General features: G+C 41.3%; 3 protein-coding genes and 1 non-coding gene across 4 annotated transcripts in view; 3 read left to right on the forward strand and 1 right to left on the reverse strand.

The window, feature by feature from the left end:
• The first annotated feature begins 7,057 nt into the window (after positions 1–7,057).
• Positions 7,058–7,450, forward strand: LOC121480978 (40S ribosomal protein S24-like). Its single transcript, XM_041737943.1, has one exon. The coding sequence runs from the start codon at positions 7,058–7,060 to the stop codon at positions 7,448–7,450; it is 393 nt and encodes a 130-aa protein (XP_041593877.1).
• A 9,561-nt stretch (positions 7,451–17,011) lies between these two features.
• On the reverse strand, positions 17,012–17,083 carry TRNAD-GUC. The gene has a single exon. It is a non-coding gene; the product is annotated as a tRNA-Asp (tRNA).
• A 410-nt stretch (positions 17,084–17,493) lies between these two features.
• On the forward strand, positions 17,494–53,488 carry LTA4H (leukotriene A4 hydrolase). Its single transcript, XM_041738906.1, has 19 exons — positions 17,494–17,767; positions 23,835–23,965; positions 25,384–25,504; positions 27,853–27,921; positions 29,710–29,814; positions 30,831–30,883; positions 33,713–33,785; positions 34,261–34,401; positions 35,214–35,237; positions 35,719–35,789; positions 36,274–36,385; positions 37,154–37,298; positions 38,750–38,853; positions 39,295–39,365; positions 41,863–41,917; positions 48,940–49,035; positions 51,029–51,111; positions 51,775–51,879; positions 53,131–53,488. Exons 1-19 carry the CDS (start codon positions 17,609–17,611, stop codon positions 53,246–53,248), a joined length of 1,836 nt encoding a protein of 611 aa, XP_041594840.1. The 5' UTR covers positions 17,494–17,608; the 3' UTR covers positions 53,249–53,488.
• A 4,499-nt stretch (positions 53,489–57,987) lies between these two features.
• The window catches only part of HAL (histidine ammonia-lyase), a 24,134-nt gene continuing 10,656 nt past the window's right edge, over positions 57,988–71,465 (forward strand). The window contains exons 1-14 of the mRNA XM_041738949.1: positions 57,988–58,589; positions 59,234–59,294; positions 59,402–59,429; positions 59,726–59,800; positions 59,892–59,964; positions 60,063–60,129; positions 60,443–60,480; positions 61,096–61,221; positions 64,133–64,272; positions 65,962–66,009; positions 66,845–66,992; positions 67,730–67,825; positions 67,920–67,978; positions 68,942–69,022. Coding sequence (XP_041594883.1) covers positions 58,232–58,589; positions 59,234–59,294; positions 59,402–59,429; positions 59,726–59,800; positions 59,892–59,964; positions 60,063–60,129; positions 60,443–60,480; positions 61,096–61,221; positions 64,133–64,272; positions 65,962–66,009; positions 66,845–66,992; positions 67,730–67,825; positions 67,920–67,978; positions 68,942–69,022 — 1,398 coding nt within the window. The 5' untranslated portion in view covers positions 57,988–58,231. The remainder of the gene's footprint in view (positions 58,590–59,233; positions 59,295–59,401; positions 59,430–59,725; positions 59,801–59,891; positions 59,965–60,062; positions 60,130–60,442; positions 60,481–61,095; positions 61,222–64,132; positions 64,273–65,961; positions 66,010–66,844; positions 66,993–67,729; positions 67,826–67,919; positions 67,979–68,941; positions 69,023–71,465) is intronic.

Here is a 71,465-nt window from a genome sequence, read left to right on the forward strand (position 1 = left end):
AAAAAGCACCACAAAGTGGGCGGCTTTAAAAAATGTACTCTGGAAATTAGAAGTCCAAAATGACTTCACCTTGGCTAAAGCCAAGGTGTCAGCTAGGCTTCATTCTCCTGGAGGCTCTTGAGGAGAATTTTCCAGCTTCTAGATGGAGCCACATTCCTTGGTTCCTAGCCCCTTCCTCACTCTTCAAAGCCAGCAGTGTAGCATCTTCAAATCTCTCTTCCTTTGACCTCTGCTTCTGTCACCATCTTGGCTTCTCTGACTCTCTCTCCTGACTCCCTCTTTCCCATATAAGGTCCCCTAAGTGTAGCTTGGAGACCAAAGCTTGGGTACCCAAATAATCCAGGATAATCTCTCCATCTCAAGGTCCTTCTTTTATGGAATCCCTTTGTCATGCAATGTACTCACAGATCCAGGGATGGGGACATGGACTTGGGTGTCATTGAAAGCGTTTAGAAGACATGTCTGTCTACCACGTCTTCCTTCAGAAAGGCAAAGGATTCTTCTGTTTCCTTTCCAAACATGCTGCTCTCCCCACACTCTGTTTTACCCACCTCCTTCATAGCATTCCATCGAATTTCATCTGCCCCATTTCCCACTCTATCTCAACCCTGACAGGTCGGACAGGATGAGGAATTAACTAGCACCAAGACTTCCGTGGTGATGATGGATTTTTGTGTCGCTCCTCTCACATTGTGTTTACATTTTAACCAGATCTCTACTCCCTCAAAGAAAGGAATGATCATGGGGTTTCCAGTTATTCAGTGAAAAGATTAGACAATTGGTATTTCAGAGCTCATTTGACTGTCCTTCAAAGCTCAATACAAGGGGTGGTCTTGCCTGGAGATTATGAATTTTGGGAGGAACAAGGTCTTATTATACAGTTAGTAGCTAAGTTTGGGTGCTGGCTTGTTATTGCACAGTCAGCTTGGGCTCTGGATTCAAATCCTACCAGAGTTAAAATCCACTTGCTGTCACTTATTACCATTGTGATTTTGCACACATTACTTAACCTCTCCATACTAGTTAGAGAACAGGCTAAGGTGCTGTAACAAAGACACTCCAAAATATGGTGATTTCAACAAGACAGAGGTTGATTTCGTATTCACATAATAATCTAAAGATATATTTAGGGCAGGCACGTACATTGCTTTGTCCCATAAGCACATCCAGGGACCGGGTTCCCTCTATGTTGCTCGGCTCGTCCTCATCCTGTGATCCTTGCTTTCATGGTCAAAGCCAGCTCACTACAGCCCCATCCTTGGAGCAAGGAAAAGAGGACATAGAGAGCAAGCAGTGTCCTTTGAAGGATGGGACACTAAAGTTGCAGATCCCATTTCTCCTCACATACAACTGAGTCATGTGGCTGCACTGAACTACAAGGGAGCCTGAGAAACACAGCCATTCTTGGACATCCCCAGGTCCATCCAAAATTCATTAGCTTCAATTACTTAAAGATAAAAAGAGAAGATAGAAATTAGGGAACAATTAGGAGGCTCTGCTACATTGTCTGCAGCTTAGTTTTGTCATCTACAAAATGAGAGCAGAGTTTTGATGATTAAGTGTAATACACAGAGAGGGATCTGAATTGTGTGCAGCACACAGTAAGTGCTCAATAAATGCTAGTGTATGTCACAGTACCATACGCCTCCCCCTCCCCTGCCATGTTTGGGTCCTAATGTCTGCTCCAAGGTAAAGACAGACCATGAACAATCTTAGAATGTTGGAGGCTCATTCCTCCGAGTGTTGTGGTGCTGGGTGTGGATGGATGGGCTGAAGGTGCACCATCTGGCATCCACACGGAGCCTGGCCCTGAGGTACTGAACAATGTGAGCTGTGATGAATGAATCTCTTTATGAACAAGAAGCAGGCTCAGCCTGGAGAGTAGAGTAAGGAAAGAGAGGAGCCAAAGGAAAAATGAGGAGAAGGACAGGAATACAATGGAGGGAAAGCAGGGGCGCCAGCACTTTTGTGTGAATTTGAAAAAAAGATTCCCCTTCTTCAAGACATGTTACTGCCGTCTGCCTCAACGTCATCGTAATATACAAATCTACCCTATGATATGAATTGACAGTCCCTAGAGTTGTTCAGCCATAACCTAGAAAAGCCATATAAAGGCCGAGGGATGGGAGGATAATAGGAAATAAGAAAGAAGTGTGAGAACGGAGATTAGAAATAAAAGTGGTATTATGAACTGAATTGTATTTTCCCCAAATTCATAGGTTGAAGTCCTAATACCCAATGTGACTGCATTTTTGAGAAAAGGCCTGTAAAGGAAATAATTAAGGGTAAATGAAATCAAAAGGGTAGGGCTCTAGTCTAATATGACACGTGACCATATAAGAAGAGAAAGAAACAGCAAAGCTCTTTCTCTGCGTGTGCATAGAAAACCATGTGAGGATACAGCAAGAAGGTAACCATCGACAAGCCAAGAGATGGGCCTCACCAGAAACAAACCCTGCAGATACACCTTGATCTTGAACATCTAGCCTCCAACCCTGTAAGAAAATGTCTATTGTTTAAGTCACCTCGTCTTTTGTAGGATAGCCCTAGCCGACTAATGCAGTGAGGAAGAGAGGAAAGGTTCATCACGAGAGAGGGCAGAGATTAGGGGAGAGGAGGAGCAGGAGAGAGAAGGGGTTCGGTTCTTTAGCAGGAAGTTGCACTGACCCTGATGGAATCTGGTGGCTTGATTAGTGAGGCACTGCTGCCACCTGGTGGCAATGTGCTCAATCCGGTTATTCATTCAACAAACCTCTCTTGAGCACCTGCTCTGGGCAAGGAAGGGTGCTAAGCAGAGGGAATAATATTAGTAAGCGTTGATTAACACCTACTATGTGTTGAGCTCTGTCCTACGTGCTTTACATAGGATGAAATCATTTTAAAAATGATTAAAGCTTCACCACAACCTGCCCCAATCATATAGCAATATGATTATTCTATTTTACAGAGGGGGAAACTGAGGATACTGAGAAATTCAGTAAGTTGACCAAGAACCTACAGCTCATACGTGAGAAAGTGAGAGCTTGAACCAGGAATTCTGGCTCCAGAACCCTTTACAGACATGTTTCCCGCCCTTACAGTTTCTTCCTAATAAGAGGTAAATAACCAGTTTAGGGGAATTGTGTAAAATACTAATAATTTGAAATGACAGCATACTGCTTTATTTATTTATTTTTTTATGGATTCTGTTTTGGAATTACAATCAAGAATACTCCACTTTAGCTAAAAGAGACCACACTCAACTGACTCATAGTTAGGGCATGGGTTAGTCACAGGCCCAGACCGGAAGGGTTTTAAAAAATAGAAAGCCCACATTCCACAGGAGCTATTTCAGCAAGAGAGAGAGGGATGGATGGAGAAATAAGTGGAAGAGGCGAAGCAGGAGAGAGGAGGGAGAAAGAAACTATAGCGCTGTGCTATCCAGTACAGTGGCCACTAGTTCTTGTTTAAATTTTCATTTTAACTAATTAAAGGACATTAAATTAAGAATTCAATTCCTTGGGGTGCTTAGGTGGTTCAGCCGGTTGGGCATCCGACTCTTGATTTTTGACTCACATCATAATAGGGTCCTAGGATCGAGCCCCGTGTCAGACTCCACACTCAGCAGGGAGTCTGCTTGAGATTCTCTCCCTCTTCCTCTGCCCCGCCCCACTCAGGTACATAAATAAATCTTTAAAAATTGAATTCCTCAATTGCACTAGCCATCAGTTCATCCCAAGTGCTCAGCAGCCACTGCGGCTAGCACTACCACAGTGGACTACTTACAGAACATCCTCATCATGACAGAGCAATCCATCTGTCCTGCTGCAGATCCTTTATTCTAGAGAATGGGGTCTTCTCTGTGGCTGATTCGGGCATAGGTCACCCAGAATCCACCTTGCAGCTGGCAGTCTGCAGGTCAGTGACAAAGCAGAAGAGCAAACATACAGTAATTCCACAGCAAAGCAGATGGTGCCCCTCTTTCCCTCTGATCTGTCCTGGGGCAGGCTGAGAGGGAAGATGTTGAACCTAAGTGGGAGTTGGCTCTTTTTTTAGGTGAGGTGATGGGAAGCAAAGAGGGGTCTTCTTCCTCTCTTCCGCTGGGTCCTGGAGTGGGTCGTAGGGTGCCGTTGCACATACATAACTTCCCACCATCTCCTACTGGGGTGTCCTCTTGGCTGGTGGTTAGATAACCAAGGAAAACTTCACCTCCCAGTTTCCATTTTACTCGGGGGCTTTGCCTTTAGCCTATGCTCCATTCCATTGTCCAGGAGCTGCCTGTCACCACATACTGAGTCGTCTGAGCCTCTGCACTCCTGGTCCTGTCCCTAGGATCTAGGAAGATCCAAATGTGTTGTTTAATAAAAGCTCTTGTTCTGTGTGACGATAATGCTTACTGGCTTTACGTAAGCCTCTGATTATCTAACATTAACCTTTCAGCTGTGATAAACTGGCAGCAGTGGGGGATTTAGACAGGCAATAGCCACCTAGGAATATTAAATTAATCTAGTTGGCTGCTAAGAAGTTAACTAAAACATACAGACCCAGAAACACAGACTGGGGTAGCACTCAAGCTTTAATGTGACTACTGCTCCACCCCACTCTGTACCATTGCGGAATTCATTTGGTCTCGTGTCTGTCCCATTCCTTCAGTCTCACTCTTCAACCCAAGTCCCTTGATTACATCTCGTACCAGCTAAGTCATTGGCCTCCATAAAGATGTCCCTGCTCTAGGCACAGGTCCTCCAAAACACTCTTCAGCTCTTCAACAAATATTTATTGAGCATCTGCTGCTTCCCAAAGGATTGTGGTCTAGTCCACACTGGTATTGTGAAATAGCTGTAGGTACAAAGTAGAACATAGCTACTGGTTCATATTCCTATGGATGCCAATGATAGGAAACTCCCACTGGCATAAGCCAACAAAGGGCATTCATTAGCCAATCAAGTCCAAAAGTATGGTGCAGTGTGACCCAAAGGCTCAAACAATGTTACCAGCCAACTCTCACCCTCATTCCTTTCTCCAGATCCTCAGTTTGGCTCTCTCCTCAGGGACACGGTGACAACAGAAGGCTTCCAGCAGCTCCAGACTTACAAGGGAATCATGTGTGTCTCTCCATGAGCTCCCATCATGTCCCAGGATTCACTCTCATTAGCCAAACCTGGCTCGCCTGGTCACCTCTGAACTGTGGCCTGAAGGAAGGCTCTGATCTGGCTGGTCTCAGGTTACTTGGAGCACCTCTGACATCGGGGAGGGGGAGCCACAGAACTGGTGACAGAGAATGAATGTAGACAAGAAGCTGGGGAGATTTAAAAGCAGCAGATATCTCAGACTGAATAAAACATAGTAAGAATGGGAAGAAACAGGTGTGTGCCCACGTCTGCAGGAAGGGTTCACAGCAGAGAGTAAACCTGAGCGGACTCTTAGAAAGAAAGGGACAGGAATTTGCTGGTCAGGCAGGAGAAGGCGTGAGAATGGGAGGGAGGGGATCCCAGTGGTAAGAATGGCCTGTGTGATCACAAAAGAGAATGACCTATGTGCCCATCTTTTTGTACCCAGCAAAGAGTCTGATTCAAGGCCAGGCTCTGCAGCTCTAGGGCCTGGTCTGAACCCCAATTCTGAAACTTACTAGCTGATAATCTTGGCTAGTTACTTAGTCTCAGGTTGCTTTATAACTTAGGCAACCTGGAATTTAACCAGGACAAGACTTGTGCCTCAGTTTCCCCAACTGCAAAATGGGAAAAGTAATAGTACCTACCTTACAGGGTTGCTGTCAGGATTAATAGAAATGTGTAAAATAATAAAAGTCAGCTATGACAAGCCCACAGCTAACATAATACTCAATGATGAAATGCCAAAAACTTTTCCTTTAAGATCAGGAACAAGATTGCCCACTCTCACTACTTTGATTCAACATGGTATCAGAATTCATATTGTTAAAATCTCCATACTATCCAAGGCAAGCTACAGATTCAATGCAATCCCCACCAAAATTCCAATGGTATTTTTCACAGATATAGAACAAACTATTCTAAAATTTATATGGAGTCACAGAAGAACCCAAATAGCCAAAACAATCTTTAGAAAGAGAAACAAAGCTGGAAGCAACATGTTCCCTATTGCAAACCATATTACGAGGCTATAGCAATCAAAGTAGTATGGCTCTGGCATGAAAACAGACACACAGATCAATGGAACAGAATAAAGACCCCCAAAATAAAACCAAGTATATATGGTCAATTAATTTAGGTCAAAGGGGCCTAGAATATACAATAGGGGAAAGGACAGTCTCTTCAATAAATAGTATTGGGAAAACTGAACAGCCACCTGCAAAAGAATGAAACTAGATCACCATCTCATACCATATATTATACCAAAAATTAACTCAAAATGAATTAAATACTTGAATGTAAGATCTGAAACCATAAACTCCTAGAAGAAAATATAGGCAGGAAGCTCCTTGACATCAGCCTTGGTGATTATTTTCTTTTAATATGACACCAAAGACAAAGGCAACAAAAGCAAATAAATAAATGAGACTACATCAAACTATAAAGTTTCTGCACAGCAAAGGAAACCATCACCAAAATGAAACGGCACTCTACCAGATAGGAGAAAATATTTTCAAATCACATATTTAATAAGAGGTTAATATCTAAAATATATAAAAAATGCATATGGCACAACAGCAAAAAAAAAAAAAAACTCATTAAAAAATGGGCAAAGAATCCGAATACACATTTTTCCAAAGAGGTCATACAGATGGCAACAAACACATGAAAAGATGCTCAACATCACTCATCATCAGAGAAATGCAAAACAAAAGCAAATTCAAATGCACACCAAAATCACAAGGAGCTATCACCTCACAACTATCAGAATGGCTAGCATCAAAAAGACAAGAAAGAACAAGTGCTGGTGAGGATGTAGAGAAAAAGAAACCCTTGAGCACCGTTGGTGGGGGTGCAAGTATGATGCAACCACTATAGAACACTGCATGGAAGTTCCTCAAAAAAACTAGAACTACCATATAGTCATTCTCTTTTCTTCCTTGGCTGCTTGAAGCTTGGCCACCATCATGACTGACACAGTAACTATCCGTACCCAGCAGCTCATGGCCAACCGACAACTTCAGAGGGAACAAATATTCATTGACGTTCTTCACCCCAGAAAGCCAACAGTACCTGAGACAGATATTCGGGAAAAACTAGCCAAAATGGACAAGACCACAACAGACGTCATCTTTGTGTTAGGATTCAGAACCTATCTGGGCGGTGGCAAGACAACTAGCTTTGGCATGATTTATGATTCATTGGCTTATGCAAAGAAAAATGAACTCAAACATAGACTTTCGAGACATGGCCTGTGTGAGCAGAAAAAGACCTCAAGAACACAGGAAAAGGAATGCAGGAACAGAATGAAGAAGGCCAGGGGGACTGCAAAAGCCAGTGTTGGTGCTGGCAACAAATGAGCTGGAGATTGGACAACAGAAGGAGTAAGGATTCTGCAGTGACTTTACCTGTGGTGATTGTGCAGATTTTTCCTGAGAGGATTAATAAAATAAGAACTTAAAGAGAGAAAGAGAGAGAGAGAGAACCATCATATGATTCAGCAATTCCACTTCTGGGTATTTATCCAAGGAAAATGAAAACACCAACTCAAAAAGATATAGGCACCCCCGTGTGCATTAAAGCATTATTTTCAACAGCCTGGATATGGAAACCACTGAACTGTCCATCAGTGGAAGGATGGATAAAGAAAATGTAGGGGGTGTGTGTGTGTGTGTGCGCGTGTGTATAATTCAGTCATAAAAAAAGTAAAATCTTGCCATTTGCAACAACAGAGATGGACCTTGAAGATAAGTGCAATAAGTCAAGCAGAGAAAGATAATTGCATATCATATGACCACACTTATATATGGAATAAAAAAAAAAAACCCAAGCTTATAGTTACAGGGAACAGATTAGTGGCTGCCAGAGGTGGGGGTAGGGGGTGGGGCGGGGAACAAAATACATGAAGAGGGTCAAAAGGTACAAACGCCTAGTTATAAAATAAATAAGTTATGGGAATATAATACACAGCATGGTGACTATAGTTAATAATACTGTATTGCATATTTTAAATTTGCTAAAAGAGTACATCTTAAAAGTTCTCATCACAAGAAAAACATCTGTTAACTATGTGGGGTGACAGATGTTAACTAGACTAATTGTGGTGATCATTTCACAATATACACAAATATCAAGTCTTTATGTTGTGCACCTGAAATGCATTAAATGTTATTTGTTGATCATACCTCAAACTTTAAAAAAAAGTTTTAAAATGCGTTACTATGTCTAAAGCACCTAGAATAGGGCCTGTCACATAAAAAATGCTAAAATGAATTATTAAAGACAACAAAACTGTGCTATCCCTAGTTTAAAATAATGACCTACAATTTAGTGTAACTACAGATTTGGTTAATGAAAAAAATGACAACAAAAGAACAACAAAACTTTACCTTGCTCATGATCATTTATACAGATAACATTATATATCATGTAGAGTCCTGTTCCTACTCATTCATAAGTCACCCTCTATCCAGTCATGCTGTTTGCAAGATGTTATCCCACAGTTCACAGTTTATAGGAAAAGTAGTTTCTCTTTCTGGCTTTTGTTTCCTAAGGTCTAATATTGCAAACTTATTTTAGCATAATGTTGCTCAGTTTAGCCCACCCAAGCCTCATGACAACCTGACCCAAACAACCAGGAAGAGAGAAACTGAACAGGATGTACACACAACCCACTCTACGTTGAGATCATTTTGTAAATGTTAGGCTCTGAAATTGGGTCAATGGTCTGGTTATTCCTAGTCTCCATGTGACATTTTCTTAATTAATTAATTAACATGTGCATGTGAGGGACTTTGGCCAGATAGGCTCATTGTATTTCATTCCTTGGAAACCCTCCAACCTCCACCCGTAAGAAACAATGACTTTTGAAGTGGTCTAAGCAAAAGGAAATATATCTTATTTGCAACATTTCATGCAGTGGGGTAAAGAAAGGAAGTTAGAAAAAGGGATGTGGTAAGATCAGGGTACAAGGCTATGCTCAAAAAGGATGTGCTCTGGGGTCACCCTCCCCAGGTTTAAACCCCAGCTCTGCTAGTTCCAAGCTAGTGACTTGAGCAAATTTCTGATAAGAAGCTTGGTTTCTTCCTTTGCAAAATGGGGGTGATAACAATGCCAACCTCATGATAGTAGCCAACCCCCAACAAGGCTTCCAATGTCCTCTACCTCCTGGGACTCATGTCTTTGTGTTTCCCTCCTGTGGTATCAGGATTGGTCTGTGTGACTGATCAATTATGGCAGAAGTGATGGGATGTTCACCTTCAAAGCTCAATGAAAGCTGGAAAGATAACTTTCCAGGGGCTGCTATTTCTTCCACTTCTAGGGACAGAAAACCTTAATAAATCCTTGTCCTGATTACTAGGCCAGGAAGGAATGGACAACCCTAGTGCCCAGAGGCATCTCAGATAAAATGTGATGGATTCAGTCTTTGGAAATACATTTGGGTGTTCATGAAGTGTCAGGGTTTTTTTGTGTGGTTTTTTTTTTTTTTTTTTCTGAATTTGCCTTTGGTATCTGACTATGCTCTTAGCCATCAATGTCTTTGAAATTACTATCCCTTTCAATTATCCATCCAAACTTCCCAAGTGGGAAAGACACATGCATACAGCAATCATTTGGTACAGGCAGAAAATATTAACTCTCTAATTTTATTGATGTAAGTGGCCTGCTTCACAGATACAGCTTGTGAGATGTAACCATAGGTGACTATAATTTGTTCTTCTACTGTCCCTTTAACTTTTCTCAGTGGACTGGCATTTCCTTCACCCCAGATCAAAGCTCTCTGCAGGCTCATGATTTTTTCTGGGCACTCAGGTAATTTTCAAAGTTTGATGGTCATGTTTCATAAATTGCAGCCTCAATGCATAACTTATGTAAATGTAAGCGCAAGTGAGCAAAGAAAAATAGCAGAACTAATGCTTCTCTTCCAAGACAAGGTGTCCACATTGATCCAACAAACAGAATGAAACAGTAATGATCAAATCAAATCTGACAGGAAGGTATCCCCCTGCCATGAAAAGCAAAATTATTAAGATGGTTATTTAAAATTAAGGATTTGGGATCCCTGGGTGGCGCAGCGGTTTGGCGCCTGCCTTTGGCCCAGGGCGCGATCCTGGAGACCCAGGATCGAATCCCACATCGGGCTCCCGGTGCATGGAGCCTGCTTCTCCCTCTGCCTATGTCTCTGCATCTCTCTCTCTCTCTGTGACTATCATAAATTTAAAAATAAAATAAAATTAAATAAATAAAAAATAAAATTAAGGATTTATACTATCATTGACAATGACCCTTCCTCTCAATGTAGTTTGCACCATGCAATATTCATTAATTATATTACTACACAGTACAGAATTCACAAACAAGTAAAAAAAAAACACCCACATTTATTGAGGGTATACCCTCAATTTTTATTGGTATCGGTTAGCAATAAAAAAAAAAGAGACCCCTGCTTTATGCTTCCATGCAAGCCTTGCTGCTTCCAGAAAGATGCCCACAGACCTCTGCATTGAACTCCAACAGCATCTGTGGATGGGTCCACATCAATCCCCTTTAATTATTCAGTTTCCCAGTCGGATCTCTAATGGTTTCATTTTATGGCTTCACTTGCCCTATAAGGTTATGAACTTTTCAAGGACAAGCCAACATCCATGCTGCTTGCCACCTGTGAAAGGGGTCTGATAATACCACAGAAGTGTATCTATGCCAGCCAGGAATACTATTTCCTTTTGGCCTAGGATTGGGGATTTATAGAGTTATCCTAGCCCAAGGAAGACAGAGAGTGGGTGGAGGGAGGAGAAAGAAAGCATTTTTTTAAAACTCAGAAGTATCTGGAAGATTAGCTCTGTTTGATTCCTTAAAGAGCAGAAAGAAAAGCCAAAGCTATCACAAAATATCACTTAATTTCTCATTTCTTATTGTTCTAGTTCAATGATTCCTCTTGGAAATAAAGAGGAAGTATTTGAGTAGTGAGAATTGCAAAATTCTGGGAATCCAAGCTCTCTTCAATAAAGCAATACCTAGTCCACCCCACTCCTGCCCCCACCCCCACCCCAGGGCATCTTTCTTCTCCATAATCCCTCCCTCCTTTGTTCATCCTCCCTCCCCTTCCTTCTTTGATTCCCCTTCCCACCTACTGAGGCCCCACAATACATTTGTCCTATAAGAAAGTTAAAGAACAGTAAGGTAGGCCCAGGAAAAGCTTGCCATTTCAACTCCTTTGGGAACAGAGAGGTTGAAAGAAACAGATGCAAACCAACTGGAAGGGCAAGGTGTACACATGGTTAATTCTCCTTATTTATTTATTTTTTTTTTAAATTTTTTTTTTTTTTAATTCTCCTTATTTATAGCAATTACTCTATAAATTCGCTGTGAGCACTGAATTAGTTAGTGAGTCCTGAACCACTGCTCCCAGGGGAAACACAGTAGGGTTCTGAGAATTTTGGTTGTATTTTCCAGTCAATACGTCTCTTTTTTTTGGTTTTTTTTTTAATATTTTATTTATTTATTCATGAGAGATACTGAGAGAGAGGCAGAGACACAGGCAGAGAGAGAAGCAGGCTCCTTGTGGGGAGCCGGATGTAGGATTTGATCCTAGGACCCAAGATCACGACCTGAGTTGAAGGCAGACGCTCTATCACTGAGCCACCTGGGTGCCCCAATACGTGATCTTATTTTATGTGTGTGTCTGTCCAAGGATACCTTACTTAATATACAGTTGATTCACGATCGTCACACTCATGCCCACAGCATGAGGAGTCACGCCTGAACGAAACGTATCTAACACAGGTGCGTTCTTTCTCCATGGGGCACATCACAGCCTTCCTGTGCTTAGGAACATGAAACAGCATCTGAGCGTTGCTTGGAGGACATTTTAAAAGCAAAATAAATGACCAACAGAAAGCACAAAAATGTGAAAAACAGGACACTAAATAGATCCCAAAAAGGACATTTTTTTCCAGTCTAAGACTCAGATACAAGAAGGCTCAGCTTTGTGTTGTTCAACCCCAGCTGAGAAGGGGAGCCTCAGGCAACTCAAATTCTCCATTGCTCTGTGTGTGTCCACATGTGACCACAAAAGGGCCACAAGGATTGATCTGGGGGTAACATATAATTCTAGAGAATGGACAAAGTCACAAATATGAAACCTGCAAATAATAAGCATTGACTCTGTGTGTGCAGGCGTGCTTGTGCATGTGTGTGTATGTGTGTGTGTGTGTGTAAAGTTCCTGCTCAGAAAAATTAAGGACAAACAGGGGAAGGGGAATGCACTGGGAAAATATTTCTAGAGAAGGAGGACAATGAATAGGGGTGAGGGGAGTGAGCTGGGAGCACCGAAGTGTTTGCCATTAGCAGGAGCATGGTAAGGGTGTTTCCTGTTACAAGCAAGCATGTTGCCTGGTGACATCATAGGGCAGGGAAGAGTTCACAAGGCAGCTTTCTCTTTGCCTCAAAGTCAACAAAGAGTAAAGCACTGAATAAAAGGAACCCCCGGAGCCTCATACGAAATCTCCTTTATTCATTTATACATTTGTTTATCCATCCAACACACATGCTCGAAGAGGGAAAATACGCCATCTGGAAATTCGGGACACTCCACCTACTCCTGGAGAAGGACAAATAAACCGACACTTGTGTGGTATGGTAGGTGCTGTGTTGGGGTTGACAGAGCATTACAAGAGTACTGATTTGAGGATTGGGGCCAGGACTCCAAGAGGAGGCATCCTGATGTGCTTGATAAACTCTGGAACCGAATTTCCTCTGATCCCAAAAGTATCCTTTGAACCTCTAAGGCGGTGGTATTTAATTTAATACGCATATCAATCCCTGGGAGTATGTTATTAAGATACAGATTCTTTTTAAAAAAATCTTATTTATTTATTTCAGAGAGAGAGAGAGAGAGAGCATTAAGGAGAGGTGTAAGTGGAAGGAGATGGAAAACCAGGATCCCTGAAGAACAGAGAGCCCAATGTGGGGCTCGATCCCAGGACCCTGGGATCATGACCTGAGCCAAAGGCAGATGCTTAACCTACTGAGCCACCCAGGCGCCCTAAGATGTGGATTCTGATCCAGCAGGCCAGGGACAGAGCCGGAGATCTGCATTTCTGGTGAGGCTTTTAGGAGACACTAATGCTGCTGGTCCTGGAACCACACTTGGTGTGCGACAGAGGGACAGTCATGTGACCAGAAGTCCCACCTAGCATGGCCTGATAGTCCTTCCTGTTCAGGCCAGTCCCTTCTGTGGGCACAAGCAGATAAACAGCACATCTGTGTGGCAGGTTCTCAGTTGGGCGAAGGGTTTGGGGAGAAGGTGGGGAGGGGCAGAGAAGGAGCTCAGGCAGGAGAGGAGGGTCGTTCACACTATTTTCCTAAATTGGAAGAACTTGGTCTTGTGTTCCTCTCTTTCATCCCTGGCCTCCCCGGCTGCCCAAACCTTTTCATGGCATGAATAGACTAGAAATGTGCATATTAAGAATAAAATTCTTGCACAAATAAGAACTGATTTACAGAAAAATGGAGAAACAGGTCAGGGTTGCCTCGACCATTTTGTGAGCTAAACATGAAGAAAAAAAAGGGAGCCAAAATAGATTCTTCCACTTTCTCATCCATTGGAAGAAGAACATGAAGGGCATCACATACACCTCTGTTAGGGCAGGAGGTTATTTTGGGGCAGGAGGTTCTACTAGAGCCCCGCCCAGACTGGAGGGTGGGGAGGCAGAGTCCTAGGAAGGGAAAGGAGAACTCTCTTCAGGAAAGATGGGGGCTGGGTGGGGGTTTAGGCTTAAGGAATCACAGGAGAGAGCTAAGATCTTGCGCAAGCTGCTTTCAGGGGCATGATTTCACATTGGAGTGTGAAGGTGACCCTGCAGAGATGGAAACAGGGTCCTGTGGTAATGCACCTACGGCAATTTCCTGAATTTCCTAAATACAAATACATCTCAAAAACAGGTGACCATTATTAATATTGCAAACTCTCTTTAGAGGTCAATTTTGCCACGATCTGCTCATTTCCCACGTCTTGGTTGCTTCTCATTTCCCAGATCTTCCTAAAAACTCTCACTTACAAAACAAGGAAAAATACATATTAAAATGATCAAAACAGGTACGCCTGGGTGGCTCCGTGGTTGAGCATCTGACTTTGGCTCAGGGTATGATCCTGGGACCCTGGGATCCAGTCCTGCATCGGGCTCCCCACAGGGCACCTGCTTCTCCCTTTGCCTGTGTCTCTGCCTCTCTCTCTGTCTCTCATGAATAAATAAATAAAATCTTTAAAAAAAATCAAAATAGACAAAATAAAAACCAGTAGAAATAATACTGGCAAATGCATAACAGATGATCGCTATGCTAAGCACTTCACAGACATTACCTCATCTCGAATTCTTTCAACAACCCCATGAGGCACAGGTATCTCAATCCAGCCCCCCAACCAAAAGGATTGAGGCTTGGGGGGGCAGGTACTTAGTAACTTTGCCAGGTGAGCAGTAGAGCTGGAATACCTCCTGTTCAAATGGCTCTGTAAACACATGTGCTATTTCTTTTATAAAACTTTATATAAGTCTTCTTTTCATCCTCAATAAAGTCTCCTTTTTGTATATAAGCTCTGATACTATGCTTATTTTATAGAAGCAATGGAAAGCTTCATTTTTTAGACTTTCCCAATCTACCACTGGATATCAAGAACACTTCTGCCATTTGCAAATTGCTAATTTGGTAAACTCCATATTTGGGTGTCAGTGGGATCTTAGAAAAATAATTGCTACTGTATATCTGTCTTTTGATTATCCTATTAACCAGTCTGAGGCATTCATTTGTAGTTGTCTGTGACTATCTCCTTGAACACATTGGCAGAAACTCTCTGGGCTCCTAGTAACCGATCATGGAAGATGATGATATTGACAATGTTTTATTAAGATAAACAAATTATCCTCATTTCTCCATAAGGAGCTTCATTCGATTGTGCATTCTAGGACTAAATCAATTCTATTGCATCATGTTTGTCACCCTAGATTTGGTAACACCTAGAATATTTTTAAGCCTTAAAAAATGTATGCAAATGTCAACCATGTCATGGATTCTTAGGCACCATGAAATTCAGACTTTGGCATGTAGAAGATATTGGATTACATGGTTTCACATGTTTTCATTTTATTTTGTTTTCCTTTGGCTTCCTAGGGCCATACCAGGACACGCCCATATATAGCATTGTTTTCTATTACTGGAGCCAAATTTAATTGTTAGATCATTTTGATACAGAACGGAGCTATGCAGCACTGGTCTATACTCAAGTCATCAGCTACCTCCCCACACTTCTTAAATCTTCAGTTTTCTCTTCTCTAAAAGCCCTTTCACCTCTATATCTAAACATGATAAAGGTTCCCCTTCCCTAAAAAAAAATAAAGAAGACTTTCTCAATGCCATATGTCTCTCTATTCCTCTTTTGTCTTCCTTTTTCCAATTGGCCAAATATCTTGACAGAGCAGCCTATGTTCTATTTCCCTCTTCTCTTTTATTGCTCAACCTACTGTTCTCTGGCGTCCACCTTCCACTAAACTGCAAAACTCAAGGAAACCACCATCCTCCCTACATCCATGCCATTGCTGAATCCAAAGGAGGCTTTCACTCCTTTTTTTAATGGTCCTCTAGGCTGCATTTGACTTTTCTGCCTGGCTTTTCCTAGTTGATTTCATGAGTTCTTCTTACCCTACTCCCCCCTATTTAAAAATTTCAGCTTTATTGAGTTACAGTTGACAAAATTATAAGATCTTTAAAGTGTGCATTGTGGTGATTTGATACATGCCTATGTTGTGAAAAGACTGTCTCCATCCTTTAGACTTTTTTTGTTAAAACCTCGTGTTCTCCCAGCTTTCAACCTGCTCTCATTGCTCTTCTCTCTACACACTCTACTTGGGCAGAGCTTTTTCACTGTTATACATTACTTGACCTTCTCATATCTACCATAAACTTCCCCAGAGACATGGACTTACACATCCAACTGATTCACAGATATCTCCACTTTGAATCCCATAAGCTCTCAAACTACCAATGTTCAAAATTAAACTTAGATCATCCTCGCCTAAATCTGTCCTCTTCATATGTGTCTATCTCTGGTTAATTGCTCACACACCAAAGCCAAAAATCTGAGAATCACCTTAGGCCTCTTTTGAATCTGTGAATCCATTTCCTTCCATTCCTTCCTTTCTCTCTATCTTTACTTACTCCTTATGTTAGGTCCCCACATCTTCTTCCTGGACTATTGTTAAGAGTGTCCTAACTTACCTGCCTCTGGTTGTGATAGCTCATATCCATTCTCTGAATAACTACCAGTGTTCTCTCCATGACCTGAATCTGACCATGTCCCTCACGTTTAAAATTCTTCAATGGGTCCCTCATTTACGAATTCAAGATTAAAGACCCAGTTGTAAAAAAAATAAAAATAAAAATAAAAAAATAAAGACCCAGTTGTTTAAGGTCCTCTGAGACCTGTCCTCTTCTAACTTCTCTAGTTTTAACACTGAGATCCCAGCCCAAAAGAAACCATCTTTCAACCCTTCCTCACCCTCTGGAAGGGTTCCAAAGCTGAACTCGATGTCCCAGCTCTGCATTCCAATCTTGCAGCCAACACATACTCAAACCACAGAATTCAGCACGGTATATTGAAATGACCTCCCAAGTTTCTAAAATGAGAGTATTGGCTTATTCTGTCTTTGCTCTCCAGGGCCTGGAAATGTACATAATAAACGGTAAAGAAAAAACTTGTTGAATTGGCACAATTTAGGTCATGTGTGCTGGACACAACTCTAAAAATGTAGAGCTTACAGTTAATTTGACATTATTTCTTTCGTATTCACTTTTGAAATGTTTGGAGGAACATTTTCACCGTAGTAGTCGTATTCTGACAAGAAAAAGAAAATAAGTTATTCTCGTGCCTCCCCGTCGGGGAATCGAACCCCGGTCTCCCGCGTGACAGGCGGGGATACTCACCACTATACTAACGAGGAACCGCACACAAGCGGCTCTTCTGACAAGCCTCTTATTGCTTTGCCGTCTTCGCGGCCTTCGGCCTTCGCTACCACCTCCCACTAGTAGAGTCTGATATTCTGCTGTTGCCACTGCAACGTCCATCGAAGTTGAACAAAACGAAAATAGGAGCGTTCAAATGATCTCCGCGTTGCTCCGCTGACCATTTCCGTCTGTCCACCCCTCCTTCGGCTGCCCCCGCTCCCCTCTCTTCCTCCTCCTCCCCTCTCAGGAACGCTACCAGTCCTCGCAGCACCCCTCCGCACACACACTCCCAGGGAGCAAAGCGCACGCCTTGTCGCGCTGCACCACGGGACTTGTAGTTCCAGACACGCTACACCCCACTCTTCCCTCACCTTAAGAAACTTCCCTTCCCGGCGGGCGCCACGAGTCCCGCTTGCTCTTTATTGCCTCCCTCTCTTTCCTCTGCCTCTAGCTCTCAGTGGAGTGGGCTGGCAGCCGGCTCTTGGGGTGCCGATCGGCGTGCGGAGGGACTCCCGAGAGCCATGCCTGAGGTAGTGGATTCGTGCTCTTTGGCCTCTCCGGCTTCGGTCTGCCGGACCAAGCACCTGCACCTGCGCTGCAGCGTCGACTTTCCCCGCCGGGTGCTGACGGGCACCGCCGCGCTCACGGTGCAGTCTCAGGAGGACAATCTGCGCAGCCTGGTACGGTGGGACGCGCGCCCAGTGCCCGCCTCGCCCCGGCCGCCCGCTTCTTGCCCCTCATCCCGCCGCCGCCCCTTCCCAGGCCCACGCTCGGGTCTGCCCCGCGCCTCCCTCGGCGCTCCTGCGCAGCCCACAACTCCTGTTCCGCACCTCCCTTCAGCTCTCGCTTCTCAGCCGCCCCTTCCTCGCCCGCACTCAGCCTATAGCGCCCCTCCGCATCGCGCTTGTGTCCGCATCCCTCGGTCGCCCGCTACCTGTGCCTCAGTGGCTCCGCCTGCACCCCTCTCCCCGACACCCCTCCCCAGGCCTTCGGCACATCCTAGCGCCGCATCCACGTCCTGCTCGCACCCAGAGCGCGGGCTTCATTGTAGCACCAATCCTCCCTCCCCCGCTATCCGAGTTCCCAGCGAGCGCGAAGCCCCCCGTGGCCTCCCCATTTCCTCGGCCTGCAGCCCAGAACTCCCTCCTCGGGCTCCGAATTTATTCCCCCAGTCCCCGCGCACCTTCCCAGGCCACAGTCTCCTCTGAGTCTCGGACCCTGTGCCCTGCCGATGCTCACCGGACCCTTTCCTCCACCTGCACTTCTGCAGGATAGGGGACCCATCGACCCGTCGTGGTAGGCTTCCCCCAGCCTCCCTACCGCCATTCTCGAACCCCTTAGAATTTACGGCTCCAGACCCCCCACCTCCACCCCGATTTGATACTTCCAGGCTCTGCTAGCAACATGCAGCTCTTCTCCAGGGTCCTAGTCCTGCTACCTTTGGTTCTTACCACCCGTCTCTTCAAATAATTTAATGATGGATGGGCCATTCACGCTTTCTGAGCGTATCTCAATACTATTGAGATTACAATATTGAATTCAATATTGATTGAATATTGAATATTGAGATTACTATTGAATACAATACAATACTATTGTATTACAGTTGGTTCCAAGGAGGGAGTAATTATTGCGCTTCTTAGGAAGTAATATACCTCTACCACATTGCTAGCCACTTCAGTGATGAAAAACTTGTTTAGATTTGTGGAATGTTATTAAATTATTTTATCTATACAACATAACCTGTTTTCAGTGTTCTTACTCAGAGTGATAGTATTTGGATTGTATCTTTCCCCTGAAGAATTTCATAGGTGAGCATTTTAGAAATAAGAGGGACAGGGAAAGACCAGCCACGGTGTATTTTGCAGAGTGTTGTGGTATCTGCTTCAGCACGACATTAAGGAACTTGATCACTGAATGCTGTAGGCTTGATGGTGGGAAATCAGTGGGGTCAGTTAATTGTACATAATAAGAAGTTTAGATAAGAATTGGTGGTTCTCATGACTCTTTTCCTACTTGTGTCATAGGCCTGTATTTTGAGTTCATTAATATGAACTAATATAGCAGGTAACCTACCCTTTGTCCTTTAACATCTCTGATTCTGATTTGAAAAGTAGGTGGACTCCCCTATGTATTGATATTCAGGCACCAAAAGTACTACAAGAAGAAAATAAGGTATTACAAGCAAGAAGGTTAACTATTTCCCTGTAGATTGTACTTTGGTCTGCTTCAAGTACTGTGCTATCTTATTGCAGGCAGCTTTGCCTGCACAGGATTGGCTGAAGTCCTGTCTCAATGCAATCTCCCTTTTTATTAAAAGAAAGTAGATTTTGATAGTTTATCACTACTTAGTATGACCTTGCACCCTCACTTGTTTTGTAAAAATAAAGGTTGAACTCTGATCGTTGAAGAAGCAAGAGACAGGATGCTTAAATTCTGAAAAGCCTGTACCTTCAGTGTCCCAGTCTCAAAACTTGCACATTGTTTTTGCATCCCCCAAATCTTGAGAGAAGATTTTTAAATCCTGATGTCTGGTTAGCATGTCTGCTTAGCAAATTTAGGCCTAAACTGATAATAATGTTAGATTTTATACAAGGAAGGCTAGTTGTGGTACAGTGACATCTGTGTATAATTGTTTGCTTATTCATGATGACAACTTGAGGCCAAGAGTTTGGCTTTATTTCTTCAAACTCAACTTCTTTCCTCCACCAGATTACAGTCTCTTGAAGGTAGGGCTATGTTCCATGGCTCTTTGTATCAGGCTTCTAGTATAGCACCTGCCACGCAGAGGACCCTCAAAAGTTTGATGAACTAGTGGATGAATTCAATTAGAGTGCAGTGGCTGAGCCTTACCCGGGCTGTGCTAATAATAGTGCCAACTGTATCTTGAGGGTGAGTGGACATCCTACCTCCCCACCACCAATAGAGAGGACCCCAAGCCCATGCTGGTGAGGACACTGAGTGTCCTTGCTCGCTCTATTCCTGGAGTCCTTGGTGCTGGGGAATGTTAAAATAGCTGTACCAGTAGGTTTTACTAGGAGTAAAGCCCAGCTTTTCTAAAAATCTTTTTGAAGTTTTGGGTTATTTGGCCTCAAGCTTGGCATTCATTTGTGACAGTGTCCAAGCATTTGTTCCTTTTGTTGAAATTTTCAACCTTTTTTAGGTGTTCTATCAGCTGGTGGCTCAAAGAGGTTCTAATGTCTTGGCCAAGATCATATACTAGTGAGTGGCAGAGCCAGGGAGTGAACACAGATCTTTCTGACTGCCACACTCTCCAGTCTTCACTAAGTAAATGGCTGAGCCAGGAATCCAATCAAGGTGTTTTGGTTTGGGTTTTAACAATAACCCAATTTTTTTTTTCATTGCAGCACCCTGCAAGTAACAGGTAGAAAATGCAGATAGAGATATAATACTGAGGCAGAAAGCTTTTTAATTTAAGCTATTACTTTGTCACAGAAAGAATTTGAGTCTGCTTAAAACAACATATGCTGTATAGGAAGATTAAAAATAATTTAAGAATTTGGAGGAAGAGGGAAGGAGGATAGTGAAAACCAAACCCATGACATCAGGCCCTAGGAAGGAAGAAGTGGGTTGTGAGGTTTACATCGAGCTTGCCACCAGCCTGTGCAAAAAGGGAATTAGTTATATATCCCATGGCAATCAGCCAGGTGCTTCGAAGTAGAACTGCTTTTGGGGGTGTTATTCAAAGAGGATACCACAAGATATAGTAAATTATATCCCTAAGAACTTCATACTATTTGTAGGTCTGTTTGCTACAACTATGTATGGTATCTTGGCCTTATGCATAGTTGGTGTTCCACAATATTTGGTTGAAAAGTACTAGTTCCAACTTTTCAATGATGCAGTTTCCTTTTTTCCATTACTATTTTTGATCAATTGTTTAATAACATTTATTAGTGAAATTTGAAGGGGAATTTCTTATGCAACTTGAGAATGATAGCTGACGTTAAGACTTGGAGTATACAACTTAACCACTGCATTTTCTCCTTTCTCTTGGTTCAGGACTCGCTTCATGCATTAAGTGATACCTACAATTTTTTTAGGCACTGTGCTAAAACTCTGGGAATGCAAGCCTAAGTAACATTCTCTGTCTTCTTAAGAACCCTCAATCTAGTAGAGAACACTTATCATTCTAATGTGGTACAGTAAATGGCTATAGGAGAGATCTGGACTGACTACTGTAATAAGTACAGAGGATATGAAAAAGATTTCAAAAAATAGTCACAACAATAATCTGGCTCTTCTGATTCTGAATAGGTTTGAAAAGTTGAGGCAATTAGATAATAGGATGTGCTTCTCTGGGAAATGAGCCAGTTGATTCATTCTTATGGCTATAAAAGTAGTATAAATATGAGTAGTTACATACATGGATATTCAAATTAAGTTTTTAAAATAAGTCAGAGAGCCATAAATAGGAATATGAAGGAACAAAGGAGTAACGCTATTATTTGTAGTAAGATATAAGCCTAATAAAGCCACATAATCTGAATATGCAAGTGCAAGAAGATAAGTCAGTTCTACTAATTTAGAGTGACAATGGTTGAGGTACACTGGAAAGAAAGTGACCCAAAAGGAATAATTACCTATTTGGAGGGAAACAGGCGGCACCCCTAACAAATTCACCTGCTTTAAAACACACACACACACACATACACACACACACACACACACACACACACACACACACCAGAATGGAAATTTCTTTCCAACCAAATATTGTTTACTCTAGAGAAGTAGGAATCAACGTAATGATTACAGTTATGACGGCCTTCTAACTCTCCCATGCTATGGCCGGCCAGATTTCAATAGAAAGATGCCAGAGGTTGGGAGATCAGATTGTAGGCAGTACTGAGGCAGGGTCTGACCTAGAGTGGTGGTAAAAGAAAAGAAAGTATGAAGACAGTGTGAAAGAAAAATGTGTTAACTGGCTATGGGGGCTTGGCAAGTGGGATCAATTGCAGATATTTCTTTTTAAAACGATTTTATTTATTCACTCATTCATGAAAGACACAGAGGCAGAGACATAGACAGAGGGAGAAGCAGGTTCCCTGCAGGGAGCCCAATGCGGGACTTGATCTCAGGACTCTGGGATCACACCCTGAGCCAAAGGCAGATGCTCATGTGCTGAGCCACCCACACGTCCCAGTTGCAGGTTATTTGAATGTTTCAAACTTTAGGTACCTCGAGGATTCTGTTAACAGAAGAGAGAAATCAAGGGAGAGAACTGATTTGGAGACATAGGGTGGCTTCATTTTTAGAATTTTTAGAAGCCCACTGAATATGAAGCAATATTTCCCATGGAAATATCAAGCAGGCAACTTAGATCTCTCTAAGTGGCAGTCCTGGGGAAAGGATGAAGAATTGGTTGATGAGGTGGGATAAATGAGAACTAGGAAGTGTTCAATATGGTAAGAAAATCAAGGGATCGAGGGCACCTGGGGGGCTAAGTCAGTTAAGCAGCTCAGGTTGTGATCCCAGGGTCCTCTCCACCTCATGCTCTCTCCCAGGCTCTCTAAAATAAATAAATAAATAAATAAATAAATAGATAAATAAATAAATAAATAAATTTTAAAAAATCAAGGGATTGAGGCTAGAACATTGGGACATATCCATTTTTAGGAGCTAGAAAGTAGGGGGAGGAAATGGCATTAGATAAAACCATTTATGTGTAAAGTCAAAGAAGCCAAGGAAAGGACTTCAAACAAATCATATGGCCCATAAGGGCTATGAGTGGACAGAGGTCCAGAGTACTGAGCAGAAAAGACCTCTTGAGCAGGAGGCATGCCCTGCCCTTTCAGTAGCAGAAGAGCTAGAAGCCAGACTGAAGAGAAGGAAGGAGGAAAGATTGACAAAGAAGTAGAAATAGCAGCCATATGTTGCCCATGGAGTTTAAGAAAGACAGGAGACAAATGAATAGTTATCAGGGCAGAAGGATCAAGAGAAGTTTTAAACATAACATGGGAGGCTAGTTTACATTGTTTGGAAATGGTTTTGTGGCATAGGAAGGTTGAAGATTCTAGAACAAAAGATTAGTTAAGAGTGAAAGGTATCGTCTCTGGGGCTCCGAGGATTAGGGGGATGGAAAACACTGAGATGCTTGTTGCCACTCCCTGCCCAGAGCGGTTGTCTTCAATGGGTAGATACACTCTCAGTCCTCTATGGGTCATTTGGTTGGAGTTGCCACACCAGGTTGGGCCTTCTCAATATACGTAATGGCAATGTATAACCCACTTATTTGCCTAATGAGTGCCATGGTCAGTTTTAATTTTTGGATGTGTGAAAGTACCTAGGAGTTGGAGCATATGAATTCCAGGAATAAATATGTGGTAAGATATATCAAGGAGTTGTGATGAAAAAAACTTCCGTCCTAGATGAATTTTTTTTCATAGCAGAGAAGTTAAGTTTTAGGAGACAGGATCAAAGACATTTTAACCTAGATTTGACTTACACTTGAGACCCTAAGTTTGTGTGACTATCCCAGAATTACCTGGCAGTAGATATGCCAACTTTATAACCAAAAATCTTTCAGTAAAATTAGAGTCCCAAGAGACAGGACCTACACTGACTTTTGACTCCTTTAATTCTTCTAATTTCACTCCATTTTACTCTCTATCAGCAACTAGTTCTATTTTGTAATCATTATAGTTGACCTATATCTAATATTAGTTTTCTCTGGTGTATATTGAACAATTTTCTTACCATTTAAAAATACTAACTTAATTCTAGACTTTGGATACGAAGGACCTCACAATAGAAAAAGTGGTCACCAATGGACAAGAAGTCAAATACACTCTTGGAGAAAGACAAAGTTACAAAGGATCACCAATGGAAATCTCTCTTCCTATTGCTCTGAGCAAGTATGAGTGTTACCCTTCTCTTTTATATTACAAAATAATGGAGAAAAAGATTTTTAATTTAAACAATCTTCCTTTCTAATTTCTAGTTTGTGTGTATGTAGTAATTGGCGCTCTTACTGATCTGCTGTTCAAATTAAAGCTTACAGTGAAAATTGTATCTTAAGATTCTAAAGAAATTCATTGTATGAAATACTCAAGAAGAGGACTTTTGATAAGTGCTATTTCTTTACTGATCATGGGAGTGATCTAGAGTGATGACAGAAGCATGCCATCTTAAGGAAGCATTTTGTGATCACCTGGGAAGCTTTTATAAGATGCACATTTTTCACCTTTTCCCCAGAAGCCGGCTACTTTTATTAATGGAATAATGGCAATGACAAATATAGAACAGTTTCTATGTACCAGTCTTGAGATAATGCCTTAAATACATTCCTTTATCTAATCCTTATGGTAACCCTTTGTGGTATGATTTCCATTTTACAGATGAGGAACGGGAGCTTCAGAGAAATAAAGTAACTTATTCAAGAACGAGGCAGCCACAACTGTCATATTGAGAGCATATCCCACTCCTTGATAAATTGGGAAGGGGAAAAAGGATGGAAAACCATTGGGCTAAAACAAGGGTGATCTACCCCACCTTTCAGTGGCCAATGTTCTCATGCCTTCTTTTCCCGTAGGGAAAAGAAGGGAAACACCCACATAAAACTTGTGAGGGAGATCTCATTGACCTCACTGTACAGATCAAGAACCATAGTGTAGGTGGTAGAGTCAGGATTCAAACATAGGCACTCTGTTGGTCTCCAAAGTTCTGCTATTACCTCATTACCAGTGCTGCTCAAACTATCTGGGACGAAGGACCAGTTTTTGTTATTTCCAATTTGTCACATACTGATTCTTTTATAAAAAGTGAGTTACTAGGAAGAGACCAAAAGCGAGCACACGTTTTTGAGTCAACAGCCACTAGAGTCACTCTAAAAGTTTCTAAATGTGTATTATCAATTTCTTGACTTGTCCCATAAGTCAAGCACTGCTCTGTGTCATGCTCTGGCACCCACCGCTGTGTGGTAGTCCACCTACCGCTGTGTGGTAGTCAAAGTTCCAAAATTATTTCTTCCACTTTCCCACTATGATAAAAGATTGCATGATATGACAGGTGTAAAGTGTCAGACATGCAGTGGTGTATTCAACGAATATTAGTTCTATGACGTCTTCAGAAGCACTTAGTGTGGTAGAGTGGAAAGGATCCAGAGGCAGGCAATCAGGTAAGAAACTTAGGATGCAGCATTCCTAGAGCTCACTCTCAATCAGTAACAAGACCTAATAAAATAAAATTTTTATTATTTAGTCTGTGTATTATGAATTCAAACTTTAGTTAGGTTGAATTATACTCTGCTAATATATTTGTTTGTTGCATACAGAAATCAAGAAGTTGTTATAGAAATTTCTTTTGAGACCTCTCCAAAATCTTCGGCTCTTCAGTGGCTCACTCCTGAACAAACTTCTGGGAAAGAACACCCATATCTCTTTAGTCAGTGCCAGGTAAAAAGAAAGATCCAGAATGATTAATTATACAAAAAATTCCCTGCACGTTTTGTTTACTGAAGCCAAGTGCACAGTGGTCTTTTGGATACTCAGGTCTTACCTAAGATAGTATTTTAATTTGTCATAAAAAAATGACACACATTTTCACTGATATCTCAGTATTAACATATTCTTATATTACTTTAAAAAAGAAACTCAATTTGAAATCATGTCCATTGAAAGTGGACTATAGGGTCATTTTTATATTTATATCCTGAGCACCTAGGATAGAACTTAGCATTCTTGAATGGGCACTCAAGAAATGGTTATAAAAGAGAAAGGGAAAAAAATTAATAAGACAAAAGTAATATGTACTGATTATGAAAAATGTTAACAATAAAGAAGTGGAAAGTGAAAGATCAGATTTTTCAATCTTCATCAGACACCATTGCCCAGAAGTAACCACCATTGAGTTAGGTGGGCAGCCATTCCAGATTTTTCTTATACTTTTACAAATGTATATGGTATATAAACATATTAAATGTACCTTTAAAATCCTACGATTTAAACTATTTCTGTTTTCTGTTTAAAGATTAAAAATAAAGAATCTCATAATCAAAGACAATTTGTCACAAGGGTAATACATATGAAACTATCTTCTAAAAGGAAAAAAGCCTAATTTTGTTAGTAATCTAATAATTTATAATGAAAGGCACTCATTTCATTAAATGTTTACTGTATTTACCAGCATTGTGCTGGGTACTTGGCATATTTAATCCTCAATATTGCTATGTGATAGTAATATCACATAGGCTCAAATTTGAATACAAGTCTAAAAAAGGAAGCAGTATTGGAACACGAAATAGACAAGTTTACTTTCTATTGCCAATGGAAATAATTTTTTAATCTAAGAAATCCTTAGAATCCTTAGTTCAGTTATCTGAAACAGATGTGGTTTTCTAGGCAAGAGCGCACAAGGGTGCATTTCTTATAATATTCGATTTTCAGTTAGTACTTCTAACAGAATGTCCCATAATCTCAAGTTGGCGAGAAATGCAAGATTTGAGAGTCACCAGAATGTGAATTTTGAATATGTTATTCCATTTCTTATTGGCAACAGTGTTTGAATAGAGGAAAGAGATTTCAGTTAAATTAAGAAATGACTGCAGTTGATGGGAAACATGTGGACGTGATTTTGTTTGATGAGTTTGCTACAGTTCTCTGCACACTTGCCCGGGTGTGGGTCTATCCAGTGAAACACATCTGAGAACCCCTGTGGCCTCACTGACTCCCCCAACTAGGGACTGCAAAGGAAGTGTAAAGGCATGGTCTTAGATCCCTGTTTTGGGAGGGAGAGTCAAGTGGTTCTTCTAGTCCTACGTAATCCATCTAGAGATCATTTGGGATCCCATATCTTTGGAGAATGGACTATATTTGAAATGAAAAGGGCTAGAGTTTGAGGGTTGTAAGGAATCTTGTTGAGGCAGCAAGTATGTCTAGAATTTATAACAACTTCAGAGAGATGTTAGTGTCAGTGTTCCTTTAAGCTCAGGGGACCGTCTCAAGGACTCTGGGGCTCCTTTGCTTACTAGCAATTGGCATGGAGTCTGGGGCTCCTTTGCTCACCACCAATTGGTCCATATTTATTTGTAAGGAGGCCAGGTATAAAATTAAAGATACCCTGGTCTTCCTTCTCAATGGAATCAGCATTCATGACAGATGGATGCGGAAGCAGAGAAATGCTGCATATGTCAATGAATCTGTCCAGATGGTACTGAGAAAGACTGTTCTTTCTTCTTCCTTTTCTTCTCAGTTTTTGCTCTCAAAGTTTGCTGCAAGATTGGAATGTCAAGATTCTAGTGACACTCCCCAAGCAGTTTTCCACAGAACATGGGCGTCCCATTAGATGTTAATAACTAACCAGAGAAAGAGGACTTCCTGTTAAAAACAAGTATAAGTTTCTTTGTTGTAGGTATTTTCAGAGTCTCCAGGAGGCTAATGTTCCAAATGACTCTTTAAGACCGGGATGTAATATGCATGGTTCTCAATTTTACTTCACCAAAGAGCCCTTTTTTCTCAGGGTCCCTAACAGCATCTAACTGGACATTGCTGTTACTTAGGGCAGAGAGTAGGAAACAATGCTTAACATTGCTTTATGCTTCAGCTGAAATGTGAGGACTGACCAACCATACATTAAAATGGGAAATCAGACCTTTTTTGCTCCTTCAAATGATCTGAAAAAATGTGAGACCTATTTCTAAAAAGAATGTGTCTAAGGACAGTGCTGCAATTTTAATTAATTTCATAATGACTTGATTTATAAGAAAGGGAAATAGCCTTTTTCTTTTTCCCTTCCCCCGTCCCAGGCCATCCACTGCAGAGCAATTCTTCCTTGCCAAGACACTCCTTCTGTGAAATTAACCTACAGTGCAGAGGCAAGTATCACAAATTATTAACTGCATTAAATGACTCATGTAAGTAAATGTGATATAAATGATAAGGAGAGATAATAATTGGATTTTTATAGTTAGTAATATTTCACTTAATTAAATTCTACAAGAACTATGTAACAAAGAAGCTGTGGACCTCTTTTTGATCTCTCTTTTAAAGATTTTTATTTTTAAGTAATCTCTACACCCAACATGGGGCTTGAACTTACAGCCCTGACATCAAGAGTCACATGTTCCATGGACAGAGCCAGCCAGGCACACCCCAATATCTCTCTTTTAAAGGCAGTTTCAAACATAAGTGTAATGAAAGGAAGTAGGTACTATTCTGATTTTAAAAGGAGTTCAGAATTCTAGACCTCAAAACAAGAATTTGAGGACAGCATCTTTTAATTTTTTAAAAATTAACATTTGCAGGATTAAAAGTTATGGAAATGTGCCTTATAGCCATGTAAACCTCTGTCTAGGTACCCTCACAGGCATAGATTGTAGACTTATCTGAATACATTTCCACCTGATTATTGTTGTAGGTACTGCTAATCCTTTTACAAAAAAAAGCACCATAATAAGTACTAAATAAATAAATAAACACTAAATAATACTAAATACATACATGCATTCTAGGTCCCAAGCCAGACCTACTTAGACCACGCAACTAGAATTGAGAACCAACCTGTCTTTACGGGGGCTTATTGATTCTAGATCATCCCACAACCAAACCACACCTAGTGTGTATAATGCTGTAGAAAACTATATAATGGAAGACAAAGAATCCCAGGTTTTGTACTCTCCTCTACCAGTTACTAAGTGCATGACCTGAGGCAAGTCTTAGGACCTTAAAACCTGGAGTTGTCTCATCTGTATAACACATCACTGACTAAATAACGGGTAGAAGCAGAACTAAATTATTTCCCAAGTGCTTTTTAGCTCTAGATTTATGGTTGTTGTAGCACTGGTTCTGGAGCTTCTGAGTCTGCCTCAGAAGTAGCTTTAAATACTGGGCCATGCAAGAAGAATATGGAAGTCTAGAACTTAATGGAATGTATGTTTGCTAGATCATTAATATTGAGGGAATAGTCCTTGATTCTAGTATTCATTAGAAATAAAACTTTCAGAATCATGGAACTTGGGTACACATTTAAGTGTCTATAAGGTTTGCCCCATTAGCCCCGTAAGCATATTTTCCATACAAATTCCCAGAGAAAATTATTTCACGGTTCTGGGCAATAACTTTTACTTTCTCACAATTATGACCCTTAAAAGGCCCTTTGATTTGCAACATCAAGTTTATGTTTTAAATATAAAACTTTTCAAAATTGTATTCTCTGTCCTAACGTAAGTATACAAGCTTGTGAATCTGTTTTGAGGGTGTGGAGGAAGACAGGTGTGGTGGTTACTACTGCCTGGAAGGTTGCTGGGCGCTTCTTCTGTACATATTCTTTGCAGCAGTACTATGAGGTTATTACTTTTGTTTGATGGGAAAACTAAGTCTCAGGGAGGTTATTTACCCAAGTCCATGCAGTTAGTAAGTAGTAGAGCTGGAGTTTTAATCTAATTTCTACATGGATGGATGAATGGATGGATAGACCACATTCACTTTCAAAGAAGTCAGCTTTATATATTGCTGATTTTATGGATAAACCTGATATGCCCAAATTTCCTGGGCTCATTGTCTTCTCACAGTTAAGATGGGGAAAATACTATATTTTACACATGTGGTTTAAGATACATAGAATCTTTTATTTATAACTGGAAATGATTTCTCTTCTTGATTAGGTATCTGTTCCTAAAGAATTGGTGGCACTTATGAGTGCTATTCGTGATGGAGAAGAACCTGACCCAGAAGACCCGAGCAGGAAAATATATAAATTCAACCAAAAGGTAAGATCTGTGGGCCTACATTTCTGTTTTATTTTTTTTTATTTTATTTTTTTTTACATTTCTGTTTTAATTGGTAGTGAACTATAGATAGCTTTTACCTATCCAGAGAGCAAAATTGCCTTTGGAATATTTCAGAATTTAGAAAGCAGCTTCTGTCTTTGTTTTCTTTATTTCTTTTGTGGTAGTAAAATGTTGTGGAAAGAGGTTGCTGGATAAGCAAAGTAAGGACATGGCCTGATCCCATTTTCTCTCATTTCAGTTAGTGTAGCAGGATTTCAGTTAAATTACACTTTGGCCCGCCCTCATACCACAGTGCTGGCTTGTGGTTATTTAGTGTTTGCAAATGGAAGAGCTATATTAGACCCAAAAAAAAAAAAAAAAAACCACAAAACAAAACCCAACCAAACAAAAAATCTTTGTTATAGTATTTAAAGTTAAAATTCCTATGTAGCTGATAATTTGACTTGTACCTTTGACCTTTAATGAATTGTGTTTATGCATGCTTTTTAAAATTGACCTTTGTAATAGAACATGTAATTGAACCACAGTGGACAGTGGGATCTGGGATTCCAAGCTCCCAAACCTTCAGCATTCTCTTACTGCTGGATTATTTTATATGTCTCTCAAATATACCAGGAGTGGTTTTCTAAAAAGGAAGTAAAAAATTGTTTTACATCAAGAAGAAAAAAAAAAACTTAAGAAAAAAAGCACAGTTCCTTCTTAGAGGTTAATTTTTGAGAAATACTTGAACTGGACCTTGTAAAATTATGTGCAATCATGTCTTTCACATTTCAGAAGCTGTCTTTCTTAGTACAATAAAAGAGAAATTGATGTTTTGATATGTTTTACATCACAATTTTGAACTATTTGACCCCCTAGAAATGAGACTGATGAGATTTGAAAAGAAATTTACTTACTTTTAAATACAAACTGTCTTATTCTGTAATATTTTTAAGCATTAATTTGAGCATGTGTGTGTTCTTTTCTTTCTTTCTTTTTTTTTTTTCTCCCTTTAGGTTCCCATCCCCTGCTACTTGATTGCATTAGTTGTTGGAGCTTTAGAAAGCAGGTGAGCTTTTGAACAAATTTTGAGGTTACAAAAAGATTAAAACTTCAGGCATCTTGAGCCTCTGGCAGAAATAACTACTAGCTCATTTATGCCTGTCTCAAGATCTCAAGCTGATAGCTCTGGAAAAATTCAAATCGAATTATAAAATGTAAATAACAATTAATTTTCATTTAAAAAGTCTTTATTAGTCACCCTTCAGATTTTCCAAGTATTGCAGAATGAGCATGCTCTCTCACCTGAATTCTAATTGAAATTTGAATGAGTCACTTCTCTTCACCTCCATTTCCTCATTCCTCATCCTTGAAATTGTACTATCTCACTTTCTGGCCTTGAAGGGTAGTTAAACAAGTGAGGTAAAATATGTTAAAGCACTTGGAAGCCCATAATATTATAGAAATAAAAGATGTTTTATTGAAAGTTTACCAATAACTAGGGTGCCCTTCCTTAATTTTTTGTCAATTCTTATTTCTAAACCACTGAAAAGAAAAAAAAAGAAAAAAAAAGAAACCACTGAAAATGAGGAGTATCTCTAGTAATCACATTCTTTAAATTACCAGAAATATGGACAAGCTTGAGTAGTCAGGCAAACACAGATTCCAGCTCCAGCAGTTACTTATCTGCATCCTTGGGCAACTCACTCGGAGTTTCATTTTCTTCACTTAAAAGCTGGAAAGAATAAATCGGACTTCAAAGGATTTTTGTGAAGATTCACTGACCTAACGTATGTAAAGCTCCTGGCCTATAAGAAGCACTCACTGGGATCCCTGGGTGGCGCAGCGGTTTGGCGCCTGCCTTTGGCCCAGGGCACGATCCTGGAGACCGGGGATCGAATCCCACGTTCGGGCTCCCGGTGCATGGAGCCTGCTTCTCCCTCTGCCTGTGTCTCTGCCTCTCTCTCTCTGTGTGACTATCATAAATAAATAAAAATTAAAAAAAAAAAAAAAGCACTCACTAAATGATATTTATAGTAACTGCCACAGCGCCAGACCATTGCAAGGTCTTATTTTGTGCCAACCCCAGTGCGTTACGCAGTGGAATCCTCACAACTGTGTGGAGTAGACGTGATTGTTTTTCCCATTTTACCAATAAGGAAAATGATGCTCAGTGAGTCGTAATAACTGGCTCACAGTCACAGAACTAGGAAGTGTCAGGGCCAGAACCTGGATCTAGGCTGTCTGACTTTGCAGCCTGTGCAGCACAGATGGGCCCTGTCCAGCGTGGCAGCCGCTAACCACACGAGTTCTGAGGTGTGCTGTAAGTGTAAAATACACACTAGATTTCTAAACACTTGGTATGAAAAAAAGAATGTAAACTATTTCATTGATAATTTTTATGTTGATTACATCTTGAAATGATACTACCTTGGATACACTGGGTAAACTATATTGTTAAAATTAATTTCATCTGCTTCCAGTCTTGCTTTTTTTAAAACATGACGACTAGGAAATTTAAAATTACATATGCAGCTCATATTTTGGCTCTCATTAAATTTGTTGAATAACCCTGGTTACCGTTGCTACTCAGTGTGGTCTAGAGACCAATAGCATGGTATCACATGGGACTAGATTAGAAATGCAAACTTTTGCAGGATTAGGTTAGAAATGCACATTTTTGGGCCAGATCCCGGGAGCTACTAACTCAAAATTTGCATATGAACAAGCTCTCCAAATAGCCTGTAGGCACGTAAAGTTTAAGAAGCAACTGCTCTAGAATCTACCTCTTCTCTGGGGCAGGACACCTGAACAAAATCTTGTTGTTTGGGATTTGGTGCTGCATAAAATTTTTAGGATGAAATTTTGATGAAAAGAATATTTCTGAGTTCTAGTCCTTTGTAAGTGATATATCATTCTATCTCTTTCCTCCTTTTTTTAAAGATTGTGGTTAAAAACCCCACGAAATTTACTATCTTGACCATTTGTACATGTACATGCCGGAGTCAGCAGCTTTCAGTAGGTCCACATTGCTGTGAAACAGATTTTCAGAATTTGTTTCATTTTGCAAAACTGAAACTCTATACCATTTTTTTTTAATTTTATTTATTTATGATAGTCATACAGAGAGAAAGAGAGAGGCAGAGACACAGGCGGAGGGAGAAGCAGGCTCCATGCACCGGGAGCCTGATGTGGGATTGGATCCCGGGTCTCCAGGATCGCGCCCTGGGCCAAAGGCAGGCGCCAAACCGCTGCGCCACCCAGGGATCCCTGAAACTCTATACCATTTAAACAATAACTCCCATTTCCACATCCCTCCGTCCCCTGGTAACCACCCTTCTACTTTTTGTTTCTATGAGTTTGAATACTTGAGATAACTCATAAGTGGAATTGTTGAGTATTTGTTCTTTTGTAACTGGTTTGTGTTACTTAACAGAATACTCCTCAAGGACCAGCCCTGTCATAGCATGTGACAGGATGTCCTTCTTTTTCGGTTTGTTTCTTCTTCTCTGAGTGTTCAACCTTTAAGCATGTAATGAATTTTATATCTGCCCTTGATCTGGAATAGCCTCTCACTGGGCCATGACTCAGTTGAGGGTCTATAGTTGTGAGATGGCAAGAGGAAACTAGATGCCCAAAGTCCTTAACCAGAGCCAGTAAGCTAATCTTTGGGGGCCCAGACGGTGCCCCCTTAATGAGCTGCATATTTACTGGTGCATACAACAGCAGGACTGTATCTCAGAGGAGCCATGAAACCCCCCTCTGTCCCATGAGCACATGGCACATCACACCACCACTACTGCTGTCAGGATTTGTACCTAGTACTCGAGCTCTTTCCTGGAACCAAGTAAGTAGTTTATTGTGAACTTCATTTTTATCAAACTTTTTAATTTTGCAGGCAAATTGGTCCACGAACATTGGTTTGGTCTGAGAAAGAGCAGGTGGAGAAGTCTGCTTATGAATTTTCCGAGGTTGGTCATATAGTTACCCTTTTTCATAATTGTGCTAGAGGATAGATTTAAGATTTTAAGTAAGACATGTGATGGTGTTAGCGATGTGCTAAGAGAATCAAATAATATCTTATTCTGTGTGGATTTGCAGTTGCTACAATTTTTGCATCAGTATCATTTAAAATGAGCATCCTGGGGCACCTGGGGGCTCAGTCCGTTAAGTGTCTCCCTTCACCCTAGGTCATGATCCAGGGTCCTGGGATCAAGCCCCACAAGCTCCCTACCTAGCAGGGAGTCTGCTTCTCCCTCTCCCTTTGTGTGTCCTCTCTCTCTCTCTCTCTCTCTCTCTCAAATAAATAAGTAAATATATTTTTTTAAAAATACAGAATAAAATGAGCATCCTTAACTCATAACCTCCAGAGAAAGCAAATACACTTTGAAGAAATTCATCATTGGAATGATAAAACATGCAAATATTTGTACATTAATTTTCTAGACTGAATCTATGCTTAAAATCGCTGAAGATCTAGGAGGACCATATGTCTGGGGCCAGTATGACCTCTTAGTCCTGCCACCATCCTTCCCTTATGGTGGCATGGAGAATCCTTGTCTCACCTTCGTAACTCCCACTCTGCTGGTAAGTGTGAGCTTGTCTGCATGCACAGCCAACTTCTCCCCACATGTGTAGCTGGATGTGAAAAGCCTCAGGCATCTGATCATCTATTTCTTTAAAATAATATTTTCTCTTATTTATACATCTATCTCTTCTTCCTGATGTGATTTGCTTATTATGGTCATTTTCATCATCTCATTTTCTCAAAAGAAAATAATGTGGCCCTGAGGGGGATGGGAATATTACATTCAGGGTGTGTGGTGGCATTGGGGAAGGGGAGGCCATGTCACAGCCATGTGTGGACAAATTCTGTATCCAGACAAAGAAACTAGACCATTTACACTTAGCATGTAGGGACTGGTCAAACAAAACAAACAAAAACTCACTTTAGCATGTGTAGGGAAGGAGTAGACTGACAGTATATAACTATAATTTTATGCCTTTGTATGCTACTTTAAATCACTACAGACTTTTCTTAAATATGCTGTGGGTAATTAGGAGAGAAGAGATACGTAAGGGAAATGAGAACAGATTAAAAAAAAAAAAAAAAAACAACGGGAGTAGGAGAAATGTGTCCTGGAAGTTAATTAGAGATGGGTGTACTGGCCCTCCTGGTCCTATAAAAATTCCCACAATGAGGGGGAGAAAAGAATCATGCTGTTTTTTGAGTCCTGCATTTTTTCTCTTATTTTCTCAACACATACTCTGCTTTTAACCCCTTCGAGTGCCACAGTAAAAATACACTGACCTATTAATGCCAGAATACAGCCTGATGTAGGCAGTCCTTTAAATATAGTCCACAGTTTGAAAACTAAGGTGATTTTCTTCTTTTTCAGGCAGGAGACAAGTCACTCTCCAATGTAAGTTAAAATTTACCATTGTGGTCTTACCCTCAAAGAACTATTAAGTCCACTGATTTTTAAAATATCCATTGTATTGTTATGTTGGAGATACGGTTATAAAAGATAACTGGGGGATTGTTATGATATTAACAGTTAGATTTAATAGATTTCATAACATTTGATGGTCTGATCTCTTCATGTGCTTATGAAATAGATTTTAATGGAGTGATTTATCCATTTAGTATTTTCTAAATAATTTTGTTTCTAATTTTTTTTTTGTTTCTAATTTTTTTAACTATACTTTTGTCTTTGGCTAAATTATGATTTGTTTGCTAAACTAACTCCCTGAATATTTCAGCTGGTGTTAAAAGAAAAACGAATTGAACGATGTGGAACTGAATGAACTAGAATACTTACCTATAGAGTTATTTTAAAGTAAGGTGATCAATTCTATGACCGATCCCTTCCACTATTTACTACTGCATTATTTCCACTTCAGGTTATTGCACATGAAATATCTCACAGCTGGACAGGAAATCTAGTGACCAACAAAACTTGGGACCACTTTTGGTAAGATTTATTATTATTGTTTCTCTATTGGTCCTTGTTATTAATTTCTTTCCCTGCCTGCCTGCCACTCTGAATTGTTTTGTAGGAATGTTGCATCCTTTTTCTTGTTTTTCTTTGTTACCATCTCCTTGGTAGACAACTTAAAAAAAAAAATTCCACAACACTTGTCACAATGTTAGGTAGAGTAGGAGTATTCGGCTTGCGCTTGTTATTTAGTTCCTGGTACAATCACATTTTAATAATGGGCACATAAAACAAGAACCAGCACTTAATTTTCCCCACTGCCATCTGCTGGGCTGGGTTTCCCATTGTTCTGAATTGAATGCAGAGTAGCCACATAGGCAATCTGCTTAGACTGTAGTGTTCATGCTTTACAATTCTTTGCTCTGCAGAAAAGCCAAAAAGAAAGTACCTTGTTGACTAAAACATGTTCCTTTCGGCTGTGTCACTGTCATTTTATTTACAAAAAAAAAAACTTTTTCAGGTTAAACGAAGGACATACCGTGTACTTGGAACGCCACATTTGCGGACGACTGTTTGGTGAAAAGTTCAGACATTTTCATGCTCTGGGAGGATGGGGAGAACTACAGAATTCAGTAAGTGAGTCATGCTTTGAAAAGCATTTCTCCAAAGTTGTATAGGCATTCAAAAGTTTAGTTTGTAAACTAGCTTTAGTAAGTAGCAACAAGAAAGCCATTTTTGCAAGGTGTGGAAAATCAAGGAGATACTAGTATAATATTCTATTTTTTTAAAAGATTTTATTTATTAGAGAGAGAGCATGCATGGGCAGAGCAAAGTGGTGGGGGGGAGGGCAGAAGGAAAGGGAGAGAGGGAATCCCAAGCAGACTTCATGCTGAGCACAGAGCCCGACATGGGGCTCAATCCCAGGACTCTGAGTCATGACCTGAGCCAAAGCAGAGTCAGACACTTAACCAACTGAACCACCCAGGAACCCTGGTAAATATTCTGTTGATACATACTAATCATTATCCTGTGTCACATCATGTTCCTGAGCAGTAGGACCTCATCAAGTCTTTGTCATTAATATAGTCAGTTCCTTAGTTTGAACTTTATTTGGTATATTTACATCATTCTTCAGTGCTTCGTCTCCTAAAGGCCAAACCACACATTGAAACATTTCTTTATTTTTTATAAGAATAAAGAACATGACACAAGTGGCCATTCCATTAACAGACTTTCAGAAATTTGTGCTAACATGCCCTACAATTTCTAGTCTCTCAGTCTAAGTTCTAGACTCCCTTATGGTTATGCCTTTAGGTGAAGTAATACTCCCTTATTAGCTTGCTTGCCTACTAATGACCAGTATTCATATTTGAACATTCATCTAATTTTGTGTCCTGCAGATAAAGACTTTTGGAGATACACATCCGTACACCAAACTCGTGGTTGATTTGACGAACGTGGACCCCGATGTAGCATATTCATCAGTGCCCTACGAGAAGGGCTTTGCTTTACTCTTTTACCTCGAACAACTTCTTGGGGGCCCAGGCAAGTAGTTGGCATTTTCTGATTTTTTTTTAGGGCAATGTGAAGAATAAGGAAGAATTTTTAACGGTTGTTTTTGCTCAATTTTATTCTTTCGGTTCACTGTGCGTGCAGCTGCTGAAGAAAATCTATATCCTTTTCTAATGTGACCTATCTACTTAAAACCTTGAATGACTGCTAAATTCAAAATTGTGTTGCTTGAAAAGAAAACTCATCTTATTTTAAAGAAAACTCATCTTATTTTAAAAATTAGGAAAATAGTTTGTACTCATTGAAACAAAAATTGTGGGGATCCCTGGGTGGCTCAGCGGTTTAGCGCCTGCCTTTGGCCCATGGTGCGATCCTGGAGTCCCAGGATCGAGTCCCACGTCGGGCTCCCGGCATGGAGCCTGCTTCTCCCTCTGCCTGTGTCTCTGCCTCTCTCTCTCTCTATGTCTATCATGAATAAATAAATAAAATCTTAAAAAAAAAAGAAACAAAAATTGTGTAGTACAGAAGTTTATAAGAGTAACAAGCGAGAGCCCCTCAGCCTTTTCCACTCCCCAGATAACCACTCTTAGCAGTTAGGTGTGCATGTCTCCAGATCTTTTTCTAAGTATAAATAAAGAGACAAATAAATATATTGTAATTACAGGAAATGGCTCATTGGAATGCTTGTGTGGCTCAGTTGGTTAAGCACCTGCTTTCAGCTTAGGTCGTGATCTCAGGGTCTTGGGATCCGGCCCCACATCAGGCTCCCTGCTCAGGTGGGGTGTCTGCTTCTCCCTCTGTCCCTTCCCCAGCTCATGCTCTCTTTCTCTCTCTCAAAAAAAAATAAATAAAAATCTTAAAAAACAAAAATGGATATATAAAATGAATTTATATATATATAAATAATGATATACATAAAAATAACTTGTTCTACCTTTGTTTTTTTTTTTAATTCAGCAATGTTCCACAGACATCCTCCCATGTCAGAACATACAAATCTACCTCATGCTCTTTAATGCCACCGTAGTCATTCATTATATAGATGTGCTGAGTATATGTAACCTTCCCCTACTGATGGGGGTTAAAGTGTTCTCCTTTGTCTGTGGACTTTGAAGACCCTCCCTCACCCACACACACTTTTCCTCTCCCATATTGTTCTCCTCTTCTTGGGTCACACTGAGGCCATTACTTCTAGAATTAGTGTGTGGGCTCCTTCTCTGTTTCTTCATTGTGTTTTCCTCTTACTTGTAATGAAGATTTCTTTTCTCCCTTCTATCAAATTTATATATATATCCTTCAAGGCCCAACTGAAGTCCTACTTCCTGTTTTAAACGTTCTTCTACCACTAAACCTCTTATTGGTTTCCCTATTCTCTGAAAATTCTCTGTTCTCATTGGTCAATAGGACCTTATCAAGTACGCCCCAAAAATGTTAAATAGCTACCTTTCCATTAACCAACATTTTTTCTTTTTTTTAACTCTTAGAGGTTTTCCTAGGATTCCTAAAGGCTTATGTTGAGAAGTTTTCCTACAAGAGCATAACCACTGATGACTGGAAGGATTTCCTGTATTCCCACTTCAAAGATAAGGTTGGCTTTTAAAAGCTTTCTTATTTGTTATGCCCAATATACCTGTATTTAATGGCTATTTGTTAGACTGATTTGAATTACTTAGTAGTAGTATTGGTTTAGAATTTAAGACTCAACCTTTCATTGTACTTTTTCCTGTTTAAAATGTGATCTCAACAACATGAACTAATGTGAATATTTCAGAGGGATCTTCAATAGTATGTTTCCAGAAATGTATTTATTCAGAAATGTATTTTTTGTATATATTTAATTTTCCTCTTTTATTTAACAGAATGCTACTGATTAATAAAAATTTATATAGGAAAACAGAAATTATCCTACATGTCAGTGTAGACAAAATTAAGATTTGAAGATCTAATAGTCTGTTTTAGTTTTGTTGGTTTTTTCCTCCCAATGGAAAAGATTATTCTGTAGCAAACTTGGCCTTCTTTGCCTTCACAGGTTGATATTCTCAATCAAGTTGATTGGAATGCCTGGCTGTACTCTCCTGGAATGCCCCCTGTAAAACCCAAGTCAGTACTTCCTGTTAATGCTTTCTTTCTCATCCTGCAAAACCCTGGAGCTCCTCAAAATACCTGAAAGGGTTTTATGACTTCCTTAAACTGTTACTACTTAGAGAGTAGACTTCATAGGTGTTTGAACCTTGACCCTCAGGTCAAAAGAATCATTTCTATGATACTATAAATATAAATTCAGTTAATTGCAAGTAATTATGGAATGCCTCCTTTCAGCTGAAGGATGGTGATACAGAGGGAAGATATTTTCCTTTCCTTTAAAACCTTTGCAATAAGAAATAAAACTTGTATAAGTATTATGCTAATTACTACAGCAGGGTTATAAGTTGCCATCTCCATTTCCAGAAGAGGCACATTAGGCTTAGCTAGGTAAAATGTCTTAACCTAAGTTTGCACAGTATTCATTCCATTCAGAGTTGAGATTCATACCCTGGCAATCTTTACCCCTCCAGTATACTGCCTTTTAAACTAAATACCCTCCTCATATCAGAGACCTAAACTCTGGTACTCCTGAGTCATGTGAGGATGCTAACTACTGCAAGTTCCTGGCTGGAACAGACTGTTCCCACCCACCTGCTGTACTCTTTATGCAGGTAATTCCAATCTCAGCCCAAGAACTGCTTCCTCATGGAAATATTCCTTGACTTCTCTGAACCACGTTAGGTCCCCATTTCGGGTTTCCTGGTGCTATATGAGGCCTCTTTCATTGCTGTCACCACAGCAGTAATTTTGATTTGTGTGATTATTAAAGTCTTCCTCCTTCACTACACTGAAGCACCATGAGAGCAAGGATCATATTTGGTTTTATGCTCTACTTTCCTTAGGACCTTGCCATAAGTAAGGGCTGCTTCCCTTCCTTGGGCTAATCCTTCCTTAGTTCTTTTCATGACAAACCAGAAAGAGACCAGCAGAAGTCCTCTATTGTCCTATTGGTCCTTCTGAAATCAGTGCTAAGGAATGTTCTAGTTGAAAGTGATTTACTGCCTGGGCAATTTACTGCCTCTGATCCCATTTGGTCTTGAGGACAAACAAAAGGCTTTCCCTAAAGCCCACAGCCTGGCTACTTCACAAGATTAAATGGCAGCTGCTTCAAAGGAGGTCACTGCTTTAACCCCTTTATAATCTCCGCTAGGGCACAAACTCTCTTTTAGCAGGTTCAAAGGTAAACTTCCAATCGAAACTTATTTCATTTAGGTCCTCAAGGGCAGGTACCCTACCGTTCTCTAACAGAAACATTTCACAGAAAGCAAGCATCATTTATGGACAAAGACGTCTTGCAAGAATTTTTGCACACATAGTCTCTTCTATTGTTGTTGCAAAACATAGGACTTATTTTCTAAGTGGAGAACACACAGATATCAGTGCAGTTCTCTTTGCTTCATGGTCAGAGTTTGTTATTTCCATTTTCTTCTGAAGAGAGAGGAACAAAATCATCACATGATGTCGGAATCTCCCTAGCAAGGGTCTCCCATGACACCATCATTTTTCCCTGGTGTCTAGAACAGTGCCTGCCACATGGGCACTCGCAGATTTGTTGAATGATCACGAAGGTGGAAGGTTAGATAAGCTGGAGCAATAAAATGTAAAATCCACAAAAGCAAGGATTTTGCGTTGTCACGAGCACCTCAAACTGTGCCCAGCACACAGCGAGCCCTAAATGTGCTCACCAGCGCCTTCAGTGGATGCTGCTGAAGCATCTTCACAGACACGCGGAGGCATTCCCTCTGGAGGATAAGCAGGTGTTTCATCAATTTGGTATCTGCTCGGATTTCCAAGTTCTCAGATGACATCAGTATATTTAAGTCAGGTAGAAGATTTCCTATTTCCAGCACTCTGGAGTTCCTGATATTTGTTTATTTATTCAAAGGTTTTTATTTATTTATTTGAGAAACAGTGAGAGAGAGCACGAGCAAGAGGAGGGGCAGAGGGAGAGGGAGAAGCAGGCTCCCCGCAGAGCAGGGAGCCCCATATGGTGCTCCATTCCAGGACCCCAAGATCATGACCTGAGCCAAAGGCAGACGTCTAAGTGACTGAGCCACCCAGGTGCCTTTTTTATTTAAAAAGAACTTTGAGGAGTGGCTCAGGTCATGATCCCAGAGTCCTGGGATAGAGCCCCTCATCCGGCTCTCTGCTCCATGGGGAGCCTGCTTCTCCCTCCCCCTCCCTCTGGCTCTCTTACTCTTCCTCTCAAACGAATAAATAAAGTCTTTAAAAAAATAGGGGATCCCTGAGTGGCTCAGCGGTTTCACGCCTGCCTTTGGCCCAGGGTGCGATCCTGGAGTCCCGGGATCGAGTCCCACGTCAGGCTCCCTGCATGGAGCCTGCTTCTTCCTCTGCCTATGTCTCTGCTTCTTTCTCTCATGAATAAATAAATAAAATCTTTAAAAAAACCCAGAACTTTGAAAGTTATGCTCTGTAACTTCAACATTACATTTATGGAAAAGCATGTACATTTTTATGAAATTTAACCTCTAGTATTTTTTCATCTTTGCAGTTACGATATGACTCTGACAAATGCTTGTATTGCCTTAAGTCAACGGTGGATAACTGTGAGTACTAACATGTGACTTTGACCACTTTTTAAAGAATTGTGCAAATCCATCTCTACTCAGGAAGGTGGGGGCAGGGAAGAGGGCGGGTGGGTACTTTACTCACAAACCCATGTGTCTGGAGAGGTTATTCATAAGTCCAGTTCATCCGAAGTCCTATTAAGCAAGCCTTCAGTGTGTAAAGTTACTGAAGGCTGGGGGAGCAAATAGATACTGATGGTATTTGTTCCCATTTTCTTGCTTCAAGTCTTAAGAAAGGCATGCAAAGATATTTGCGTTTTCTCTTCCTTCTTTTTCCTCATAAATCGTTTGTAAGACACTGCTTCAAATATAGCCCTTACCCATACCAGGTAAATCTAAAATGATCTTAGGCAAGCGCTAGTGCCAACTGTTGGTGGGTGTTACTGTCCACACCTATGGAGCCTCCTAAAGATAGCTTGTTTGTGTACATCCTGAAACATAACCCTTAGAGAAACCAGAGTGAGGATGTGCCCTGGATGATGCTTCCGTGAAAAATAACAGAAAATGTAGGAATAATCATTGCAGGGGGGATCCCTGGGTGGCGCAGAGGTTGGGCGCCTGCCTTTGGCCCAGGGCGCGATCCTGGAGACCCAGGACCGAATCCCACGTCGGGCTCCCGGTGCATGGAGCCTGCTTCTCCCTCTGCCTGTGTCTCTGCCTCTCTCTCTGTGTGTGTGACTATCATAAATAAATAAAAATTAAAAAAATAAAAAATAGGGATCCCTGGGTGGTGCAGCGGTTTGGCGCCTGCCTTTGGCCCAGGGCGCGATCCTGGAGACCCGGGATCGAATCCCACGTCGGGCTCCCGGTGCATGGAGCCTGCTTCTCCCTCTGCCTGTGTCTCTGCCTCTCTCTCTCTCTGTGACTATCATAAATAAATAAAAATTTAAAAAAATAAAATACCTTAAAAAAAATAAAATAAATAAAAAAATAAAAAATAAAAAATAAAATCATTGCAGGGGAAGAAAAGAAATTTTTCCTCTACCGTCTAAGTTCTTAGCTGAGACCTGTATAACGAAAGGCAGATTAGCAAGAGAAAAACACATTTATGAACGTGTGTATCTCATGTACACAGGGGAGAGGCCCACAGAAAAATGAATCACTCAGAGGTAGCTCAGAATTCAGGGTTTGGTACCATTTCAGTGGGGAGAAAGAAGGCCTTTTAGGGGAAAATAAAGGATTTTTAGGAAAGAGAATGGGCTCTTAGAGGAATGGTGGGAGGGTATGATAGCTTGTGACAAAGTTTGCCTGGGCGTGGTGGCCACTTTTAGTTTCCTTTCCTGTGATAAGAGTCAATTTTGCCTGACTGATCAAACTCCCAGAGGAGGGGATCTAGGACAACTGAGTTCCTTTGGAAAAATTCTGTTTCTAGGCAGGCGAGTGCAGTTCAGAGAAAACCTCTCCTTGCCTTTCCTGTCTTTCAAGAGCCTACAGCTAAAATAATCAATATACTAAAGTGGCGTATTTGTGGGTAGCAGATTTTGCTATCCTTCATCCTGTTATCTGCAACAAATTTAGATGTTGCCTTTTGACCCTTGTTCCTAAAGTGTAGTTATATATAACCAATGCTAAACAGTAAGTAATGAGCAGCGTGACAAGGACACAGATGAAGGAACAAGAGGTCACCAGAAGGAGCAGATACTTCCACCTGGGGAGGGGAGTGGGTTGAGGTTGGCTGCAGCATGGAGGAGAGCTCTGTCTAGAGGAGGGTGTTTCAGCTGGGACTGAGTATGCTTTGGGCACGGATGAGGTAGAAGAGGACATTCTGGGTGGGAGGCACAGAGTTCAAACAAAGGTTTTTTTCTTAAAGCAGCAACAAAACATGGAGCCTGGGTGGAGAGGTGAGTTCATTCTGGTTAGAGCTTAGAGCCTATTCTTCTGGTTCATCTCTCCATCCTCCTCCCTGATTGTGTCCATGGCCATTGCCATACTGACGTCCTTTAAGTTCCATTGAGGTTCATTAAGCTAGTGTTCCTTCCTTCCTGTCTGCCAGGGCTACCCTCTCTGCTTCCTCCCCCACCCTTCTGTCCTTATCCCAGGCTAAGTAAGGCTTTCCTTCCTCATCTCCTATAGAATCCTGTAAACAGCCCTATCACACCATTTCTGGCTTGGTTTTTATTGTACTATTATTAAAGTACTCTTATCAGATTGGAACAAATCAGTGAGCCAGTTCAGTTAACCAGTCAGTTAACTGAAAACATTGGTTAAAGCAGGGTATCATAAAAACTGATCATATTGAAGACATTTTAAGACATATCATTCAGACTTTGACTGAGCCAGAGCTGTACGTCAGCTGCGTAAACTAAATTCTTAATGCACTTTTAACTTCCAATTTTAGTTTCTTTAAAGTGGAAATAGAATTTAAATACCTCCTTCTAGATTTTTCTGTTGTTCCCATTTTTTTACAGAGTCTGTAAATTCCATCCATTTACAAATTCTATAGCAACATTTTTTTTTTTGCACAGCAGCTTTCAAATTAAAGTTGACTTACGTTTTCCAGAGCAATAAACTTAATATTTAGAGAAATTTCTTTTTCTTTCGGCACTCCTCTTTCATCAGTTTACCTTTTATCTGACAAGGTTTTCTGATTGCAACTACAACTGATATAAATACATTTGGAAACAATTCTAGCTGATGTGGTTAACACATAAATCGACAGGTGGGAGGAAGAAAAACACAGGTACCAGAGGGATGGCCCATGCACACTGAGCATCAGGTGTGTCCTGGATGTGAGTCCATTCATTTTACATAAAGAGAGGGTGGAGCATATCAGTTAATCTAACAAGTGGTTTTAGTGGAGCTCACTTTAAAAAAGCTTTTACTGCATTTGTTTGTTTGTTTGTTTGTTTGTTTTTACTGTATTGTTTGTATCTGTTTCTTTCACCAGGCCATAAGCAACTTGAGAGCAGAAATTGTTTTTATTCATCTCTATATCCCCAGGGCCATCCACCTTTATTCACTGCTGGATAAATACATGAATTAGTAGAGGGAGAACAAGGTTGGAAAGATAAATTAGCTCCCTATTATAGAGACGCTTGATTATCAAGCTAAGGAATGTAACACATGATCTGTGAACAGCAGTGGATCCCTAAAGGTTTTTGAACCACAAATGAAATGATCAGAGCTATTTATTAGGACCATTAATCAAACTGTGGAGTATAGAGGCTTAGTGGAGGGATCCCTGGGTGGCGCAGCGGTTTAGCGCCTGCCTTTGGCCCAGGGCGCTATCCTGGAGACCTGGGATCGAATCCCACATCAGGCTCCCGGTGCATGGAGCCTGCTTCTCCCTCTGCCTGTGTCTCTGCCTCTCTCTCTCTCTGTGACTATCATAAATAAATAAAAAATTTAAAAAAAAATTTTTAGAGGCTTAGTGGAGATGGAAAAGTCAGAGTTAGGTAGGCCAGCTAGTAGTTCAGAGGAGATAGTAGCTCAGAATCAGAAGGCTTTACGGGTTTGAACTAGAATAGTACAGGAGGAAATAAAAGAGTTGAAAGATTTTTGAGGTTTAATTTTATTTTATTTTATTTTATTTTTTGAGGTTTAATTTTATTTTTTTATTTATTTTTTTTTTTTTTATCTATGATAGTCACAGAGAGAGAGAGAGGCAGAGACACAGGTGGAGGGAGAAGCAGGCTCCATGCACCGGGAGCCTGATGTGGGATTCGATCCCGGGTCTCCAGGATCGCGCCCTGGGCCAAAGGCAGGCGCCAAACCGCTGCGCCACCCAGGGATCCCTGAGGTTTAATTTTAAATAGCTAGCATTAAGACCTTGAAAACTGATCAAGTGTGGAGAATAAGAAAGTAAGTTGATTGGAGAAGGACAATCATCATGTGGTGTCACTCATACAGGGAATATAAGAGATAGTGAAAGGGATTATAAGGGAAAGGAGGGGAACTGAGTGGGAAAAATTAGAGAGGGAGACAAACCATGAGAGACTCCTAACTCTGGGAAATGAACAAAGATTGCGGAAGGGGAGGTGGGTGGGAGGTTGGGATAACTGGGTGATGGGCAATGACGAGGGCACATGATGGGATGAGCACTGGGTGTTATACTATATGTTGGCAAATTGAACTTCAATAAAAACAAATTTTAAAAAAGGAATAGAAAGCTCTGGGTTTTGAGCTCTGACAGCCAGAAGAAGAAAGAAAAACAAATCAAGAGTAAGGCAAATCAGGAAAATGGAAACAGAAACCAAGGGTAAAGATATTGTCATTTCAAATAAAATATATAAACACCTTTCTGAAGATTCTCATAACATCATAACAAAGTTAGAGTATTACTAACTCTTTAGATCTAGTTCAAGATTTGGGGGATAGAAACTACCTAGGCAGCTGCCCACCCAGCAGGCTCGTTGGGCACCTGTGTCTATCCACTGTCAATACTATGCCTGGAGTGGTAGGCCTCCCATGGTCAGTGTTGTAACAACAGGAACCAGAGGTGTTAAGTTATGATTAGATGATGGGTTTAATTACAGACGCTAAATAATTTAGAAACGCATAATTATTTCTATGCAGGGAGGGAAATCTGATAACACATCTTGCCACAGATCATACTTCAGCTCTTCTACCTGTGTCTTGAGTCTATATTTTGGTAGTTTACAGACTTGTTATGGAGAAAAGCTAGAGATCCAGGGGAAACGGGACCTTTTAATAACAATGTGAGGTGTTAGGACCTCTCTTTTCATTTGAAAGGTATATTTCAGCCCACCTGGTAAAACTGCTCCTGCTCCTGATTTTCTGCTGAGATATTCCTTCATGCCCAGCAGCCAAGGTGGATGATTATAAATAGCTCAGTATAAACAGTAGCTGGCAGGTCCAGGACAGACTGAAGATTAGCTGCAATCTATGTAATCATCTATGTAATCACTAGTGATTACAGTGGTCCTCTTGTTGCCTTGTTTTATTGCTCAGTTGTTTTTCTTGAATATTAAATAAAAGCAAAAGAAAAAAGAGTACATCACCTATTTGAAGGTATAAAAATCAGTTGTAAAACAGGTGCCTGTGTACCCACCACTAACCTAAGAAATAAAACCTCGGGGCGCCTGGGTGGCTCAGTGGTTGAGCATCTGCCTTTGGCTCAGGGTGTGATCCCGGGGTCCTGGGATTGAGTCCCTCATCAGGCTCCCAATGCAGGGAGCCTGCTTCTGTCTCTGCATTTTCCTCTGTGTCTCTCATGAATAAATAAATAAAATCTTAAAAAGAAAAGAAAAGAAATAAAACCTCACCAGTACCGTTAAAGCACCCCTACTCACCCTCCCCACCTTATCCCCTCTCTACCCACCTTGCCTTCCCATCAGGGTAACCATTACCTTGAATTTTGGCTTATCATTATGTTGCTTTTCATTTTTTTACCACTCATGACATATCCTTGATAGATAGTTTAAATCTGCGTGTTTTTGAGCAGAGAATGAGGTCTGTAAGTTTTGATACTAAGATATGGTTTCACAGTGGGATAGAAAGGAGAAGAAGATGTAAACTAATGTATCTTTACAAGGATATATATTTATACATTACATTTTCTGGAAGGATATACAAGGAACTATTAGTACTGGTTACTGAGGAGCAGGACTTGGAGACAGGGAGCAAAAACAGGAATTTTTCATCAGGCCCTATTTGATTTTTTTTAAAAACATTGCATATATTTCTTTTAAAACAAAAAGAAACCTTAAGTTTATGTGAAAGACAGTAGGGAGGTTTCTCAAAAAATTAAAAATAGAAATACCTTATAATCCAGTAATCACACTACTGAGTATATTTACCAAAGAAATACAAAAACATTGATTCAAAGAGATACATGCACCCCTATGTTTATAGCAGCATTATTTCCAATAGCCAAGATTTGGAAGAAGCCCAACTGTCCATCAATAGATGACACACACACACACAATGGAATATTATCAGCCATAAAAAAGAATGAAATCTTATCATTTGTAAGAACATAGATGGAGCTAGAGAGTATAAGGCTAAGCAAAATAAGTCAATCAGAGAAAGACAAATACCATCTGATTTCAGTTATATGTGGGTTACAAGAAACAAAATAAATGAGCAAAGGAAAAGAGAAAGACAAATCAAGAAACAGACTTGTAGCTATAGGGAAAAATTGCTGGTTACCAGAGGGGAGGCAGGTGGGGGGATGGGTGAAATAGGCGATGGGGATGAATGGGGATGAAGGAAGGCACTTGTGATGAGTCTGCATTATGTATGTAGTGCTGAATCACTATATTGTACACCTGAAGCTAATACAGCAGCATATGTTAATTATACTGGAATCAAAATTTAAAATAATTTAAAAAGTAAGCTTAAAAAAGAAAGTAAGCCTAGTTTAAAAGAATCTAAAACTAGTTTTTAAAGATTTGAAAATACTTACTTTGATAAGTTTTATTTAATATTTCTTAATCAAATCCTCCAAGATTTTTGACAGTGAATCCTAAATAGAAAAGTACAGGGGATCCCTGGGTGGCTCAGCGGTTTAGTGCCCGCCTTCGGCCCAGGGCGTGATTCTAGAGTCCCAAAATCAAGTTCTACTTCGGGCTCCCTGCATGGAGCCTGCTTCTCCCTCTGCCTGTGTCTCTGCCTCTCTCTCTGTGTCTCTCATGAATAAATAAATAAAATCTTAAAAAAAAAAAAATACCGACTTAGATGATTTCCAAGGTTAGGTGTGAAAAACAGAATGTGTGGGGATAGAGGGAAACATCAGTTTGTGTTCTTTTATGTTCATAATGTGATATTTAAGAAAATATGCAATTTGCTCCTTTTCCCCAAGTTTTCAAATTGGCGTATGAATTAGTTGATATGTTTTTGTAATGTCTTCTTTACTTTGAAAATCCACATATCTTGAATGGTACAAAGGATGTCAAAAGTTTCTCCCATTTATTACTATTTTTCACCATCTTGTGCATCCTTGTATTTCTTTTTCTTAATCTTTATTTTTATGTCAGATAAGCCAATAAATATTATTAAATCATACATGGATAGAAATAACCAGGTAACATTTCTTTTAGGCCAAAGAAGAGGATTTAAATTCATTCACCGCAGCAGACCTCAAGGATCTCTCTTCTCATCAATTGAATGAATTTTTAGCACAGATGCTCCAGAAAGTAAGTACTAGCTCAAAACATGAGAAATTACAATGGGCATATAAGAGAAGCATAGCATTTATGACAAACCCAACTTAGGAAAAATATTAATGTGAAAACTAACAGAAAAAAATAACTTATAAAATTCATCCATTTATTTAAAGACATTTGTTGAATGCTTATTATGTGTGGTATCATTGTGAACATGAGAATATGCAAGAAAGAAATAAATCATGTCCTTAAAAAACTTATAATCTAGAAAGGAAGGTCACACATACAAAATCTGGCAATAGAAGGAGGCATATTTTAGGTATCATTGGACAAAAACGTAATCAGTGAAGAACTGCCTTCCACCTGGCATCATCAAGGAAAGGTTTTGTGGGAGTGGGGCTTGCTTTGAGCAGAACAGTGTTAGCAGAGGTGGAAATTCAAGTCTGAGGGAGTATCAAGCCACAGTGTTGCAAGAGTTAATGAAGATAATTCTAGAAAGACTAGTGGGATCAGATATGATGAATCTTGGATGCTAAGAATCTTAGATTTTGTTTTAGTAGGTAGGTAGGTAGGAAAGGGTCTAACATTTTTAAGAAAAAAGTCATCTGATGAAAGGGTGAGTTATATGAGTCCACCGGTGGATCAACATGAGGAACATGGGTGGAGAAATTAGTTGTCAGACTTTCAGGACATGCAGGGGGAGCTGGTGAGAAAGGAGGGAACAGGCTAGATGAGCAGGGGTGAAGGGTGAGAGCCTGGGGTTTGTGACTGACTGGATTTGATGGTTAACAGGAGTGAGTCCAAGCAGATTTTAAGGTTTCAAACCCAGGTAACTAAAAGAATATGTGAAATGGAAAGGAGAGGCTGCATTTTGAGAGGGAGGGAATGATGGGGTCTTTACTGTGACACTGAAATGTGCTCTTGGGTCTCAGGACCTTGAGAGGGATAGAGAAGACTGGATAGAGTTTCCTATGGAAGCAACACAAAAAGAGGAGTAGGATTTAAGGCAACAAGGGCTTTGCAAGAATCCATTTTTAGGGCATTAAGTCACTGAAGTTTCATAAATGTCTACAGTGCTGCCTTGTGGCCTGGGCCAAAGGAGAGAGAGGGCCTGGTGGGATGTCTCCCAAATATGCAGGGCAAAAATTGGGGATAGTTGGGGGTCTAGGAGGTGACCTTAACCAGTGGACCTACAGAGTGGACTTGGAGTTGAGCTGAGACCAAACGATTTGGGAAAGGTCTGGCACTCAGAGCAGAGATGCTTCCCCGAGAGCGTGGGATGAGTTTTGTAAAATGAGTCATGGTGGGAGAGGAGAGTCACCACCCACTTAGCAGCACCCCAGTCTCCCTGCTTGTCCAGACTGAACTGGTCTTCTTTCCTCACCAGATTTGCTCCCCCCTTTAACATAGGTTAAGATGGGCACGGGAGGTTTATGAACCCCCTGCAATTGTATACAGACATTTGTGCTTATATGGTAAATCTTTCTCTTTTTCCTAAGGAAACCATCACTATTACTCATCAGGTTCTCAAAGGGATCTGTAATATAAAAGTTTAAAAACTGCTATTCTGTAGGGATATAGATCATTTAAAAGGGATTTCAGAGGAAATACACAAAGATAAAGCTGGGGGTAATCGGTGAGTTAACAATTAAGGGACTGTGGTTTAATACAGAGAATGGAATACATTTAAGATATATAACGTATAAGGAAGGACTTGGAAGACTCTGGAAAGGATTAGAAAGTTAGTAATCATATGCCAAAAAGTCTGAGGAGAGTAATTCTCATTTAATTCTCTGTATACCTCACAAATTAAACTATCCTTTTGCTCCCAGTAGAACATCCTTATCCTGAATAAGTTTGCACAAAATTTGTCATGTGCATTTGTTTCTTTTCTTTTTATCTAACCTATTTCTATATTATTAAATATTTAGGATTTTAATCTGGCTAAGAATTTCTCTCCAGCTTCTTTCTTCCAAGGAATCCTGTTGAAATGATACATCATATTTCTTTATTTTGCTCTTAGGCACCTCTTCCATTGGGGCACATAAAGCGAATGCAAGAGGTGTACAACTTGAATGCCATTAACAATTCTGAAATACGATTCAGGTACATCATTTTAACTTGTCTCTGTGGAAGAAAGTAGAAACTTGTTTAAAAGGTGGAGAAAGGGAAAGCAGAGTCGGAGGCATACATGAACTTTAAGAATCCTTGTGAAATTTACTGTACCTGTATAAATAATTAGAGCAGCCTTTAAGGAATAGTTGCAACATCTGTAAGATGATAGTATTAATCTTTTTATTAGCATTTGTTCTAAGCTTCTCTTGCCATAAAAAGGGGGGAGGGGAAGGATTAGGAATCCTGAAGTCAATAGGCATTCTTCTACAACTAGCCAAGTCGACTCTGATATGGGAATAGTTAGAAATCTCTAATTCTGTTATGTGGTTAATCTTTCTTAATTCTGATCTTTAGTGTGAGTCTTAAACCAAAGTTTAATTCCTTTACAAACTATATAGATAAGGTACATGAGCACCAACATGATCTAAACTTTTTAAAAGGTATGGCCTTCTTCAAGAGCATACCTTGATCTCTCCAATTACTGGGTTGTGTATACACAAGGACTTGAGATTCTCAGAAAAATATACAGTGTTGTACAGCATAAACCAGAATGGGATTATTCATCATTGCAAAAGTAATATTCAGTTGTGCCTGTGTATCCTGCCCCTTCCTCCTCGGTTCCTACCCTACACCCCCTAAAAATCCTTCTTCCAGATGGTTACGGCTCTGCATTCAATCGAAATGGGAGGAAGCTATTCCCCTGGCTCTAAAAATGGCAACTGAGCAAGGGCGAATGAAGTTTACACGACCTCTGTTCAAGTAAGAACCAGCTGAAATATGTTTTGAATTTATATCAGGAAGTTGGGGGGGTGGGGGGAGGGCACCCCCATGGGGTGGCTCAGTGAGCTAGGTGTCCAACTCTGGATTTCAGCTCAGGTCATGTTCTCAGGTCGTTTACATTGAGTCCCGCAGTAGGCTCAGCACTCAGCATGGAGTCTGCTTGGGATTCTTTCCTTCTCCCTCTGCCCTAACCCCCCGAAAGAAAGAAAGAAAGAAAGAAAGAAAGAAAGAAAGAAAGAAAGAAAGAAAGAAAGAAAGAAAGAAAGAAAGAAAGAAAGAAAGAAAGAAAGAAAGAAAGAAAAGAAAGAAAGAAAGAAAGAAAGAAAGAAAGAAAGAAAGAAAGAAGAAGAAAAAAAGAAAAGAAAGAAAGAAAAGAAAAAAAGAAAAGAAAAGAGAAAAGGAACGGGGAAGAACAGTCTTAGATGTTTTTCCTGTTGCTAAAATACTTTATAAAACACCATCTAGGGATGCCTGGGTGGCTCAGTGGTTGAGCATCTGCCTTTGGCTCAGGGCGTGATCCCACAGTCCCGGGATAGAGTCCCACAGCGGGCTCCCTGCAGGGAGCCTGCCTCTCCCTCTGCTTACATCTCTGCATCTCTCTCTGTGTGTCTCATGAATAAATAAAATCTTTAAAAAAAAACGCCATCTAAAAATAATATTTTTAAATGTGTTAAAGAATTTTGGAATAGGAATGAAGGCTTCTAAATATTTAAAATTGGAGGCAATTTTATTAGCTTTTTTACAAACATCAATACACATTACCAATTATGGGCCAAATTGGTTCAGACACTGGCAGAATGGAAGTAAATAGAAAATAATCTTAAGTACCCAGAAAGATCTTTAAAAGCAAGTAGGAGATCATTGGTGGGTAGGCATGGAGGGGAAAAAAGAGTCTGAAGTTATTTAAATGTAATAAGAAATGAGCAGGTAAAGCCAGATATTTTTGATTCAAATGTTGCAATGAGTTGGAAGAATAAGTTGCTGGCCATATAAAGCAATGCTTGGTAGAGGGGGAAAGGTTGTATCTTGGCTACAAGATAGAATTTAAGAATATCTTCGTGAAGTTATTTTCACTATGGATTTGGCAGGAATTTGGAAAAATATATAACCATGACATAGATAGTCACGATTAATCTTTTCGTTTACTTCACAAGTATAATGAAATTATCCTTGCCAAATAAAATATTACTTGCCAAAATAAATCATTATCCATCTTTCCTCCCCCAACAGGGACCTGGCTGCCTTTGACAAGTCCCATCATCAAGCCGTATGTACCTACCAAGAGCACAGAGCAAGTATGCACCCTGTGACGGCCATGCTGGTGGGGAAAGATTTAAAAGTGGATTAAGGACCTACCAATTGCTGATTTCAGACATTTCTCTTTTTTAAACAGAATTCACGAAAGAAATATAAAAGTTCAGCTCATATTGTAACTAAAAATGTTGTTTTCATTTTGGCTTTTATTGCTTTGTCAGTGATTTTCATAAATAAATCTGAGCACCACCCTTCCCCTACCCCCAACCAGTGGCATGTTCTTCATAAAGTGCATTTTAACAAAATTAAATCTTTTAATTTTGTGGATGTAAAATTTCTCGTTAGTTACATATTTATTTTCCCAGCACAATCACAAGAGTGTCAGCATATTATTTACCTGGGATTTTTAAGTTCTTTCACTTGAATCTACTGTGTGCCAAAAATGCAAGATGATTAGAGTTTTGCTTTTTAAACAACATGAGCACTCAGTTGGATTTGCTCACCCAGCCACACAGCAGGTGTAGTATAAACGCACTTTCCAAAATGTATAAACTCTACGGGGAATACTCTCTTGTCTGTTCAACCTGATTCATCTCCTTACTGGTCATCAAATATCCTTCACCCACATAAAGCATACAGTGCACAGAAGGAAATGATACAATTATAATATCTATTATGCACACATATAATACATACTGGAAACAATAGAACAACTTGAACCAAATAAGAGAGTAACAAAGCATCCCAAGAGCATAGTACCCCAGGGCGACTCTGGGAAACACAGTTGTATTAAGGATTCTTGATTGTAAGTGACAAAACCCAAAGGATTAGAAGTCAGAAAAGGAAGAGGAGGATTGTTTTAAGGACACCTAATGGGGGTGGGGGGGGGTTGGTTGTCAAAACCCATGGACACGCAGAAGAGGACTGAAACCCAGAATTGTCAATTGTCAAGCAAGCAATACTCTCTCTTGTCTCTCATTTCTGCTACCCTACTCCACACCATAGAGTCTGGCTACCCTCCAGCTTTGCTACTGTAAATGGTTCTTATCACATGGGAAGATTGTCTCAATTCCAAATTCTTTTTATTATTTTATTATATATAAATTTTTTTTGGAGTTTGATTTGCCAACATATAGCACCCAGTGCTCATCCCGTCAAGTGCTCCCCTCAGTGCCCGTCACCCAGTCACCCCATTCTCCCACCCACCTCCATTATATGGTTTCAATTCCAAATTCTCAGAGGGAAGACTGACCCAGCTTGGGTTCACCCCTGGCTAATAAACTTTAGCAAGAGGAATGGTGTCTTAGAGTATAAATATGGGAAGGGCCGTCATTAAATACACAAAACGAATGCTGATGCAGTGACAGAAATCTTAAAATAGAAGCAAACACTCTGAATAGGTATCAAAGAAACCAGTTCTTGTCTGTCAATATAATCCTGAGCTTCTCCTTTGCAGTCTTCTATCTTTCTGGACACATCTACACCACAGTGATTCTACTTCTCAAGGCTTGACTCTTACTTGTCTTTCATGGCAGGAAGACCACAGGAGAGAGTTCAGCTCACATCCCTGGTATATAATCAGGTTCTAAGTGATTAGACTGAAGCAAATCCACGGACCCAAAAGATGCTTTTGAGGGCTACTCCTGCCCCATAAGCTTTCCCCACACTTCAGGCTAATGTCACATTTCAGTGATCACGGATGAAGGAGCCTGGAACTGGGGCCCAGGCAGCGAAGGATGCTATGAAGAAAGTAGAGGGCACTAGAGACACACATCAGCACAGGTTTACCTGGGGCCAGCTCAGTGGAGTCCATGTTTATAAACTGCAACTAATAAGTATATGTTGAATATGTTTATGCCAGGCCAGGATATACACATAATTTCTGGGTGAACAAAGATAAGTAATTTCTAAATGTGGCTGAAGAAGAAATACGCTAAAGCAACCTGGGGAAGGGCCACTTAACTCAACCAAAGGGTTTAGGGAATGCCCCCTGGGGAAGAGAAGGCCTACACAGAGTCTTACGAGATAAGAGATCTGGCTAAGCAAAGGAAGTTGGAAGTGTGTTCCAAATGGATATAAAGGTATAGACTTATGGGATCTTTGGATCCTAAATTTGGACAGTGAAAGTGGCTGGCTCTGCTCCACAGTGTTTAGAGCATGAACTTGGAATCTCCAAGCTCACATTGCTGGGAGGTGGTATCATCTGGAGGTTTCTTCCCTCACATGTCTGATGTCTGGCCTGAGATTACACAAAAGCTGGGCTCAGCCGAGAGACTGAGCACCCTAGTAGTTTGGTTTTCTCACAGCACAGTGGATATTTGGACTTCTTATTAGTCTTCTGTGTAAGTGCATCCATTACCAGAAAGTAGCACCAGGAAGGCAGAGAATGTATCCTATTTCATTCCCAGCACCTAGCATAGCATCATGCTTGGGATACAACAGGTGTTCAAGAAATATCTGTTAGTTGAGTGAATGGAGAAGGGTAGAAAGTTTAGGTGCTTCACATCTAAGGGCCTTGGTTTTCTCAGAGATGTAAGAGGTAAGATCCTCCTTTGAAAATTAGAGTGAGTGGATGTTAATTGGGGTGAATATTTTAGAAACTTGCTGAGCAGAGAGGGGCAAGTAAAAGGATATCACCATGAGGCGCACCATCACAGAACTTTCTGTAGCCTTCCACCAGGGTGAACACAGAAGTTTATTGTGATGACCCAGAGGTGGAGTTTTACTCTGTGCAAGCATAGGTTTAGGGTTATAAAAGGATTGCAAAGTGCTGGAAAAAAGAGTGGCCCAGGTAAGCAGCTAGGACACCAGCTTCCTAGGAAAGAAAGTGAGGAAGCTGGTGGGAAATGGAGGAAAGGAGGAGCCAACCAGAGGTCAAGTCCAAGGGCAAAAATGACTCAAGTAAGGGGAGAACTGCAAGGCTAGACGGTCGTAGTCATAAGGAGGGGTACTGGAATTTAAGATTTCTTATGTGCATCAAATTCAGGTGGTAGCCAATGAGAAAGCATCTCACACCAGTGAGAATGGCTAAAATTAACAAGACAGGAAATAAATGTTGGTGAGGATGCAAAGAAACCTTCATGCACTGTTGGTGGGAATGCAAGCTGGTGCAGCCACTCTGGAAAATGGCGTGGAGGTTCCTCAGGAAGTTAAAAATAAACCTTACAACCTGGCAATTGCACTACTGGGGATTTACCCCAAAGATAGTGAAACACCGGAACACCTGCACCCCAGTGTTCATAGCAGCAATGTCCACAATAGCCAAACTGTGGAAGGAGCCACGATGCCCTTCGACAGATTAATGGATAAAGAAGATGTGATCTATACATACAGTGGAATATTACTCAACCACTAGAAAGGACAAATATCTACCATTTGCTTCAATGTGGATGGAACTAGAGGGTATGATGCTGAGTGAAATAAGTCAATCAGAGAAGGACAATCATCATATGGTTTCACTCATATGTGAAATATGAGAAATAGTGAAAGGGATAATAAGGGAGAGGAGGGGAACTGAGGGGAAACATTAGAGAGGGAGACAAACCATGAGAGACTCCTAACTCTGGGAAACAAACATAGGGCTGCAGAAGGGGAGGAGGGTAGGGCAGGGGGATGGGGTAACTGGGTGACAGGCACTAAGGAGGGCACTTGATGGGATGAGCACTGGGTGTTACACTATATGTTGGCAAATTGAATTTAAATAAAATCTATAATAATAATTAAAACAAAATTCAGGTGGAGACAAATTCCAGGGTGTGGTCAGAATATGGATGACTGAGGTATAAGTTCAGTAAGTCTCAAGGAGGGGTAGCTCTTTTTTGTACACTTCCTAGGAAGCTGTCAGGAAAAGAGAGATTCTGAGTGTTGGTGTTTTCTGTGAACAACTGTGTCTCTATTCCCAACACAAGTGAGTTTTAGTGGAAACACATGTCAAGATCTTCCCATTGCAATTAACCACATGTCCAGAAACTGGCTTACTACTAAAATGCTGCTTAGTTAAAACAGTGCCAACATTTCTTTGATTCCTTTTTCACGCTTTTCAGGGTACTTTAACCTACTGGTAACGAATTGGGTGCAGGGAGCGGTTAACTGTATTAAAGATGCTTAACTGGATTAGAGATAGCCATGTCTCAAGATGAAAGAACTTTTTTTTTTTTTATGAAAGAGCATTTAGAAGGCAAAATAGGTATACAGAGCATTCAAGTGCAAATGATGTAATCACAAACACTTCCAGAACATTTCCAATGCACCGTGTGCTGCACTAAGGGCTTTAGACATATGAACTCACTTTATCCTCCCTAAGGCCCTTTGAAATAGGCACTAGCATTATCTCCAGCTTAGAGATAAAAACAATGAGACCCCCAAAAAGTCAAATTACTCACCCAGAGGTCACATAGTAAATGGCAGAGCCAGGATCTGATGCCAAGAAGATACTGCCAATACAGCAGTGAGGCGGTTTGCCCCCCTTCCCCTTTGAAAGGGAAACAGAGGCTAATTAATAACTTACTTGCTCAGAGCTAATAGAGTGGAGCTGGAGTCCCACCCCAGCCGGCTGAGCTGTTGACCTCCAGGCGGCAGTAGCTCATTCATCGGTGACCTTTCCTAGTGAGAACCATCCCTGACTTTCACAGCCTCCCTTTGTGGACAGACAGCTTTAGAAAACCGTAGGGGTGGCAGGCGGCAGTTGCTCAACACATGTTTGCGGAATAAACACAAAAATGAAGATTGCCACACTCCCTGGTGTCACAGTAGGCCAGAAGGTGCCTTTTACAGTTGAGTAATTCCAGATAAAAACAGGAACACGGTGTTTGTAAGCTGCCATCAATGGAGGAGAACACAGAAGCCAGGGGAGGGAGAACTCAGGGACCCCGATGAGAGCCCCCCACCCGCCAGCAAGTGCCCACAGGCATTGGGACCCGCCACCGGCCGGAGAAGCCAGGCCCTCCTGCGAGAGCGCGGGCTGCCCCGCTCACCTGCCGCCCACCTGCCCGCGCATCCCCCTCTCCTGCCCCAGCTCGGCTGCGGAAACCCAAAGGGCCACTGCGCGGCCCTCAGTAAATATTTGTCCAATGTGCAGATGAGTAAAGGCAGGAGAGGGGCGTGCCTGAAAGTCCCTCCCGCTCCTCCCGGCCACCCCACCTCGGTGTCACTCCCAGATAAAGCCCGCGCCGCCCGCGCGGGAGCAGCGATGCCCAGGTACACGGCGCACGTGCGCGGCGAGTGGCTGGCGGTGCCCTGCGGGGACGCGGCGCTCACCGTGGGCTGGCTGGGCCGCGAGGCCATCCGGAGGTACATCAAGAACAAGCCGGACAACGGGGGCTTCGCCTCGGCGGACGACGTGCGCTTCCTCGTGCGCCGGTGCAAGGGCCTGGGCCTGCTGGACAGCGAGGACCCGCTCCACGCGGCCCTGGAGGACAACGAGTTCGTGGAAGTGGGTGAGTGGCCGCGCCCCGGGACAGGACAGGACGCTCCCCGGCCCTCGCTCGGCCCCGGCAGGTGCGGCTGTCTGCGGGCTCGCACCTGCACCTGCCGCGGCCCAGAGGCCCGCACGCGCCTGGGGGAGGGGAGGACACCCCCTGCCCCCCCCCCGGGCCCCCCTTTCCAACAAGGCGACAGTCCAGGAATGGGCTGACCTGCCTAGAGCCGCGCCTCTGGTAGGCAGCAAAGGCTACCTTCGAACCCAAGACGGCCTGTCTGGATCCCTTGGCAGGGAGACAATCACTTTGAAGACCCTTCTGCCCTTCAGAAGCGCCTGGAAGCCAGGGGCACAGAGGCCTAAGGGGTTCCGATTAAAACAAAATAAAGCCGGGGCTGGAGCTGGGGGTGGGGGTGGGGGTGGGGGTTAGCTCTTGAACTTCCTGTTTAAAACCCGGCCCACCCCAGACACCTGCGTCTGTGCCTTTTGCTCTCCTCCTCAGCAAAGATGCTAAGGGCCCCCCCCCCCCCACGAAGTCCTTTTAAAGCAGCTATTTCTCCACACGTGAGAGGAGTGGAAGAGCCCTTTCTGGGTTTACCAGCAATGCCAAGTGCGGTTCTCCCCGCCATCCCTAAGGGAGCCTCTCTTGTATGCTTGTTTCAGTCATAGAAGGCGATGCCATGTCCCCCGACTTCATCCCATCGCAACCAGAAGGAGTGTACCTGTATCCTTTCCTGCGGGCTGGGGGGCTGCCCTGGGGGCTCCTCCGCGGGGAGCGGGCGGCCTGGGGCTGTCTCACACTCCCCCGGGTTTTCCTTTACCAGGCGTCAGGTACAGCAAGTACCGGGAGCCTGAAAAGGTAAGCTGCAAGCCACACTCTTTTGGTAAAGAAAATTAAGTCCCCCTCGTCTCAGGAGGGGTAGGGCCAGCCAAATTTATGCGCAAACGGCAGCAGGACGGGGCTTTATCCCGCTCTGTGGAGTAGGAGGAGGCATTCTGCCCACTTCTAGCTTTCTTTACTCAGCGACTTCTTGAGCAAGCGGCCTTTCCCACCAACACACGAATGTTTCAGAGCAGGGGGAAAATCTCTTCCCCACTGTCTTGGCCAAGCAGCCCGGCTGCCCAAGCTCACAGAGGTCCCCTTCTTTTGTGCAGTACATTGCCTTAGATGGGGACAGTCTGACCACAGAGGATCTGGTCAACCTGGGGAAAGGACACTACAAAATAAAGGTACAGGGGAGGGCGGGGAAGGATATCCTCTGGCCTTTTTCACTGCATATGAAGTTTTCAATGTGCTCTGCTTTGACCAACGTTTTCCTAGCTCACCCCAACTGCTGAAAAGAAGGTGCAAAAATCCAGGGAAGTCATAGAGAGCATCGTGAAAGAAAAAACTGGTATCCTTTTCTCTTTGTCATACAATTCTTGTTATTGAATTTTTTTAAAAAATGGTCTGCCTCTAATGGTACAATTTCTGTTTTTATTTTTGTTCTAGTTGTTTATGGTATAACTACAGGTTTTGGGAAATTTGCCAGAACTGTAATTCCTGTCAATAAGCTAGAGTAAGTCTGACCCCCACCCTCCTCAGCAAACACACATTCACATGCCTCCGAGTGTCCCCATCTTTGAGATTACTTTCAACAAGAGAAGTAACTAACATTTGCCCCAATTTCCAGATGAGGAGGATGAGGTTCCTGTTCACTTGCATACAAGCTGGCATTGAAAACACAGGCTTGCTTCTTTCTTCCATTGCATGCATCCCACTGCCTTTAGTCTGTCTCTCCAAAGAGTCACCTGTTCTTCCCTTCATTTCCCTAGCTGAGGGGACACGTTCTCTGCGAGGTATCTAAGAGAGGTCTTCCCTTTCTCTTCCAGAGAGCTCCAGGTCAATTTAGTACGTTCACATTCTTCAGGTAAGTCATTTCAAACATTAAGTGACTTATAGATCTTGTTTGATCTGATGAATAAAGTGCAGCACGGCGTGAGGCATCCTGTAACAGCTGTAAATAGCTGGTGCACTCTAAAAACTAGTGCCAATTCTGCTTCAGGGGAGGAAGGGAAGCACAAGGCACCATGCAAGACCACCTTTCAGCTGAATTAGAAGAGGAATGGTCCAAGTTGGAGGGATGGGGTTGGGGCAGGAGCACGTGTACTGCCATGCCAACAGAGTGGTGCATTCAGGGAACGAAGTTAAGGCTGGAACTCAGGGAATGAGTTGATCAGGATGAGGTGAGGTGGGAAGGTCTGTCAAGAATCTAGTCTGGATGGTATTCTAAGGGTGTCGGGTTAGGTGGGGCTCGCTGAAGCATTCGAGGAAAGAGAACTGAAAAGGCAAAACTGGGTTTTCACATTTCTCTAGAAGATGGGACTTTCAGAAGCAGGACAGTCAGGAAGGAGAGTGGTCCAACTATCTGAGTCAAGAGGAGAAAGGTGGTAGGAGACTGGACTGAAGTGGAGAAAGATTTGAGAGTTGGAGGTGGGAAAGGTTTTGATTTTTCTAGGAGAAGAATATCAATTCTGTTTCTCAGGTGTCGGGAAACCACTAATCCCTGAAAGATGTCGGATGCTCTTGGCTTTAAGGATCAATGTCTTGGCCAAAGGATACAGTGGCATTTCCCTGGAGACCCTCAAGCGAGTTATCGAAGTATTTAATGGTAATGCCATGGATCTCCAGGCTGACCCTCCATTGAGGCTGGGCATGTACCACAAGTAGATTTGGTTGAAGGCATAGTGAGGAACTAGCAGAGATAAGATGACATAAAATGATGGAGATGAATGGAAATGGGCTTGGTGAGAAGGAGGATGGCTAAGGGGGTGAGGGTGGGGGCAGAGACGCTTACTCCTATGTACCTTCAACTCATTCTTCATCACCCTTTGCTGAGTATTTGGCATCTTTATAGAAGTCTGGAACACACTCCTTAAGTCTATCCCTAAGCTCAAAGCTAGAGCGAACCTTTAATTCAGTGATGCCCAGATGTGGTTATAGAAGCTGCAGCCAATCGTCTGAGAAACACAACAATTCCTCAATGTCCATCCCAAACACCATTTCAGTAGTTCAGTAGTGGATCACTACGTTTGTATCTTTGGGGTAAATACCCAGTAGTGCAATTGCTGGGTCATTGGGTAGCTCTATTTTCAACTTTTTGAGGACCTTCCATAATGTTTTCCAGAGTGGCTGCACCAACCTGCATTCCCACCAGCAGTGTACAAAGGTTCTTTATATTACTTTTTTAATGTAAATATGTATATGTTTCCAAACATTCTCCAATAGCTTTTTTTTTTCTTCAATAGCTTCTAATGGCTACACACACTCTTTGCCCATATGGAAGTCTTTTAATTCATATTTAGATCATTTATAACTTGTTCCTAGGATCAAAGCTGTAATGAACAACAGCTAGTTCCTGATCTTTAAGATGCATTGTTACAATTTCTAAAAATTTCTTGGTCTGATTAGAACATGAATAGTAAGTGCAAAGGGGGTAGAGGACCAAGGAGGAGGAAAAAGTTAAAGGAATAGATAATCCTTTGGGGATGTGAGTTTCAGATCACCTTTCCATGCAGCCTGTTCTGGATTATTTCTCTATGTACAGGATTTCCCCAACCACCTCCACACAGCAAATCTGAGTATGTCCCGGCTAAAATCTGAATGCTTTCCATTGTCCTTAGGATAAAGTCTAAACTTAAAAAAATATATATTTCCTATGCTGTACCTTTCATCCTCATGACTTACTCATTCCATAACTAGAAAGCCTTTGTCTTCCACTCCCCTTCACCCATTTTGCCTATGCCCCCACCTCTGTCAACCATAATTTTATTCTCCATATTTATGAATCTAATTCTGTTGTTTTTTGTTTTAGATTCCACATACGAATGAAATCACCTGGTATTTATCTCTGACTTATTTTATTTAGCATAGTATCCACTGGTTCCATCCATGTTGTCACAAATGGCAAGATCTCATTACTTGTTATAGCTGAGCAATAGTTCACCTCTTTCAAATCTTTCTTATCCATTCATCTATCATTGGACCCTTGGGCTGCTTTCATATCTGGGCTTTTATAAATAATGCTACAGTAAATATAGGGGTGACATGTATCTTTTTTTCAAATTAGTGTTTTCATTTTCTTTACATGTAACTACCCAGTAGTGGAATTACTGGAGCATATGGTATTTCTATTTTTAATCTTTTGAGATTTCATACTGTTTCTCACAGTGGCTGTACCGACTGGCATTCCCACCAACAGTGCACAACATTCCCCTTTCTCCACTTCCTCATCAACACTTGTTGTTTCTTGAGTTGTTTTATTTTAGCCATTTTGCCAGATGTGAGGCAATAGCCAATTGTGGTTTTGATTTGCATTTCCCTGATGATTAGTAATGCTGAGCATCTTTTTATATGTCTGTTGGCCTTCTGTATGTCTTCTTTGAAAAAATGTCTATTCAGGTCCTCTGCCCATTTTTTAATTGGATTATTTGGCGTTGAGTTCTTTATATATTTTGGATTCTGACCCCTTATCACACATATCATTTGCAAACATCTCCCATTCAGTAGGTTGTCTTTTCCTTTTGTTGATGACTTCCTTTGTTGTATAAAATGTTTTATTTGGGTATAGTCCCAATAGTTTATTTTTGCTTTTCCTTCCATTGCCTGAGGAGCCATGTCTACAAAAATGTTGCTAAGGCCAAGATTAGTGATTACCGCTTATGTTTTCTTCTAGGAGCTTTATGGTTTTGGGCCTTACATTTGTGTCCTTAGTCCATTTTGAGGTAATTTTTATGTATGGTGTGAGAAAGTGGTCTAGGTTTCCCAGCACCTTTTATTGACAAGACTGTTTTCTCTATTGTATATTCTTATGTTCTCTGCCATAGATTTATCAACCATTTAGGCATAGGCCATTATTTCTGGGCTCTCTGTTCTGTTCCATTGATCTATATATCTGTTTCTATGCCAGCACCATACTGTTTTGATTACTACAGCTTTGTAGTGTATCTTGAAATCTGAGATTGTGATATCTCCAGCTTTATTCTTCTTTCTCAAGGTTGCTTTGGCTATTTGGGTTTTTTGTTTTGTTTTTGTGGTTCCATACTCATTTTAGGATTATTTGTTTTAGTTCTGTGGGAAATGCCATTGATACTTTGATAAGAATTGCACTGAACCTGCAGAGTGCTTTGAGTAGTATGGGCATTTTAATAAAATTAATTCTTCCACTCCACGAGCACAAAGTGTACCATTTGTTTGTGTTGGCTTCAATTTGTTTCATCCGTGTTTTATAGTTTTCAGAGCACAGGTCTTTATGGTCTAAACTTAAAGTGGCTTAGAAGAACCAACTTTTTGCTATGGGGAAGGTGCTCCTTCCTGCTTATCCCTTCTTATTCCCCTCTGCCTTTTTTTTTTTTTATAGCAACTTAGCCAGGTCCCTTAAGCATTAGTTAGGCTTGAGGAATTGTCTTTCCCCAGGTATTTGTGCCATAAAGTGATCCTAGCTCCTACGGAGGGGTGGGGAGGTTGGCCTCCCTGGCTGAATGAGGATAGCCGGAAGTAATTGGTGCCTCCTTCTCTCCCAGCCTCCTGCCTCCCCTATGTTCCAGAGAAAGGAACCGTTGGTGCAAGTGGAGACCTTGCTCCACTCTCTCATCTTGCTCTTGGGCTAATTGGAGAAGGGAAGATGTGGTCTCCAAAGAGTGGCTGGGCTGACGCTAAATACGTAAGACTTTAATGACAACTTGCATCCGTAGTAATTTCCCCAGGCTGGACGCCAGCTGCACTGGCATGCTTTATAGCACTGAATCCTTACGGCAGCCTGGGGATGGAGCCACCGTTATCCCTGTTTTGTAGATGAAAACTGGAGCTTACAAGTCAACCTAGGTAAGGCTCTTAGCTTCCATACATTACCCTTAGGCTTCTGGAACTCGGTGGTCACCTTGGAGAAAAGGTACAGTGGCCAGTGTTAACCCCAGCAATTTATTCTTCAGCTAAAACTATTCCAGGGCTTATCTAGGAGACCTCACACTGTTGTGGGTTTATTTAGTCTCTGGTCTCACAGGACAGAGCTATGGATCATAGCACTGACTGTATGGCCTCTGGAAGGCAGGTTCCTTCTGCCTCCCAGCTCCTACCCCAATGGCTAATCAGAAGGGCTTGTTCATCCATCTCCAGATTCCATCGGAGCAGCCCAAAGAATTATTTGAAGTGTTAGCTCAGATCAATTGCTGAGATCCCTCAGTGAAGGGGCAGAGGACCAAGGAGGAGAAGTTAAGGGAACAGATAATCCTTAGGCGGATATAGGTTCCAGATCACTTTCCTTCTCTAGAACTTGATCTTTATTTCTTGGTGCAGGGTGTTTGCTCAGCCACCTTCCCACAGCAAATTTGAGTGTGCCTGGCTGAAGCCTGTAATGCTTGCCATTGTCCTTAGAATAAATTCTAAGCTAAGAGTGATTTGTGAGAGTCTTGGTCTAATGCCTCCTCCTGTAACGTAGAACGTAGGTTCTACGTTACAGGAGCTGGAGCTTCCTTACAGCTGGAATGTGCTGTGTCTGGGACAGAGGGACCACCCCGGGCTCATTCTTCTCTTCCCCACTCACTCCTGCTCCTCCTGCTCAGAAGTCCTCTGGGAAACTTCCCTCACTGTCCTTCAGGTTCTCCTCCCTGGCCCCTCCTTTGTGCTCTTCCAGCATCTTATCTGCTCATTTGCCTGCAAACCCCACACACTCCCTACTTCCTAGAACACTTACCACATTCTTAAATCTGTAATTGCCCCTGAGCTAGTCTGTCTCAATTTTCCTAGGCCAGCCCTGGTCCAACACCCAGGACGGAGTGGTGTGTAACGAGTATGCTAATAAGCTTGTGAAATGGACATGGTGAATGGTGCTGACTCTGTCTTCCTTCTTCCCTAAAGGGACCTTAATGTAATGACTGTTCCACTTCTTTTATTTCAGGGGAAGATTATTCTGCCAGTGTTTAGCTAAGTAGGATGAGGGTGGAGGACTTTTTAGGTCAAGCTCTGGAGGCAGAGAATTGTGGACAGTCAGGAACCCAGCCTCAATACAGTATGAAGTGTCCATATGTGCTCAGAAAGCAGCAGGAGAAAAAGTGAGTCACTAAGGTAGACGTTGAATACAAAGGACCTAGGAACCAACATCCAGGGTTACTTCTGTAAATGCTAGAGCCCCTGATTTAAGTACAAAAATTATGTGAAATGTAAGTCTACTTTTAGACTAAAGAACAGAACTAGAGCATAGACCAGAGTCGATGAACAGAATCAATTCACGTAGGTCTAACTTTTTATAAAACAGATCTTTAGGCTGAAGGATATTTTACTGATTCCTTATGAAATTGGAAATAAATCGGTATTTCATTGATATCCATTTTTTATCTTTTTAACCATTCTGCAGGTCCTGGAAGCTCATGGATTGAAACCAGTTGTTTTGAAACCAAAAGAGGTAAACAGATCAAGGAAAATTTACTCATTTTAATAAGGCTTTATTTGTATATTATTTTCAGTCTTAAGATCAGTCTCTTGGGTTTCTTAAATGTGGCTTTCATGTTTGTTAAAAAGTTTGTCACTGAAGAAAGCACTCCTCCACAAGCATTTAAAAGATTCTTTATGCCATAGATGCTTAGGGGTTCTCTGACCTAAGAATTTAAACTTCAAATCAGGATCTCTAAGGATCCCACACAGATGCTAGAAGTCAAGATTCCTCAGAGTGCTCTCAACCAAGAGTCTTGGACCAGAATTTTTATGATATCTCGTCAACACTGATGAGCAGTTAAAGAAAAGCAGCATAATTAGGAGCTATAAAGATTTCATGCGCAGTCTGCACTGGTGGTTCCTGGCTGCCTTGAGAATGGGAATACTTAACAGGTATTCCATTTGCCAGGTTTATACAGCAATTTTGCATAAGATGGAACTTAATCCTCCCACGCTTACATAAGCATTACTGCCCTGCACTTTATTTTTTTTTAAGATTTTATTTATTTATTCATGAGAGACACAGAGGAAAGGCAGAGACACAGGCAGAGAGAGGAGAAGCAGGCTCCATGCAAGGAGCCCGATGTGGGACTCGATCCCAGGTCTCCAGGATCATGTCCTGAGCCAAAGGCAGATGCTCAACCACTGAGCCACCCAGGTGTCCCTGCCCTGCACTTTAGAAAACATAAATAAACACCACTCAGCCGACTGGTCAACTCTCCTCTTATGGAAACAAAAGATATGAAATCAACTTGAACATGGGTTACAATAAATCTAGCAAAGGACTTCCCTCTTCCTTTTCAAAGGGCCTGGCGCTCATCAACGGGACACAGATGATCACGTCCCTGGGCTGTGAAGCCGTGGAGAGAGCCAGTGCTATTGCACGCCAGGCAGACATCGTGGCCGCCCTGACTCTGGAGGTGCTCAAGGGTACTACCAAGGCCTTCGACACTGGTCAGCACAGTTCTTCCACTGGGTTGCTATTTGTCAACTGGAGCAGGTTGGGTGGATGGGTCTAGGTCTTTAGACATGAGAATAGTGGGAGTGAACGGTAGGGGAAGAAGAAAAAACCCAAGTGCCGACAGCAGGTCCAGTATTGCCACATCTTCCTCCGAGTTGTGCCACACTTGATCCTTGCAATGACCACATTTTACAGCCAGATGCTGACTCTAGAGTTTGCCCAGGATTCCGGATCACCCAGGTCTGACTCCCATCAGACTGGGTGCTGTCTTAGGAACCTGTTCACAGGGTTTTAGAAGTAGAGCAGGACTAAAGTTGGTCCCCCTTAGAAAATTGGGAGAGGACAACAATAGAAGTTGCAGCTTACCTGTAAAGTAGTGAATTTGAAAGACTGTCTACCATTATATGTAGTAGGACAGAAAAACTGTCTAAAGATGATATAAAATGATCAAAAATTGGCCGCTACAGAGCTCCCTTCCATTTGAGCCTAAATCTTTTTAGGGTAGACCCAGGTTCTCAAGTTGAATTCCCAGTGGGCCCAACATATAGTTTGCACTTGGCTATTTAAAGTGGAAGATATACAATTGGTAAGGGAAATCTTGCTTTTGGGGTGAAGTTTCTAAGTTTCTTTTGGGGTGAGTGGTGGTAAGAACCTCTGGTTCTGAACCATCGATGGTAGTCTGTACTAATGTAAGAATTGCTCCGACTTTTTTTCCTTCTGTCAAACCTAGACATCCATGCTGTTCGCCCTCATCGTGGGCAAATTGAAGTTGCTTTTCGGTTTCGATCCCTCTTGGACTCAGACCACCACCCATCTGAAATAGCAGGTCTGGGCATGTTTCTGCAAGTGAGCTGATTCAGTTTTGTGTTTTGTGGGGGAAAAAAAATTGATAACCTGTCCCTTGCCATAACCTTCCACAGAAAGTCACAGGTTCTGTGATCGTGTTCAGGATGCATATACCTTGCGCTGCTGTCCACAGGTAAACAAACAAAAAAATCTTTGCTTTTTTCCAACTCGGGGAGGGGGGGGACAGAAAAAGAGGAACGTGTGAATAAATAATGTAATGGTCAATTATAATCCAAATTTCCTTACTGCCTCTTTTAAAAATGATGCATATCCTACTTCTATTTGTCCAGTTATTGCAGACTTTCTATTCTACGTGATAAGCTGTTTGTTTCCTTTGGATTTGCTTTGCTCGCTTCTCTCGTACAGAAGCACAAGAGACAACTTGCTAGGTTGGTTTAGTGCCCTCACTTTTAAAAATGCTTAGTAATAACATCATCCTAACCAGTTAGTGGGACTTAACTGGTTCTCTCTTTTAGGTACAACAAGAACCAGCATGCCATCAAGGTTCGCAGGAAAAGCGAATCATAATTCAAGTGCATATCGTGGTTGTACCTTATCTGCATTTAATAAGCAGATACAAACCATCACAAGTAAACCTGTGAGGCTTAACTTTAGATTAAAAAAAATGCAAAGGACCTGAGTTGGCATGAGGCATTCAGCATTACAAATGTTACAGCTCCACTTGATGGGATGAGCACTAGGTGTTATGCTATATGTTGGCAAATTGAACTCCAATTAAAAAAAAAAAAGCACAAAAAAAAGTTACAGCTCATTTGTATATGGCAATTAATCAGATGAGAGATTAATATACTTCTCAAGAATGAAACAATATTTCATCTTGTGCCCGTTGCTAGTCTAGAGTGTAATCGAGAGTCCTCCCTGGAGTAAATACCCTCATTTCCTTTTACTCAGCAAGTTCCATTCTAGCCAGTTGATTGAAAATGTCTATGGCAAAATATTGCTAAATTAGCCGTACAGCACAAATAAATCCCAGTTTAAAACATCCTTGCTATTCTAATACGAATATCAGACTCTACATGACAGACACCATTATTAGTGTTTTCAATGTATTCATTCATTTGATCTTATATTTTAGGTCCACGGTGTGGTGAATGACACGATAGCATTTGTGAAGAACATCATTACCACAGAACTTAATAGTGCAACAGATAATCCTGTATCTTTTGACTGCTTCCTAAGCCAGAATTATAGAATTCCAGCTGGTAATCTTTAGATCTGCTAAAGTGATTGTTTTGTATAGCATCTTCATTCTGTCACTCTGTTTCATAGACTAAATACCTGAGGTTCAGAGGTTAAGTGACTCTCTCTAGATCTGAGCTGCTAAGTGACAGAGGCAGACTGTGAACCCGACTTCACTTCAGAGTTAACACGCGGTGCTTTCCATATGGACCCATTAAAGGCTAAAGGGTGTCTTCCCAGCATTGGCTGAGACAGTTCATGAAAACATTTGCCCCAAGAGCCGGGGCTGAGATTGCTGATAGAGGATGAAGACCTATGTCACAAATGTGATTGTGGGGACCCTGGGTAGCTTGGCATTTATGCAAGCCTTCCTGGCTCCGGGGATACCTTAAACGAAAGGCAACTGTTGACATTTACCAAAGTATTGCCCCAAGAGTTATGGCTTTCCTCATCTCAGGTTTTTATTTTTGGTGCGGACTTTACTCCAATCAGGGTTTCCAAATTTTATGAAGAATAGTAAGAATCCTTCCATTTCTCAAAGATGGAACCCTTCTTTTCTTCATGGTGTAGGTATTGTAGAGCCAAATTATTTTTGCTTTGGAATGTTCTTTGATGGTATAGTTCCTAGATGTTGATGTGGTCAGTCCAGGGTCACACTGGCAAAGTCTTCACAGAGATACTTGATATTGCCTTTGAAGACTACCCAGGCCCTTAGGAATATATTTTTTCTATCCCATGTCTGCCTCAGTTCTTTTTCTAAAATGTATTTATGCATGAGACACACACAGAGGCAGAGACATAGGCAGAGGGAGAAGCGGGCTTCCTGTGGGGAGCCTGATGCAGGACTTGATCCCAGGACCTCAGGATCACGACCTGAGCTGAAGGCAGTCGCTCAACCACTGAGCCACCCAGATACCCCTGCCTCAGTTCTTAACACTGGAGAAAGTGCTAAGTTAACAACCTTGAAAGCCTTTCACAGCTTAGGTAAGCAGACAGGTTTCACAGCAAATCTTCCTGTGTAAGATTTATCACAGGATGTTTCCAGTGTGGTTTCTCTGACAAGCTTACTTCAGGATGTGTGTTTTATGTCCTCAATGTCAGATTGTTCTACAGTGAAGTCAGACCCACACTAAATGATTCTCAACTCACTTACCTCAACACCACTCTACCCCCCAAAACAGAGTGGCGCTTTCATGAAGACTATGTAAGTCTATCAGTTCTTGTAGAGGAGAGGTATCCGTTCTACACTTCCATAATTTAGACTTGAGAGGGTATTTTAAAGAATAAAAACAAAGAATTACCACTAAATTACTGGATATGAGAGAGGGATATTTCCTTATTAAATTCTTCTCCCACCACTTGCTGCAGCAAAAATTTCAGCCGAAAGTACTTTCCTTTCTCAATTAAAGATTCTTAATTATTGATGAATTTCCATAAGGTAGTATTTGGGAATTTTCTTGCAATACTAGTATTAGTTGAAAGAATATTATTCTTAATTTTTCAATTGTAGATACAGAGCACCTATTAACACAGTTGCTGAATGCTATGGATGCTAAATTCTAATTGCTATAATCTGATAACCAACAAACAAATTTGGAACTGGAGAACAATCAAACATGTTTAAGTACTAAGTAGGTGCAGAGATTACTTGCTATAAGGGTTCAAAGAATGGAGAGAAGACTAGGGCCTGTGACTGGTGGGTTGGTGGAGAAGAGCCAGCACTGGGCCTAACAGGCTCACAGTTTTATGCACAGAAAAGGTAACTTCCACCTTGACTAAGTTAATGTAATACATGCATCTCCAGCTCTTTGGAAGTCAGAATCTTTCTCACACAGAGTGAGTTCCTAGTTGATAGAAATAAATATTATCTAGTCCAGTAGATGTAAGTCAGCTCTTTGGAAGGGTTGTTATTGCATTTGTCTGGGTGCCTATTGGCTTAAGTGAAGTGCGTGATAGAATGGAATGATCTTTGAGGGCATTAATATGCGGTGAGTCTAAGTTGCTCCTACTTAGATGGGTTTGCAACAGCCTATTGGCCACCATTTGCTATGAATGTTGCTGCAGGATCACTGAGTAGAGAGTTTGAAAGTCTTTCAAGAATTGATTGTTCCTGACAATTTGGTGGTTGCTCCTCAGCAAAGTCTTCCATTCAGCAAATTCTTCTACAGAGTGCAAGCTCACATAGTCCACTGAAGAAATAGAGCTAGTGTCCTGATCTCTGTTCTTAATTTTAGATATATACTTTTTGAGGGAAAGTGCTAATCATCAAATAACTATAGTTACGGTGTTTGAGAATCTCTAATTTCAGAAAGAAAAGTTTCCTGTTCCATGTTTCTTTGGCCCCCAATTAGGTGTACATCATTCATCTTTAAGGTTTTGGGTATTTGTTTTGTTGTTTTTGCTTTTGCATCCGTTCATGT

The sequence above is a fragment of the Vulpes lagopus genome, chromosome 23, assembly GCF_018345385.1.
Source record: "Vulpes lagopus strain Blue_001 chromosome 23, ASM1834538v1, whole genome shotgun sequence".
In the NCBI taxonomy this organism is placed as follows: domain Eukaryota; kingdom Metazoa; phylum Chordata; class Mammalia; order Carnivora; family Canidae; genus Vulpes; species Vulpes lagopus.

Coding starts and splice junctions, on each gene's coding strand:
- LOC121480978 (XM_041737943.1), top strand. CDS start 7,058: ATGACTGACACAGTAACTATCCGTACCCAGCAGCTCATGGCCAACCGA.
- LTA4H (XM_041738906.1), top strand. CDS start 17,609: ATGCCTGAGGTAGTGGATTCGTGCTCTTTGGCCTCTCCGGCTTCGGTC. Junction 36,386..37,153: donor GGGGAGAACTACAGAATTCA/GTAAGTGAGTCA, acceptor TGTGTCCTGCAG/ATAAAGACTTTTGGAGATAC. Junction 51,880..53,130: donor TTTACACGACCTCTGTTCAA/GTAAGAACCAGC, acceptor CTCCCCCAACAG/GGACCTGGCTGCCTTTGACA.